Source organism: Lissotriton helveticus, chromosome 9, assembly GCF_964261635.1.
Source record: "Lissotriton helveticus chromosome 9, aLisHel1.1, whole genome shotgun sequence".
In the NCBI taxonomy this organism is placed as follows: Eukaryota; Metazoa; Chordata; class Amphibia; order Caudata; family Salamandridae; genus Lissotriton; species Lissotriton helveticus.
In genome coordinates this window covers 1,109,731,501-1,109,803,589 of record NC_136070.1, presented here as the reverse complement: position 1 = coordinate 1,109,803,589, position 72,089 = coordinate 1,109,731,501, and positions in this window count along the sequence as shown.

The window sequence follows — 72,089 nt, the reverse complement described above, 5'->3', positions numbered from 1 at the left end:
TCTATGTTGTGTTTGTTTGGGCAATCCTGTACAGTACATTTTTTTTAATAACATATAAGTTGCCTCATGGCCATAAATGTTGAACTGTATTGTAATGTCAAACCTCTGTACATTTACATGGTTTTTGTACTTTATATGTATATTTATGTGAGTCTTTTAACTATTTACAGCCCTGACGAAGTTCCCAGGCACAGGGGAACGAAACGCGTTGGCTGTGTGCCGCTGTTGTTTTTCAAAAGAAATTGATAAATAAAGAAGAATTTTCCAAGAACGAAGACCTTATTGATTTGATTAGAGCACCTTCCTTTTTTTTCTTAATTTGTCTTTTGAATTTGCACATTTTTAGCAGCTGGTGCTGGAAGTAGTTGCACTTAAAAAGTTTATTTGTGAAACTAAGAAAGTAATTGTGCTTGACCTCGGTTAGCTGCTCTGTTCTTTTGTTCTGGTTGCTTCAGACCTATTATGGCGTGCAATGCAGGATACGCACTCCGTCCAATTGCGCTTAGGAATTAGAAATGAAAACACGGGGGCCCAGTTAGATACCTTTTCAAGCAGCACATCCTTGCCCGTTGCTCCAATGAATCCAATAAATCAAGATTATCAATATATATTCTTCAATGTATGTACTCCTTGACACTATTCTTTTTCTTCTTTTTTCAATTTTAGTCGATTTATTTTATGTATTCCCAAATGTATTCCAAGAATAATTGCAAACAGGAGGTATTTCCACATGTCACGACTTTATTACAAATGCACCCAATGCACTTCGGGAAAAAGATTTCCCTTCGTCAGGGGTACCATTCATTTTTGCAGTATTCACAACTTTACATCTATGCACAAACATAATGCCTCTCATGATGCTTCTCAATAAGTATATAAGTACATGTACTTTGTTTATTATTTGTCAATAATGCTGCATGCACATAAAAGCTCAACCCATTCAGGGTGCAGTGTACGTGAAAGGTAGGGCATGTACTGGTGTGTTTAACATGTCCTGATAGTGAAATACTGCCAATTTTATTTTTCACTATTGAAAGTCTATCTTGCCCATAGGACAGAATGGGGAATGCTTTGTAACATTTTACAAGTATATCTTCCCAGAGGGATAAGATGAAAAAATTGAGTTTAGTACCCCTGAACTCAGAATTTAATAACACATCTTTTAGTAAAGATGGTTTTTAAATTGTGTATTTGAAAATACCACTTTTAGAAAGTGTCTATTTTCTTGTTCAACCTTCCTGTACGCCTCTGCCTGTTATTGGATTGACTGTCTGGCTTTAGAGTGATAGGGGCTGGGGAGATGCTGTGGCTCCAGGAAGCTGGATGAGTCAGAACAAGGCTGAATAGGCCTGATCTGCATTTGGAGTGGTGGGAAGAGTAGCACCAGTACCTGCATAGGGCTGTGCCTGCCTTCCACAATGCTGGCTCTGCCCCCCTGTGGTGTGTGTGGGACCAAGGTCCACACTATCAAAGGATGTTGTTGTGCACTGGCAGAGTGCTCCGAGAACTGGTTTGAACCAGGCTCAGAGCCTTTTGCACAGACATTTTGGGGTATAAGTATTAGACTTAAAACCCCTGAACTTTGAATCATTCCTGAAATTAAAAAAAACCTTTGCCGAGGAGAAGAGCTGAAGAGACTGAGGAGAAGTACTGCCCTTGCTGTGTGTCTGGGGTTGGCCTGCAGTTACTGTTTCTGCCAAGGACTTTGCTGAGTGCTGTGTCCCTTGCTTGAAGGCAATCTCCAAGAGCCTGAAGTCTAGTCTAGTCTGGATATTTGTATTGCGCAGACATATCACATCCCGTGAGGGAGTCTCATGGCGCATGCGGACAATCCCAGAAAAGAAAAGGAAAAAAATCCTACGAAGAAAGACCTAGCTAAAAAGCCATGTTTTCAACAACTTTCGGAAACTCATGTGTTCGACCGTTGCACGGATACTTAAGGGAAGTTTGTTCCACAAAAATGGTGCCATATAAGAAAAGGCACGTCCAAGTGAGCTGGCCTCTTGTTCAGAAGTCTAAGGGACACAAAGACTTCACCCCCAGCTTCCCTGAACTCTGCTTTTGTGAGTTCTGACATGCCTTGAGGTGCCTGTACCAGTTTTGGGCCTCTACTCTTGCAGCTTTTTTTCCAACGCATCTTCACAGCGCGACAAAAATTTCCATGCATCGCTGCTCCACTGTGAAAACTGTCACAGCGCCTGTCATCGCTGCAATAATCGACGCATCGAGGGATCGCAGCTGTAGAGGACTGACACAGCACCGAGCACTGTCTCTACATCGATTGCGGATGCATCCCGAAGATCCACGCATTGTACCTGTGCAACACGCTTCCCTGACGCATCACCTGTGGAGGGGAACCTGCTCAAAGAATTGACATATCACTTCCCATACAGTCCGGAATCGGTGCAACCCTTCCTCTGCGTGCAGCGGTACTGACGCATCACCTCCTCAAGGTCTCAGGAGTCTGGCATCTCTTTGTTTTCCGATGCTGCAGCTGTTTGGCTTGGTGAACTTTGACGCAACTCCAGGTACTTTGGTGAAAAGTCACGCATCCATAGATTTCTATGGTACAAGTTCTTGAAACCTTTTGAAAGTCATATTTATAACTGTGTATGTTGGATTTTTTCGTTTTGGTCTTGTCAAGTGTAGATAAAGATACTTTATTTTTCAAAACTGGTGTGGTGTCCCTTTGCGGTGTTATCACTGTGTTACTGTGAGTGTTGGTGCAAATACTTTACACATTGCCTTTGGGATAAGCATGTCCGCTCGTGCCAAGCTACCGAGGGGGTGAGCAGAGTTATCTAAAGTTTGCATCCCCCTTACCCTAAATAGAAGCAAGGGTCCCTATTTGGACAAAGGTACCTACCTCTGCCACCTAGAGACTCCCATTTCTAACATTCCCTTTTAAAAAAACAAACAGTTTCATCATTTTTAATTTCTGTAAAATGAATTGTTCTTTGGTGTTTACCTTGCTGCTAACATATTGTGTCGTATGTGTCTTGTGGTACTTTTTCTAATATTGCAATCATGGATTTTAGATTGTGCTTGTTTACCATTATACTGTGCTTTTTTTTCTTTATGCAAACTTTTATGCATTTATCAAATGTGAATAAAGCTATTTTGAATTGAATGGCTAACTCTGGGTAGAAAGTATAATAGATGCAATTTGGGTGATATTGAATCAGCGGCATGGAAAGGTGCTGAAGGATTTATTGGGTATTGTGGGTGCCTGCAGTTTCACCTACCGTTTTCTCAATTCTGTCATGGGTAACAATGGTGTAATGTGGGTGTACTTCGAAGTTCAGCACTTGTTGGGAGGCATCATTAATTCAAGCCTCTGTGACGAATAGGAGGTCAAGGTTCTCATAGGTAATGAGATCTGGTATTTAAATTGTGCATTTAAGGACAGATTTTCATTTATAGAGAAGACATTTGAGAAAGGTTTGTGTACTGAAAATCGTAGGCGGTGAGGGCTGAATTTTGATAAGATTGCTCAAGTCGCTTTTTCTGATTTGTGGGCTCTGTGCTGTGTTTATTTTGCCAATAGAAATGTTGCTACCTGTACTGCATTACCTTACCGAACAACGTTGTAATTGGAGGTGCCAAAAGGACCATGGTGAGGGGGATGAGGGGAACAGGTGAATGATGGTCACCCACTGTAAAAGGGCAGATATCGGTGTTAAGAGTTTATTGGTATTTTCCCCGCGGTGAAATGTCTGCAGATCCCTTTTTCTAACATTGCTCAGTCATTGAGCCTTCCTAAAGTCTGCAATGGTAGAAAATGGAATGCTGTAAGTCATTTGGCTGAAATTATGGTAGGCTATAGAAACATAGCCCATGAGATAGTATTTTGGATCTAGTTTCTTTGTTGTTCCTTGGACCAGAGAGAAGCTTATGTTGTAAGCTTGAGTGGAGCTTTGAAAGGTTAGAGAAATCAAACGACTGGGATGAGAAAATCCATTTATATTTGCTCAGATAAAAGTCTGACTTCCTTGAGTATGACTTTTATGTTGATGAGGGCAAGTTCAAAATGGAGGGAGGAAGAAAAGTATCATGTGTATAGTAGAGTTACTTGGTATCAAAGTCATTGAGGGTATCTGGAGGGACTGAGTATGGATGGTTGACCTAATGGTGTGCTAAAACAAATGGTTGAGTGTGGTAGGGAGAAACATTTGCTGTTAGTGGAGGACTGTAGATGGGATGAGGGAAGCGGGTGGGGAGAGAGTGGATATGCTTTTTTTTTTTTAGATCAGTCATAGCATAGCTAGTTAACTGCCACTTTTTATTTAGATAGATGGAGCCCCTTTCAGGATGAGATGTGTAACGGACCTTGGAGGTCAAAATGCAAATGTACAAAAATTCTTCAACAGGAAACACGGAAGCAAATTCTTGCTGTCTTCAGCAGCACTTCAGGCTCCCCTTTTTCACTGTTGCTAGGCCAGCGCTGCACCATCACTGATGATGCTATGAAGAACTGCACTGTTCAGTCCATACAGCTGCAGCTCGAAATGTGTGCTGGGAGGACTTGGAAGGAAGGTCTGAAAAACTATTATCAGCCTATATGTTTTCTCCACATTAAACAACAGGGAGGGTACCTTTTGAGTTATTCAGAGGCAGAAAGGCCAACACTGAATTTGCACCAGACTGGATGTGTTGAGGTAAAAACAGCAGCATTCAGTGGTGATAAGTAGAAGGTTTTCCTAAGAAATTGAAATGTGTTAAGGATCACAAATGCAATGTTGTTTGAAGAAAGTGATTCTAAAGGACAGCTGGTGCTGATTCTTTTCCGGGGGTACTGTGCCAGCTTGGTGCACAGCACCTTTCAAAGAGTTTGAGCTGTTTTTTTTATATAAGTTCCCTGCCTCGTCGCCTCCCCAGTGGGGGGAATGAGAGCTGAGGTAGGTGATGCCGACTTTTTATACACAGGCTCTTGAAGAAATTTAGACCATGGGGCCCATTATGAAGTCCGTCCGCGACCATAGAGGAAGAGGGAACCTCCGCATGACCTCAGTGACTGCTTACCCCTGTAACTGTCATCATCTAAGGTTCCAGTTAATCTTAACCTTCTACTACATCACCCGGCATCTCTTGATATTATGGAGGCACTAACTGAATAACCTGTACATCTCTGCTGCTTTTTTCAGATGTTGGTTGTTGCAAAATGTTATTTTGTTAAATTTTTGCAAAAGGCATTATTTCCTCGCCTTCTTTCCTATTTTGCTCATTATGCAATGAAGCTGGTTATGCCTGAAATAGATGAGTGTTTGACATAGTCTTAGCATCAGTGGCAGCTCGCAGAGTGAACGCTGTGGGGCAGTGAGGAGATGCAGGGCAGGGCTGGGAGGGGGTGTAGTGGAGTCCGACATGCGACGGCAAAGGTGAACGTATATAAATTAATAAATATCTGCTGTAGTACGTCGGACTCCACTATCCCCCCACTCAGCCCGTCCCGCCTCACCGCCCCCAGCATTACCTCTGCGAGCCGCCACTGTTTAGAACTATCCTGTCCGAAAATGTCCTGAGATAAGGTGGCTTTCCATGGGAGAAAAAAACAAAACAGTATGTGCTATGTAGACGAACGAGTGTTTGGTATTATCTTGTAAGAGAGGTGAGATTTACCGACATATTAATTTCTTTAGCTATTTTAACTTATGAAAGCCCTGTCTAATGTAATGATTAGAGTAGTGAAGAATAGACTGAGTAATGAAATTACTATAAATAACTTAAGCAATTTTACACTTATCAAGTTAAATGCAGTGATGAAAAATTGTATGTGTATTAGTGCAGTAAATGTTAACGGTATCAAAAAATATTCAATTTAGTACTCACTTGAGCTACCTCTTTGTGAGTAGGGTGGATGCAGACCCACTCACTCTGACTCATGAACAACTCCTAATTTCACAACACTGTATGACTACATTAAAAGATGTTAAAGACTTTTGATCTCTGCCAACCTGGCTTCAATAGGAGGCAATGGCAAATACTCTTAACAGTGTGCCAAACAAGTGGGCCATGCAGTGCGCTTACAGATGCAAATAATATTCAAAGCTCTGCATGAAAAGCCATGAGTAATTTCTCATCACTGCATGACAGATGTTTTGCAAACAATGAATTCCTGACTGTATATTCTTTCGAGCGGCTGCCTTAATAGACCAACGCGTTCATACTAAGATGGAACAATGCATCTCTTGGGGAGAATAAACGTCATCTTAAAACATTCAATTCAATCCAAGAGAAGGTATAGGCGAACGAGTGCTGTGCTGTAGAGAAATACAGATATTACAGAACATAAAAGAATAGCTGAATCTGTGTCGGCAAAAATACCATCTAATCAATGTTTAAAAGAAGCATAGGCGTGCAGCTATCTGTTATTAAACCAACGCGTGTTTCCCATATTCATCAGTTAATTAGCGAAGGAATTACCTCTGAAAAATTCACCAATGTGGTTGCCATCATTCTCTACCATGTTGTTCCAATTAATAATTATTTGTGGAGCTTCTGCCACTAAGGGAGCCCAGGAGAGGCAAATACACTCCTACTATGTCCCAATACCTTAGGATTCAGCGATAAAAAATGGGAGGTCTCGAAAAAAATGAAAGCTGTATTAGGAAACAAGTAGTTTAAAAACTGAGAAAATAAATGCATATTTAGCTAAATTCGACCTCGCTGCATTTATTGGTAGCAAATTATAATAAATACATCAACAAACAAAAATGAAGAAACAGAGCAAGTACTATAACCTTGAGTTCTTGTGTATTTTTTCACTGACGTACGAACTATATACTTGTATCATGAATGTGTAGCCTTGTGCAACAGGTATTTTGTGTTTACACTTTCTAACGTGAACATTTAACTCGGAACTTCTACTCGTTAGTGCATGTATTGCAGATAACACAGCCCGAGGAACCTGCCAAATCAAGGACTAGCACAGTAGCAGAGCTGGAAATGTTTTGTTTCTTTACATCACGCAGCAAAGTACCACAAACAGAAATGCTGCAGTCGTTTGCTCAAGGAATAAAACAAAGCAGAGAATTATCTACTAACATTTGTATTCTGCTGCTGTCATACCATGTGCCAGTGCTCTAACAAATCTGCCTTTCACAACACACATTCCTGCACCAGGGTGCAAAGGTGAGTGCATGTTGTCTAACAAAAAGGCCCATATTTATCAATGTTCTGCGGTGCCCGGTGATGCAAAACTTAAGGGAGATTTATCAAGCCACATGTTAGAAAGTCACCCTACTGTTTGTGTGGTTACTGTAACTGATGGTAGCTGGCTCTGACTGTGACCTGAGCCCTGTTAGTCAGGCCCAGGGTGCTATGTTAATCACAGACACATGATATGATGTGCACTAATAATTGGCATGACCTACCCTATAAATCCATAGTAGATAATAGGGCAAGAGGATGAAAAACTACCTATAAGTCCCATGTATATATTAGGGCCTGGCAGTTTAGAGGTCAGCAGAATGTTTGCACTGCTGAAATCCTGAGATAATTTTAAAAACATCCTTGAGTTGAAGCACTGCTCTAAAAACGTAAATTCACACCAAACTTGACTTCAGTGGCAGTGACACTATAAAAGTGATAATCTAAATTATTGTTACACATCAGGTGCCCCCAAGGAGTGCCGTAGGTGTTCTGGGGGGTTCAGGTAACTATAAGTAGGGTCTCCATAAAATATTCTTTTTAGACCCTGGTGAGGGAAAGTTGCCGCTTTATTTTTCACCAGCGTAGGAAATCCCCTGAAAAGTTGACTTTGGTGCTGTGGACACTCTGAAGTATTTATCTACATCATATTTATATATTAGTCAACCCCCATGTATTCCCTAGGTGTACGGAGATGGGGGGTCGGTCCTGTCATTATTAGCAGGGTCCTTATAAATAATTTTGTACAAACCCAGGTGAGGGAGGAATTGCACATTTCATTTACCCCATTGTAGATATTTTGCCTCATAAGCTAAAATGGCAATATTTTATGGATGCTCCCAGCAGCTTACTGCACTACGCCCTACAATTGAAGAGAAGTGTAAGCACAGCATGAGTCTAGAGAACCATGAAAAACATTGCAAGTACTGCTCCTTCGCCGTCAGCCGCCAGTTGAAGGTCAGGGGCAGGGGTCAGATACTTAACCTCGCCCTTATTAACTGCGGGTCATTAGGTAAACATAGGGTGGAAATCTGTGACTACCTGACAAAGGGACAGGTGGATGTCCTTTTTCTTACCGAGACGTGGCCCAACAATGTATCAGCACCAGATATTGTAGACACTCTCCCGCCGGGGTATGGATTCAGCAGAATGGACAGGCAAGAAGGGAGAGGGGGAGGGATTGCTATAATTTGCAAACATGAGTTCCGGTGCACCCTGGAGGCCGCGGACATTGTGGATAGCGAGACAGAATTTTTTTCGATCTCTGCATCCCATATCCACATCCTTAAGGGTTTTCTTACATACAGACCCCCTGGGCCTGGGGCGCGGTTTGCTGCAAATCTGGTTGAGAGTCTTACTCAACCATCCTTGAGGTATGAGAGACTCCTTCTCCTGGGAGATCTGAATTTCCACTTCAATGATCCCGCTAACGTGGAGGCACAAGAATTTCGGCAGGAATTAGTAGGAATCCAATTGATGCTGAAATCTGAACTGCCCACTCACTGCCAAGGCCACCTTTTGGATCCAATTTTTGCAAATTGGGACATGTTGGCCATTACGCCTCCTATACGTGTGGTCTGGTCTGACCATTACTTAGTCCCATTTACGGCAATAGTACCTGCACTCATGGTTCAAGGCAAGATGAGAACCAAAAACAGATGCAGGAAAGGGGCGAAATTCTCTACAGAGACATTTAATAAGGTCCTTGACCAGGGCGGAGCCCCCGGAGGTTTAGATATAGAGCTAGCCTGTGAGGAATTAGACACATGTATTCTTAAAGCTTTGGACTGCACTGCGCCATGGTCGCATAATGCACCATCGAGGAAATCTAAATCTGCCCCATGGTTCAACAATGAACTTCGGGTTAAGAAAGCAGAATGTAAACACCTGGAAAGGCTGTGGAGGAGAAGTTTCTCTGAGATGGAAATGAATATCTATAAAGCTGGCCTGAGGGAATACCATGCTCTAATTAGGAAGGTCCGTAAAGCTTATTACTGCAGCAGAATTGAGGGAGCTGACAACTCCATGAAATAATTGTTTTTGGTATACAAAGAGTTGTCAGACCTCTCAAGCACTGCGACCCCTATGATCGGCTCAGAAGAATCCTGCAACCAGGTTGCAGAGTTTTTCACAAATAAGGTGGATAGGATTTACTTGGCCTTCCCAGACACAGCCAGGGCAGGTGGTAACAAAGGTGTAAATCCCACCATCCCAGATAGGGAATGTTTTACAGCATTCATGGTGCCCCATCGGGAGGTCCTATATCAGATTGCAGGCAGCATTAAATCAGGCTCCCCTAGAGACCAGGCGGCTCCTTAAGTTCTCAAAGGAAGTATGGAAATTCTGGAGCCCCGTATTAGATACTTATTAGAGCTCTCTTTTGACTCAGGACAGGTGCCTAAGAACTGGAAGAAGGCTGTGGTCCTCCCCCTGAGTGAAAAACCTAACATCAGCATGGAGCAGCTTGAGAACTTGTGCCCCATTTCGCTCCTTCCGTACTTCGCGAAAATTGCGGAAAAGACAGTTAATAAACAGCTTTCTGCTCATTTTGAGGCATACGGCCTGCTTCATCCCACCCAGTCGGGTTTCCGTGCTCTCCATTCGACCGAGTCTGCACTACTTTTATCTACCGAAACTCTGCGGAAATACGCGGATGAAGGGCAAACAGCGGCTCTAATTCTACTCGATCTTAGTGCCGCTTTCGACACTGTGGCCCATCACACACTGCTACAGTGTCTGAGAAAGGGAGGAGTAGTGGGCAAAGCGTGGGCCTGGCTGGAGTCATTCTTAGCAGACCGCAGCTTCCTAGTGGCGCAGGGATCTTTTCGATCCAAAGAGATCGGCCTGACACAGGGAGTTCCTCAAGGCTCCAGTCTTAGTCCCACCCTTTTTAATCTGTATGTCGCACCTGTAGCTGTTATTACAGACAGATTTGGGGTGGAAGTAGTGTCCTATGCAGATGACACACAATTGGTTGTGTCTCTGTCACAGCCAAAGGAGCAGTGTGCCACCAACTTCTCTGCGTGTCTGCAGGAACTTGCCGGATGGATGGCAGACAACTGTCTTAAGCTAAACGTAACTAAGACAGAGGTGCTGATAGTGGGTAGGGCTCCTTCAGTATGGACTTCGGCATGGTGGCCTTCCACGCTGGGTACCCTACCCACTCCCAGTAATTTGGTCAAGAACCTGGGGATCTGGCTGAATAATAAAATCTCAATCGAGCACCAGACCAAACAAGTGGCAGGCCACTGTTTTGGACTACTGAGGGTCCTCAGGAAAACACTAGACCTCCTGCCACTGCCAGCTAGGAAGACCATGGTCCACGCCTTAATTACCTCCAGATTGGATTATGGTAATGTCCTGTATTTGGGAGCTAGGGCAAAGTGCACGCAGAGGCTGCAACGCATACAAAATGCGGCTGCCCGCTTGATCCTGATGCTACCCAGAAGAGCTTCTGCTAAGAAAGCGCTTAAAACACTGCACTGGCTACCAATCAGGGAATGCGTGATATTTAAGGCCCTCTGTGTGGGTCATCAAATCCTACAGGGGAAGGGCCCTAGGTACCTGACCAACCTGCTTAACCGATACCACCCTACTCGGCAAGTCCAGGTCCCAAAATTCAACAGAATGAGAATGGGAGAGCGCTCTTTCAGAGTCATGACCGCCACACAGTGGAATAGACTGCCTCGGAGGCTCCGTTTGGAGACATCAGAGGCGGCCTTCCGCAAGGAGTTGAAAACCTTCCTGTTCCCCAAAGACTAACATCTAAACATCTAGACTGCGGGCTGCCCAAAATAAGACATCTTCATAAGACAGTCAATGTTGGCACTACTCAGCGCGGGGACACACTAGTTAGTGTAACCAGGCGCTTTACAAGCTATATAATAATAATAATAATAATTTCTAGGAATATCTTTATTTCTCCTCATTGTTTCCTCTTTCCTTATTCCTCATTATGCAGCACACAAAGAAAGAGGAAAATGCCTCCCAGGATTGTTTTTGTGCAGGAATGGACGACTTCCTGCCTATAATGCAGGCACCATTGTAACATGACAAAAGTGTGCCTTCATTGGCTCTAGTGTAGGAGTAACAGGAGGGGACCCATAAACCAGGTTGGGATGGGTATATAATGTAAAAAGAAACAATTCCCAACAGGTATTATTTAAGAGACAAGTCTCAAAACGTATGCAATAAGCATTACTAGTAATAACCAACAAGGAGTCACTTAAATTCTTTTGAAAACGGTATTATTCACCATTACTAAACAAGTAAGAAAACAAGGAAATAATTTCCAGGGTCATACAGTTCAACAGCACTGTACAGAAGGAATCATGTGACAACCCAGTGGCACTTGGTACGTGGTGATATATACAATAGGTAACTGTGAAGGTGCAAGTGCTAGAGTGAGCAGCGTGATCGGCGCATAGTGACAAATATTAAAACAGTGGTGGCTCCAAAGTAGAATCAAGTTGTAATCACTTAAAACATGATTTGAAACAATTTAACAGGAGCACCAAGCTTGATATGCGTCTTAGGATTATGCTGTAAGGTCGACGGCGTTTCGATCCCTCTGAGTTGGGATCATCATCAGGACGGGGTTGTCGATGTGGGCAGTGAGCGTCAGCCCGGTGGGGAACTCGTGGGCTTGGCGGCTGTTTGGCAGAGGCTCAGGGATAGTTTTCTGGATGTCCAAATGGTTGGATCAGGGCAGCGGGGGTATGGTAGGGCGCCTGTGTGAATCCAGGCAGCGTCTGGCGATGAGGGCTCGGTTCTGTTGCTTCGAACGGGCAATGAATTGCCAAACAGCCGCCAAGCCCACCAGTTCCCCACCGGGCTGACGCTCACTGCCCACATCGACAACCCCGTCCTGATGATGATCCCAACTCAGAGGGATCGAAACGCCGTCGACCTTACAGCATAATCCTAAGACGCATATCAAGCTTGGTGCTCCTGTTAAATTGTTTCAAATCATGTTTTAAGTGATTACAACTTGATTCTACTTTGGAGCCACCACTGTTTTATTATTTGTCACTATGCGCCGATCACGCTGCTCACTCTAGCACTTGCACCTTCACAGTTACCTATTGTATATATCACTACGTACCAAGTGCCACTGGGTTGTCACATGATTCCTTCTGTACAGTGCTGTTGAACTGTATGACCCTGGAAATTATTTCCTTGTTTTCTTACTTGTTTAGTAATGGTGAATAATACCGTTTTCAAAAGAATTTAAGTGACTCCTTGTTGGTTATTACTAGTAATGCTTATTGCATATGTTTTGAGACTTGTCTCTTAACCACTTGGATGCTAAGGTACATCCACCTCTTCCCATTGACTTTCCATTGAAATCAATGGAAACTCCATGACGAGTTACCCTTGTCATTAGCACTGAAGGGGTTAAATAATACCTGTTGGGAATTGTTTCTTTTTACACTTCATTGGCTCTAGGCCGTCAAAAATACACCAGCACAAGGAAAGAACAGTAATGTGCCATATTCTTTTAAATATGGTGCATTTCTGCCCTTTCATGCAGCGCAGCAAGGTGACGTGCAGCATTGCGCTGAGTGAAAGTTTGATAAATCTGCTCCACAATCTGTACTGAAAGCATACTCTTCCATTACATTGGATGGGTACTGTGAACTGCAATGTTGAATTGTTTTGGAGAACTGAACTTATGCCTCGTTCAATTAGTTGTTATTTTTTTATCCAAAACCTGTTGTGGTTATATTTGGCATCTGGGGCCTCATTTATGAGAAATGACGCATCGTTGCGTGAAAGAAGCTATGCGTCACTTCTCAGTGCCCACTCCTTGCGAAATTTCATTCAAAGGCTTAACAGAATGGTATTGATAAATCCAACATATTGTTCTTGTTGAATTTACATTAACTTATACAGAGAATAAGTTATAACACTTTCTTGTCTGTAAGCCAAAATCCAGCCTTCCTGCAGTCTTCACTGATTGGTCAGTGCTAACAAGCTTAGCAGAGCTACCTTGATTAGGTAATAAGTGTCTAACTATGGCCGAGGCTATCTGCTGGAGGGAATGTGCAGCTACACAGGAATGCCAGGGCAGGAGAGAGGGGTCATAAAGGAAAAGGCTTCAAAGGAGGATAGGACAGGCAGGGTATGCCAGGCCTGCCTACCTCCAGTCCCCTGTACCCCAGCCAGCTAGCAGGCTTAAAGAAGGAATTTGGAGATGTTAGGGGGAGGAAAGCTATGGAAATGAGCTGCACCGAGTGTTGGCTTAGTTAGCTGTTACTGCTCTGCTGAGATTTCAGCCAAGATGGGTTTTGGAGAAATAGTGTTTTCTGGGACAAGAAGATGCCACGCTTTGGAGGAAATGGTCATGTGGCACCCTGCATCCCCTTGGTCATTGGTGCCCCCTCTTGATGCCCAGAAGCTGAGATTACATATGTACGAGGTGCATAGCCTCTCAGTTCTCTGCCTGAAACTACAAGAAGAAGGAGGATTGTCCTGCTGGAATCCTGATCTGCACCCAAGGGCCTGCCTGGTGAAGAGTGTGCCTGGGACTAGAGCTCCGAGGACTTTGCCTTGCTTCAAGAAGGAGTAAGTGTCAGTGCAGCTACAGGTTAACAGAGCTTAAAGGACACTCTGTAGAGTAGTTCCTATTATCCCAATAGGCTCTGCGCATTGGAATAATATCTTCAATAGTATAGACGTAGGACAGAGGTTAACTAGGTCTTCTACTGACGATATTAGACTTAAGTTTTGTGTGCCAGCTAGCTCAGAGTTCACTAGAAACTTTCTCGAATAAGCGAGGAGGAGTTTAACCTCCCTGGATAGACAAAAAGGGATTTAGTTTCTGACAACCATAGAACATGACAACTTTGCTCTCCCTACTCAAGAGTATATCTCCAGAGTCGTGTGAAAACAAAAGACAACTATTTTACTCAGTCAGTACGTGCATACTTAGTTCCACCAGATTGTAGAGAAAGAAGAGATGGGCGTGTTCAATAAAAGGTGTTATTTATTGATCAGTCTCTTTCTCATACAAGAGAAATGAATCGCTACAGTAGCAATACTTAAGGTTAAGTAAAGTGCATACAGTAAAAGCAGGATTATAAAATAATACTGTAAAAGCATTGATATGGTTTCTTAACCATATGATACTTTAAAATGGATAAAAGATATACATACATATATACATTGACTAATCGTACTCAACTGGTGCTTCTAACTACGCCTACCCCGGTGTACCTGACCTAAGCCTAATACGTGGGAGGGAGTAAGTAAGTAGCAGTTTGAGTTAAGTTTGTTTTGCCAAGAATCTGACTCAAGAATTTTCTGTAAGGGGTTAGTCAATTCAGTACCTGGGATTTAGAAGGCAGGAGGGCTGGTATCTCTGTCTCAGGACTCGGTATCCCAATCACCCGCAAGGGCAAGTTGGAAACGCTGGAAGCTGGATTTCTCGGCAGGAGAAAAGGCAGCGTCTCTCTCAGCACGTCAGGAGGGAGGGGCAGCGTCCGTGGGCTTCCTGCATCTGCTGGGCTCTCCGGCAAGTAGTCACTGCTCCAAGCTCATCACCACCGTGTCTTTGCTTAGGGCAGCGTCGGTATATTTATACCTGAAAGGTGCCGGGTTTGACGTAAGGATGGACATAAGACGTCAACAAAAGATGTCATTAAGAACTGGTCGTTCTTACATTCTTTACAGGAGTTCTCGAACGAAATCAAAACAATAGCAGCGGGGATTTCACAGGTTTGCTGGAGGCTTGGTTTGTTTAGAGAACTCGGTGTGCTTTCTAGGGGGCTGGAGGAATAGTGCTTGCTTAATGTGACAGCATGCGCTATGACTAATTTATGAAACGGGTTTCTGTGCCGTTGTATGGATATTAGTGATTTATAACCGGACAAGGGTCAGAAATTGGAGTATCGATACAGGTCCCTAGATAAACATACTACAACTCCTCCAGCCAGAGTTCTCATTCTTGAGTGAGTCCAGTTCAGTTTTAAGGGGTTTATCAAGTGCATTGTGGGAAGTGAAGTCCAAACCTGCCAGGCCATCTAGTAATATTCCATACCCTTGGATTTGTGTTAGATCACTTGGAACCCACCAAGAGACCTTCTTGAAGGACATCCAGAAGTTTGGGAAAACTTTTGGAAAAATCTCCATAAGGTGACAGACCCGACCACGAGAGCCAAGCCAGCCACCTTTAACAGGAAACGGGCCCGGATTCCATGTTCATCTCGCTGAAGAGATCCAGAGGCATGACTTCCAGAGTCTGTCCGGCAGTGCCTTTAAACTCAAGTGGTGAACCCTCACCAAATGCGGACTCATGAAGAACAACGAGAGCCCTCGGCGGAAAAGGCTTCAGAAAGGTTTCTTAGAGCGGAGGTTAAATGTGGACCAAGGCCTTCTGCATTGGGTATCTGAGCAGTGCTCCATCGTGGTTGGCCTCAAACTTTGTCTTTGTCCCGGCCAACCACCACCAGATGTCCAGAAGTGGCGCTATTGGTTTCTAACCACTAGAAAGTGTTTATACTTTAAAAACTCAAATCTCCGGTTCCCTACATTGGATTTTGGTAATGTGGCTGTCATTTTAAAGATAACAATATTTCATATTTGTAATATAGTTGTGTGTTGTGTCTTACTTATTTACTGTATTGATGTTTTTAGATGCTTTACATACCGGGTTTCTAAGTTAAGCCTTATTGCTCTGTGTCAGCTACAAAGAATTGAGCAAGGGACTAATTTATAAGGACCCTATTTAGGACCCAGTACCATGTCAGTGGCCTTATTTCTGGTGTTAGGTGCCTACCTACCACTATCAATAAACCACCTTCCAACACCACACAAGGCCACCTTTCATGGCCCTGCATGGCTTTCTAAATCTATTGTAACTCAAGGCAGCGCAAATCGCTGACTTGCATTACTCTGTTTCAGGAAGGCTTTCCACTGGTAGAGCATCTGTGTTCCTACACATGGATGCTGATGCATTCCCAGATTTACCATTAGTGGTAGACCTGGGAATGTGTTACAAAATGCTATGCCTCCCCAGGTACAATATCTTTATTTCTCCTCATTGTTTCCTCTTTCCTTATTCCTCATTATGCAGCACACAAAGAAAGAGGAAAATGCCTCCCAGGATTGTTTTTGTGCAGGAATGGACGACTTCCTGCCTATAATGCAGGCACCATTGTAACATGACAAAAGTGTGCCTACATTGGCTCTAGGCCGTCAAAAATGCACCAGCACAAGGAAAGAACAGTAATGTGCCATATTCTTTTAAATATGGTGCATTTCTGCCCTTTCATGCAGCGCAGCAAGGTGACGTGCAGCATTGCGCTGAGTGAAAGCTTGATAAATCTGCTCCACAATCTGTACTGAAAGCATACTCTTCCATTACATTGGATGGGTACTGTGAACTGCAATGTTGAATTGTTTTGGAGAACTGAACTTATGCCTAGTTCAATTAGTTGTTATTTTTTTGTCCAAAACCTGTTGTGGTTATATTTGGCATCTGGGGCCTCATTTATGAGAAATGACGCATCGTTGCGTGAAAGAAGCGATGCGTCACTTCTCAGTGCCCACTCCTTGCGACATTCCTGATGCATCATATTTAATGTATGACGCATCATGTCGCAAGGAGTTACAGATACGTCAGTATTTCTGACGTATCTGTAAGCGCAAAAGTGACGCATTGCTGGAGTGTGTCACAAAAGTGATGCAACTCCAGCAATGCGTCCTTTCACATGGGGCAAGCCCCATGTGAAAGGGCCTGCGTCAGTCTTACGCCTGCTATGAGGCAGGCGCTAGATTTTGACGCAACGGCGTCCTAAAAGTGACGCAGTGAAATCTCATAGATTTCACTGCGTCACTTCTACCACCCTCCATGCGTCAATACGCCCCCCTTGCATACATTATACCTGGCGCAGGTATAATGTGGCGCAGGGGTTTACAAAGTGACGCATCTACCTAGATGCGTCACTTTGTAAATATGGCGCAACAAGGCGCATTGTTTACGCCACTGGTGCGTCACAAAAAGTGACGCACCGACTGCGTCAAAGTGACGCAAGGCCTCATAAATGAGGCCCCAGGTATATGGATTCAAACTTAAGGTTTGAATCTATTTATATTGGCTGTTTTCTCTAACCTGTCCCAGTACCGATCACTTCACTGACAGCAAGTCAAAGCATAGTCTGGGGTTGGTTGTGTTTTTGTCCAGAGGGGCCTTGGCCCTTCAGTTCGAGCTAGACTCTTCCTATTGGAGTCTGATTTTTATAGTACTTTCTTTTGTATAGAATGATACAGTGGTCAAAAAAACAAAGGTGTGGAGTGTGGCTCAGAATTATCCCCAGTGCCTGAAATTAACTCATGCATTCCTTCCATCTGGTTTTTGTTTGTGCGGTAGACACCCTAAGTAAGACGAGTATGCCCAAACATGGGTCATGTGCTAACTGTGCCATAGGACTTCGGCTATGCCTCAGTGACAAGAGTCACAAGACATAAGTAGGTTGAAACAAGTCTGGCAATGCATGAGTTCCTAAATGGAGGAGTCCTGGCATACAGTTTCGGCTGGCCTGAACTAATTCACACAATTCATATGTTGGTAAATCCCACCTCTTTACCATTAAGAAAAAAAAGGCTGATTTGAATTTGATAGGTCTCTGTCTACAAATTATAGTGGGTGAAAAATGTGGCCCAGAGCGATCACCAGTGATTGATATTAACTCAGGCATTCCTTTCACGGCCTTTTTTTTGCAGAAGACACCCTAAATGCGACAGATATGCTATGTCATGCTTCCCATCTTCACTGTGCCTTAGGACTCTGGCTGTATCTCACAGATATGATCTAAATAGGTCTAATCAGGCTGGGTTGCCTTTGTTCCCATTTGGCGATTAGTAGCCTGGAAGTTCAGGCTGGACTTTTCCTACTAGAGACAGGACCAAGACTGTTTTACCTATGTTAGGTCTCTGTCTAGAATGAAAAAGTAGGTGAAATGGTCTGGAATGTGTCGCAGAGTGATATCCAGTGACTGAGATTAGTTCAAGCATCTTTCCATCACTTTTTAGTTTTGCAGTCAAAGCAGTGCAAAACAGTTTTTGTTCTGAGCAAAGGGCACATTTACAGCTCAAAAGACCTTTTATGCTCTCTAGTAAATGCCATGCGACTCTGTGTGCCTCTTTGCTGCAATTTACATTACATTAGTACACCTGTACTCGAGTGGCAATTTCTTATGAGAGAAGAAAATATTTTACATCGAGGTAATGACATGGTGTTTACAAATAAAACACTTCTGTGCCATAAAACAGCCATTGCTTGCATAACTTTAGTTAATAAAAATATTTGTTATTAACTTAAATGCAAACTCCTGTTTTATACATATATACCTTTGTGTGTGGGTACTCTCTGGAAATGGAAAGGAGTGTGGAAAATGTTTAACCATTAACCGTTAAGACATTAAGAAAAACAAATACGTGCATCAAAGACCATTTCTTTTTCTACTTCAGCTTCTAAAATAAAGGCATTACTATTGTAATCAGATATGCCATGACTCAGAAAGTGTGAGTCTTACTCTTTGACTAACACTAGGCAGCTAGCAACTAATTGATCTGATGGTGATTATATTTAGAATACTCACTCCATGAGAGAACAGCAGGGAAGACAAGCAGCATTTTCTGCTGCCACGGAACAGTACAGAGGAAGTGCTCAGTACATTTTTGCCTTGTTGATGGCAGTGGTGTAAAGTAAAATGATGAGGCCCACTGGACATTGACCTAAGGAACCCCTGAGAGTTGTATATGGCATAGTCCTGAGTCTTAGCGGGGACCCCTGGAGTGTGGGTCTCCCCCTTGCACCACAGGGACAATTGGGGCCTTTGTTCTACCTTTAGTTGGTGGTGGTGTTACTGCTACAAAATCCTATTGTAGACGAGGCAGACAGCAGCACTGTCTGTGCAAAATGTGTTTCCCTGTCCAGGACAGACAGGTTTGCTTGGCAGTGGTGAAACAAGTAATAGAGACATAAGATGACAAAGCTAAAGCTCTTGTTTTGTTTTTTAAGTATGAAAAATCCTTATTAAACATAAGAGTGCAATGGAAGCAAAATAACAAAGTACATTAGCAATATAAATCACATTGCAGAAGGTGAAATACTATAACAAATCGAGGAAGGGAAAGCGGGAAGGAAGGAAAAGGGGGAGAGAAGAAGTCAAATACTAATTTACAATATTGCCTTTAAAACAATATCATTGGACATATGAAAAACTTCCAATAAAACTGAGAAAGTATGCAAAAAGGATACACGATATAGAAATAAGTAATGAAGAAACATGTCAAGGAGGTTTGGGAACTTCTTCAGTACAAGGAGAGTGGAGTGGTAGCCCCTGAGCTGATTTATCTAACAAGGAAGTAACAGGCAACCATAGCAAATCATGTTTAATGGCAATAGTGATAGGATGTATATAAGCTCTATCCAATCTATGATTATAGCAAACACCATACCACCAGGCTTGAAAGGAAACCTTTGAGTTGTCTTTCCAGGATTTGGTAATTTGTTGAAATGCTACTGCAAGAAGGAGGTCAACAATGGAGGTATTAGTAGGGGTGGAGTACCATATATCCGAGAGACTACCTAGAAAAATGTGTGTAAAGGAAAGGGGGAATTGAGTAGAGAACATTTTATTAATTTGCTGCCATACTTTGGACCAGAACATGTAAATCAATGGACAAGTGAAAAGCATATGTTTAAGGTCAGCTACTGGGGGAGGACAAGACCAACAGGTTGAGGGGACAGAAGGATCTATTCTATGTAGTTTAGCAGGAGTGATCAAAAGTCTATTATAAATAAAAAAAATAAAGTTTGAGTGATATTAGCTGCTCTAGAGGACTTCCTTAGTTTGTTCCAAATGTTGTGCCAAGTTAGAGTAGAGAACGATTCTGCTAAATCTAATTCCCACTCTTGTTCAATTTTGGCTTTATTTCTAGTAACAGAAACGTCTCGTAATTTATTGTAAATTTGGGATGCAGAAGGGGAAGAATGCAGAAAAGGAATAGAAAGAGGAAAATATTTATTGCAGGAAGTAGAGGATGAAAGAGAATGATAACTTGATTGAGCTGCTGCGCTCAGAAGATAGTATTTTGGACGAAAATACAAAGGAAGAGAGAATTGAGATTGAAGAGAAGGAAAAGGGATACAGACTCCATCGTGGAAAAAGTTGATGGGTCCACAGGAGACCACAATCTCTCCAATCTTTCCGGAAAAGAGTTCTATTGCGGATTTTAATAAGGGGATTGTACCAAAGAGATGATTGTAAAAAACGAGCACGATCGTTCAAATCATCTAAAAATAAAGGGTAAAAGATTTCCTGATTTGTTTAAGAATAGGAAGAGACATCTTTTGTGGAATAGAAGATAAGGAGACAAATTCTTTAAAAGAGAAGGGATGAAAAAAGGAGGATTCAATGTCAACCCACAAAGGTTGATAAGAAGTATCTAATGGGTGATCAGACAACAAAGGGATAGAGTGTGTAAGAAAGAAAGAAGTATGATAAGAGGAGAAGTCAGGAAAATTAACTCCACCCAGATGTTTAGGGCATTTAGGTTTAGAGAAGGACATCCTAGGTTTTTTATGATGCCATAGAAAACGAGATAATGTAGAGTAGATATTCTTATAACAAGATTTCAGCAGATTAACTGGAAGATTGGAGAGAAAAAACTAAATTATTGGAACCAACATCATTTTAATAGAGTCTTATCTACCCCACCAGGATAAAAATAAAAGATGCCATCTAGAAGTAGAGTCATTAAGAGTAGTTTGTAGATGTTTCAAATTAAGAGCAACAGTGTCCTTAAGTGAAGGGGTAAACCATAGACCCAGATATTTAATTTTAGTAGGATTCCAGTGAAAGGAAGAGGGCGAAAAATTTGCATGGAAACAAAATTTATTAAGGGGAAGAATTTCACATTTGTCAACATTAAGTTTATAACCTGATACCAATGCATAGTCCGAAACTTCGGAGAGAAAAGTTGGAATAGAAGTTTGGGGATTAGACATGAAAAGAAGAATATCGTCTGCATAAGCAGAGAGTTTCAGATGTTTATCGCCATATTGGAAACCAGTAATGTCTTTATTCATTCAGATTTTTAGTAGAAAAGGTTCCAAAGCAAGAATAAAAAGGAGGGGAGAAAGAGGGCAACCTTGACGAACACCACGAAATAAAGGGAAAGAAGAAGATACGAGACCATTGGCAAAAATAAAGGATCGGGGAAAAGAGTATTATAACGGTATGTATGAAAGGAATTTAGGGCCACAACCAAACCAGGTAAGAGTAGAGAACATAAACTGCTAATTGACCCGATCAAAAGCTTTTTCAGCATCTAATGCTACAGTGGCCAGGGAATGAGAACAGGCATGGGCTTTGCTAAGAACGTAAGGAAAAGGCGAGTATTATCCGAAAGATGACGACCTTTAATAAAACCGCACTGTTCTCTACCAATTAAATGTGGTAAAAATGAATCTAGACGGAGTGCAAGGATTTTAGCGAAAATCTTGTAATCAAGATTAATCAAGGAAATTGGTCTATAGTTTTTACATAGAGTATGATCTTTGTTGTCTTTGGGAAGAAGGCATATCAAAGCTTCTTGGAAAGATCCCTCGGATTTCTTAGAGGATATAAAAAATGAAAATAATTGATGAAGTTTGGGGATTAACATACTGGAGAAATGCAAGTAAAATTTAATTGTAAAGCCATCTGGGCAGGGAGCTTTACCTTTTTTAATCTTATGAATGGCTTCCAGAATGTCTTTAGGAAGAATATCTTTCTCCAAAGAAGAAAAGTCAACATCTGGTAATAAAGGAGAGGGGATAGAAGACAAATAATCATCAATATCAGATAACAGAGGTGAAGTTTCTGGGGTATATAGAGATTGGTAAAAATTAGTAAATTCTGTTAAGATATCTTCATCCTTATGAAGTATACTGTTTGAGGAAGATGTAATAGACTCAATTTTCATCCGTTCTTTTTTGACTTTAAGATAATTGGCAAGGAGATTACCTGCTTTATTCTGTGCAGAGTAATACTTAGCACTAGCTTTAAGGAGGCATAGATTCGCAGATTCTGTAGACAATTTATTAAAGGAAAATTTTGCCTTAAGAAGGTTAGACAGGTCAGTATGACTCTTAATGAGTAATACATATATTCCAACTGTTTAATCTGGGAGATCAATTTATTCCGTGATTGGGCAGCAAGACGTCTCTTTTTGGCTACATTAGAAATAATGAAGTCTCTAGAGGCAGCTTTAAAAGTGTCCCATAGCAACTGGGGAGAAGTTTGTGGAGATTCATTCTCTGCAAAAAATAGGGATGCAAAATCAAGAAAGGATGTCGTGAAAGCTGTATCTAAAAGGAGAGAATTATTAAATCTCCATCTCTTAGTGCCGTTGTTGGGAGGGAGTAAATCTAGAAGTAAGGAGACAGGAGCATGATCTGAAAGTAAGATGGAACCTATATCTGAGTGAGTGATGTGTTGGGTTAAAGCTTTGGAAGTGAAAAGGTAGTAAATGCACGATTGGGATGAGTGAGCAGGAGAAAAATACGTATATTCTTGAAGTGTAGGATGACAAAGTCTCCAGGAGTCAACAAGAGATCTCTGAGAGATAGTAGAGGTAAATTGAGTGTGGACATGTGAGGGAGAAAAACGAGAATTGGATTTCCAGTCGAGGAAGGGATCCATAACCATGTTACAGTCACCCCCTAATATAAGATAATCAACAGTGTATTGCATGAGAGAAGAAAGAATCTGAGGCCATAATGACTTGTCACAAACAGTGGGAGCATATAAATTAAAAATAGTGAGAGGAATTTTGTTAATTAACAGAGATACAGCAACCCATCTACCATCGATATTATTCTCTTGATTAATAAGATGGACATCCAAACGTTTATGACAGAGAATTGCAACCCCATTACGTTTCCCTGAACCGAGGGAAGCAAAAACATGACCCACCCAATTGCGTCGCAATTTAGAGATTTCACCATTCTTAATATGAATTTCTTGCAACAGTACTATATCTCCTTTCAAATGGGCAAGATGAGATAAAACACGTTGAAGTTTGATAGGGTAACCCAAACCTTTAACATTCCATGAACCTATGTTAATTGACATTTAAAACTTTAAGGAAATACGAAAAAATTTAACGAATGCAATAAAACAATTGTAAATTCATCAATACAAAGAACAATAGAAGTATATATATAGAGTAATAATAGGAAGTAAGAATAAGGGAAGTGCTGAAAAGAAAAAGATAAGAAAACCGATAGGAAAAGGCAAATAAAGAAGAAGAAGTGAGGGGAGAATTGAAAAATGGAACTGAAGAAATAGAAAGAGGAGAAAGGTAGGAAAAGGAGGAAAACAAGACAGAAAAAGATCTTAAAGGAATAATGGAACAAACAACATACCACAGAAAAACAAAAAGAAGAACAGGGGTGGTGGAGCCACATGAGGGAAATGGAACACCAAACAGGAGACTCCAGGACGAAACCGCGAAGAGAAGAACAGCTTCCAGGAGAGATACAAATGATAAAGGATAACGATGTACCACGAAACCTGTACCTGGAAAAAAAGGGGGGAGGGAGAAAAAATTATGGAAATGAAGCACAAGAAAAAGCACAAAAAGCACTACATGATACAAATGGAGGGACAAGAAAGAGTACAACGAGAACAAACATTACAAAAAATAAAGACAAAATCCATTATGGATGAGGTACGTCCATGGGATCCACTCTGCAGCTGTTCAGAAAGTGTTGAAGGAGCGCAGGATCTTCGTAAGTAGTAGTCTTATTATTGTAAGTCACTTTGAAGAGGCAAGGGTGGAACAAGCCGTATCTAGTGTTTAAACTGCGTAAAGCTGGTCTCATCTCCAAAAATCGTTTTCAACGGTCTGCAGTTATCTTAGCATAGTCCTGAGCAAAAAAGAGATTGGCGCCATTCCAAGTGATCCTTCCACGTTGCTTAGATGCTTGAAGAACTTTGAGCAAATTGGTGTATTCTAAAAAATACAGAATAACACCTCTGGGTTTTGAAGAAGAAGATGCAGAACGGGAAGGTGGACCAAGACGGTGCGCTCGCTGAATATTCAACACTGGGCTATCAGGAAGACCCAGAAGGGTTGGTAAGAAAGTCTGAAAGAAGGAAATCGGATTTGGCCCTTCAAGACCTTCAGTGAAACCATAAATGCGTAGATTGTTACGCCTATTTCGGTTTTCCAATTGCTCAATCTGTTGTTTGAAGTGGGTTATCTCCTTAGGCAGAAGAGGGACTTCCTTAGTAATACCCTGAACCAAATCCACACGAGTTTCCAAATCCCCAACTTTTTGTTCGGTGCGTGACCAGGAAGTCTCTAGATTTAGCAAGTGGGCATTCGTTTCTTCCATGTGTGGCTTAAGAGCACGGATTTCGTCGAGGATAAATTCCATAGAAATTGAGGAGGTCAAATTAGTGGGAAATGGAGGGTTTACTTTTACTCATTTGCCAGAAGAGGTTGACGAAGCAGAGGGGAGTTTAGTACTTTGTTTAGAGGATGAACGGGAACCAGAAGACGGAGCAGACCCTTTAAGAGGAGTAGAGTCCTTGGCTGAGTCTTCCATGGGTTCCTGCAGGACACTAAAATGATTAAAGTCTTCTAAACTGCCCTCTTTAGGATGAAGAGACCCACTGCGGATATTGCGGGATGATGCCATGGAAAACCTCACAAAAGTAGTTGCTATAGGAGAGTTGGAAGGAGGTGGTAAGGCTCCAAACTCAACTTGAATGGTGAGTCAGTGAAAAGACCAGCAAAATATCAGCATAAAAGAAAGGCTGACAGTGCAATGCCTGGATACTGGACTAAAATGGTAAAAAACGAAGAAAAAACAGTGTGGTGACTAAAAGCGCGCATCTCCTAAGAGAAACATTCTTCTTACGCGATGAAAACTGCAGAGCGCGGTAGCGCCCGGAAACAAAAATGGCGGCTGCGATAATGCGCTGAGGCGCAGCATCAAATTGAGAAAAACAGGGGCACTGGGCTCACCATGGGAAAATGTATTCGCTGCATAGAAGCAGCTCTGCTTCCGATGCCTAGTCGCTGCAAACACCGGGTCCGGGGCAAAGAAATACGTCCTGGAACGGCGCCAACTCCTCACGTCGCAGCGGAGCTCCTGAAAGCAGAGGCCATTTCCGAAGGCTCCAAGCCACGCCCTCCCTCTTGTTTTGTTTTAAGAGCACATTTGCAAGCAGGCACGGACTGGCTCTACTGGGCAATGGGGACTGACAGGATGAGGGCAGTTTCACTGCTGGTGTTTGACAGTTGTGTTGCTCGGGACCGTCCAGGGCACATTTTCTGCCTACAGCGTTTTAAATAAACAATGCAAAATAAATGTTTTTTAGAGTGTGCATCAAAACCATTTTTTTTTTACTTTGAGCGGTTCCTGTCTCCTTTTGGGTCACCGAGCAGCTCTGACCTTCAGGGCTTCAGTGAAGGAAGGGGGCACGTGGCCTGCAGTTGCTTGGCTCAGAGCATACAGTACTTTACGGGAACAGTCAACAAATTTGTCTTCCCAGGTGACCAACGCAATGCTGTCAGCTTAGACGAAAAAACTTGTATAGACGGGATGGCATGGGAAGCTCACAGTGGTGGATGCTTGTGACAACAATAACCAAGTTTGAAGGGTTAAACACAATAGGAAGCTCTAAACTGCAAGATGTGAGTCAGACAGATAGCATGAGAGGTTTGTAGACATTCCGGAGGAATTTAGGGACAGATTTACAAGCCCCCTGCGCCACATTTGCGTCATTTTTAACATAGGAAAAATGACGCAAAAGTGGCGCAAGGGGCTTGTAAATCAGCCTCTTAGATTGTTTCCCTTTACACCGTTTCTTTTACATCTCAAACTACACTAATTGTTGCAACTACACCGCATTGCATCAACACCTATTCCGAAATTCAACCTGAAAGAATGAATTCCATGGTGTGAAATATCCTGGTGATACACACCCTGACACATTTTACTTACTGAGGCCGGCTTGGCAGACAGACTGGCCCACTTGAAACCCTGGGAGGCATTGTGTAAGATATCTGTCTCCAAAAGACTAAGGTTATGCAGTTCCATAATTTAACACCATTTAAAATAAATTAGACAGCACTCTGGCATTTCCAAAGGCACTCATCCACTACCTGTTTTAGTAGAAGAGGGCGATTGTATGCACACAATATGGGGGAGGAGACACTGTCTTTCAGCAATTCTGTTCTAGAGCCACACAAGCTGTGCCTGAAAATGTGGGGTTTGTAATAACTTTAACACTTCAAAAAAAATGATTGTCATCCTGAAATACCTCAGCATCTGCACCTGTCTGAAGGACTGGGATTAGTAATTGTGAAACATGACATTGTACAGAAGTGGCGATCAGAGGTCCTGCCAAGGTATTGGGCTTGGAAGCAGGACTAGATAACTGTTGAATCATGGAAAGACCCTCTATGAGGCTCAAGGCTGCACACACAAATATTTAAATAATTAGGGGGAATAGTTGGACTACCAGGGAGTTTCTAGACCGGGATAGTTTCACGAATGCTGATACTATTGGGAAAGGAGATGTTGGTGATGCGAATGCGGCAATTCATGTTATTTTCATGTAACAATATGTACGAATGTAACTAAAGCATAATGAAACTACAGTAAACACTATCACTGTGTTTGCTTAAAAACCTAAAAACATTTTATATTACAAATCAAAAAATGCTCAGCAGCAAACACAACAAACAACTGCAGTGTGCAAACTGCTTAAAGACTGGTTTAAGATAGGCCACTGGTTAGCAATATTTCTAGGAATATCCTTGTGGCAAATGCAAATAATAATTGTTTGTCTAAGATTGTTTTTCCTTTATTAGCATAATTTCATGAGACTGTGGTTTAAAGCATCCCCTAACCCTGACCTGCCACGGAATGATGTGCAGGACTGTGCTGCCTTATACAGAAGTCGCTGGCAGCTTCACAGAGAACCTGTACCTTCTCTACGCATTCATTTTAAATAGGTATGTGGGCATAGCTGTATTTATTTTAAATCTGATCATTGGGCAGTTGCCACTTGCTTTTTCAAGGTGCAACGTTTGACTTACCAAACGTCTGATGTATGACTTAAATGTGACACACTGATTGTCAGGACATCCCACACTAATGCCTTAGCAACAGAGTGCCAGGGCTGCTCTTCAGGCCATTTCACTGGGATTAGCCCTGCGTGTGTGGGTGGCAATGCCTTGACATGGTTTGCATGGATTATTTTTCCTTTTATCCCACATGTGAAGCTCTGTGAACATTTTACTGTTACTTATATAAAAAAAAATCAAATAAACCAACTGTTGAAATTAGAAACCGTGTTAACAGATTATACACGCAGTGAGGGATTTTGCAGCCCCTCACTACTGTTCAGAGGTCAGAAATCTATCTTTCCAGATCAAACTCATAGAAGAGAATTTCTGTGTTGCAGTATGTATTTGACTATATTTACTGTATATCATACACTGATCATCTTCACACTCCAAATTTGAGTCTCGGCTGCATTGTATTGCACTTTCAAAATTACAAAGTCAATCGAATTGTTAGAATCCATCTTCTTTAGTATGTTTATTCCTACTTAAATGATTTATGGACAATTCAGGCAATTAAATTCCCTTCATTCACAAAAATTCTGATTCGGTCCATATCTGCATAATCTGAAATTTCAAGAAACAGAGCGGGATATAGGGGCATATTAACAAGGAACAGGGAAAATTAATGCTAAGGGGGCTTAGAGTTAATTTTTTTTAACGCCTGCTATCGCTGGATAATATCGCCTGGGTATCGCGTTATTAACTGTGCTAACCGCCTAGGCGATAAAAAATCCAGCGATAGCGGGATTTTAGGAGGTTATCGCTGCTAATACATCGATAAAACTACAAGGATAGGGATATCCTTGTTGCTAGCGCATGGTGTATTTAGCCAAGTAATCCACCTCCCATTGGATTACATGGCTAAATCTGAAAATTAGCAGATGTAAAAAAGCAGCGTTAACCGTGGTTAGTGCTGTTTTTTTGTCTCTAACAGGGTTAGTGTGAAGCTTGATAATAGGAGAAATGTTGTTCGCCTAATATTTTGCTCTGGAACGCCCACTTTGCATCTCATTAGAGATGCAAAGGGAAGCGTAGTGAAAAAGGGTGCTAACATGCGATTTTGCATGTTAGCACCCTGTTGTTGATAGGGCCATATTTTTATCTCAGCTTCTTTGGCTTTTAAAGCCAAAAAAGCGGAGATAAAGCCCTTGGTAAAATGCCCCATAGTTCGTTATACATTTTGTAGAACTCCGCACTAGAGTCACGTTTCATTTCCTTGGGGCAGTATTTCCAGCTGGGAATGCAATGTGATTTCTAATTAATTTTCTGAAAAAAATCCCCCAGATTCTACTTTTCATCACTGCGATTAAAAACGGAGCCTTTTTCCATTAGCAAAACGTTTTTTAAAGTCTTTCCTTTTGAGGAAACCGGGATGCTGTTTTGTTTTCAGTTTTTTTAATCATTTTCCATTTGAAAAGTTAGTATGACAGATACACCTCAGTTCATATTGATATTCACCGTACATTGACTGTGATGGTTTTGGACAGATGGTGTGGTGATGGACAAAAGGGTTGTACATTTAGCGATCTAATGAACATGCTGAATATGAATCTGTCCTACATTTCTCACTGGAATACGAGTTAAAGAAAATTAAATCAACTCACGACAGCTATCTTGCATATCTCACCTGGGAAGGTATGCATGGATAGGACAGGCATTGCTTATCATTAATCAGTCTCCTGAAGTCATTGAATTCATCAGGAAATGTAATTCACATGTGATTACTTTTTAATTTACTCTGTAATCACATTCTGAATGAACAAGTCCAGATTAAAATGAAATAGGAAAGTCGAAAGTTTGTATGCATAATTCTCAATTTATATTTTCGACTGGACTGGTACACATTTCACAATAACCGCATGCTAACATTCTATTTAAAGTTGTGTCTCGTAATATTGGTTGCATACCTTTAACCCCTTCGGGGCTGTAGACGAACTCAGCTCGTCATGGGCGTAACCTGCCCTACGCTGATGACGAGCTGAGCTCGTCATGTAACGCGGGTTTTTGCGAATCGCAGAGCGCAGCGGGAAAACCGCTAGCGCGCATGCGGTTAAAGTATTAAAATAGTGAAAAGAAACATTTAAAATTGACTTTTACATTTTAGCAGTCATATTATTTTCGATTCAACTACGGGTTTTTAAATCTAATTTTATAACACAGCATCAATGTATTCTTTTTTAGAATAGCTAAAATAGGTAAGTTCCCATTTGTGTAATCAATGGGAATAGTTCTTTTTCTTTTACCAGAGCTCTGATCATTGTGAAATTATGAAATTTAAGATGAACAAAGTAAGACACAGTGTCTGCCTGTCAAATAGCTCTGAGATGTGTCAATATAACGTTTCAGAAAATTTTACATTTGCATGGGGCGTTATTTGATACAGTATCCTCCTAGCCTGTGAACTTTGAAAATGCCAATGGAATCACAAACAAGATAGCACATAATCAGTAGCCATGCATTTTGCAGATGCGCATGAAAGCAGAAACAATAAGCTATGTTACTTTTACATCGATCAGGCAATCAATAAAGAAAAAGGGTGGAGATTGAGTGAGACTTCCAAGACAATTAGAGTCACGATATATAAGTAAGCTAAGAACACGCACATCATGGGGTTTGAACAGTGAGGAAGAACTGTGGTTGCACATAGGATATCAAAGATCCATTCTCATATAGGTCTGTATAGATTGCATTTATGACTTAGTAGGTCCCGATAAGTAGTTATGATGTAAACCTAATGAATTGAAAATTACAGTCAGAATTATCGTCTTTTATTAATCATTGGTATTAAATTAATGTAGTCATGAACCATGAGCCAATTCAGGGTGGGAGGAGTATAATTTATTTTAGTCGCCTATAACATTTAATAACATTTTTGGTATGAATGCATTCATGCAGTCTAGGCCATATATACATACCTCTTCATATGCCTCCTTTACTAATAATCATCACTTTTAATGGCTTTGTATTTTTCTGAATACGCAGGTTGGTGATTCTTTATGTATACAGTTTTCCTCATAAGGCTCATGCATTGCTAATGAATTTAGCAATCTTTTCTCTATATTACAAGATGGCTGCCAAGGCTAACATGAATTGTTGGATGTGCTTCTGTCAGTCCCTTTTCAATGTTCTTGAGAACCGAACTGCTGCCCAATAAGCTGGTATTTTGTTATAAGGTGTCTTTTCACATGGGAATAACTGACATTGACAAAGGCCTGGAGAGCAAAACGTCTTTGTCAGTTTTACAAAAGCCCGGGCGTATTTTGCGTAGCAGCACTACACGTAGCTTCACGTAGTATACTTTAAACTTCACGCAGTACACGTAGCGTAGCTGAAGACACTGTGTACTTGTCTGTACTATGCTAAAATTGCACAATAATTGCAAAAAGCTTCCTGTACATGACCAGATATGACGAAATAAGTATTTCAATCTTTATATGCTAAAGTGCATATAGTACTTTCCCAATGATGAAATGAAAAATTAGCAAGCAGTAGGAGATGTGATGAATTTGGGATCCTCCCTAACCTAGGGAGAGTACCAAACAGATGCCTTGAAAACAAAAAAGCACATCTTATTGAACAATTTAGTTGTGGTCCCATCCTCTTAGGACAAACCCAAACACAGTTATTGGCATAAAAACATTCCCAACCAAAGGCCCTGCAAAGCATTATGGTGAGGAAAATTGAATTTTGCCCTGTCATGTGTCCCTACGTGTTCCCCATTATATGTTATATGTGCATGATCGATATGCATATGTTCCCCCTTGACCGAATAAAGACGCAATTATAGTTGTGTCCAACGTTAGTATGCCAGTTATCCAGTCTCCCTGAAAGCAACAAGTATTAGGCCTATGTTGCCAACGTTTTATATTGTGCACGTTAAGCACGTTCATTCATCGAGTTGTCCCCGTTTCTAGGCCTCATAGGGCCCGGACAGCAGATTCAAGCTCCAGTCTCCTGAAACCACTCCGAGGAGCGATGCAGCCCCTCCCGTATTCCTGACCCTTCACTTACTTTCTGCCAAGCAGCGCGGTGCCCGGCCTGGCCTGCCTGCCTGTCTGCCAAGAATATGTTATGCCTCTAGTTATCAGTTCAGCTCCCCGGCTTCACATTCCTAAGCTAACGAACCGCATAAACATCTTCAGCTATAGTCTAGTCTTTCTGTCTCCATGCAAGAGAATTACTGAATTAATATCCATAGAAGATTCATAGCACACGCAATCCATGTAGAATATATGCATGCACCAGCCTTAGTGTCAAGTAGCCTTTACCCTGATGACATTTAGATCCTATCAACACGTTCTCCAAACACGAGATATCAGATATGCTATAGGTACATGTCGTCCTGACATCCCAGACTTTAGTCTCCTCTTCTAGTGCTAGAAGTCAGAGCCCCCAGCTCTCCCCAGTTACACGTCATGGCCCGTTTGCGCGCACCAGTAGGTTAAAGGTTCCAGCTGCCCAGGTAGCCCCCTCCATGTATCCACCCATTTATGACACTTCTGTGACGTTTTCATCACATGTCTTTGTGCACGCCCTGTGCACGCCTTCTTTGTACGCCCACATGTTCTTATCTTACGTTTGTCACTTGTTACGCCTACTGTATGCAATACAATTGTACTGTTTTACTATATATAGTATGTAATGTTAATGAGACGTTGCAGCTGCCATTCCATTCCATTACATGCCACATCATGGTCTTTAGGCTTGAGCCATCCGATTAAAGCCATTCTGACTCAGATATCACGGATCCTGCCTCTTATTTATTGAGCTATCTGTTATAGTTAATGTATAGAAAAATAGTATCGGTAATTAATTATTTATTTACCACATAAAATGGCGCCCGAACAGGGACGAGCCCCTTCCCCACGCGCCGGCGATGTAACGCAGGCCCCCTGACCCTTCTACAGCCGTGACGGACCTCTACTGCGCACCTGCAGATATTTCTGCTTCAAGTCTCCCTCAGGCCCACGGAGGAGACGGAGACTGCGGTCCGGCATCCAGACGAGGCGGTGAGAAAGGCGGGTCGTTCCGACCAGAGCCCAAGCTGAGAGAGCAAGGTCCGAGGTATCCGGAGGCCCACCTGTAACCGAAGCCCGAAGCCCGAAGCGCATGCGTAGTGCGTAGCAGTAACCAGACGTCGTAGCAGTCCAGTCCAGTCCGAGGCCTTCAGTTTGCTTCCCGGTGAGTACCGTTGCTGGGGGTATCTAGACGGGTTCATTAATTTGTGCCCGGTCCGACGGGTTTGGGTACACAGATCCGGTCCGACGTGTTCACCTAGGTGGATGCGGTATGACGTGTCTCTTTAGGAGACCGGTATGTTCTGTACTGTTTAAGCAGTGCATCCAGTAATTCTAGTAAGTCTGTTCTCGAGAAATTCAAGTATTATGTTTTCAATGTACTAGGTAGTATCTGTTCGAACTGTTATTAATGTGTTTTTGATGTCGTGGTATGAGTGATTGTTTTTCTATTTCATTACTGTGTTCATTGTGTATTGTGTTTAAGTTCAAGTACGGTTCAAATATGCCTTTGTTTTCGAACTTACGTCAGATAAAAACCAGAAAAGGGTTACTCGAAGAATCAGTTCCTGTCCCTCCCAGGGACAGTCCTGGACATTTCATGTGTCATAAACATGGCTTAGATGCCATACTGTATCTAGATTTATGGGTGGACTACACCAAACATCTTGAAGAGAAATATAGATGGCCTGTTTCAGGAACATGGGATGCCGAGTGCATCATGAGAGTAGAAGAAGCATTATGGAAAAAGAAAGCCAGACAATCCCAGAAAGATGCCATAGAATTATGGCGTAAAGAATCGCACAAAAGAACAGAAAAGGAATTCAGAAAAGCAGAATCAAGTAGGGAATCTTCCGAAAAAGCCCAAGAAAGGGAATTACTAGAAGAAGGTGAACGAATTAGAGCAGAACAATCAGACAGACAGAGAAATGCCCTTATTAAAGGTATGTATCCTCTTCTCGCCGAGGGTTTGCCTAAAGCGACCCCGGAAACATCCTGTAATTTCCCGCCACCAATGGTCCCGACTAAGCTACGTCATAAACCGACTGCAGCTGAAATTTTTCTTTCTTCCTATTTAGATGACACTGTCCCAGAATATGCTAATACGAATCCAATTCCACCAGTTCAGGTCCAACACCCTGTCAATAATGTAATTACTGTGCCTCCAGTCGTTGGTCCTGTTAATGTGCCAGTACCCCAGGACCAACCCACTTTACGTACGCCTGCTTTACCAGTCACGTTACCAGTAGCCGCACATTCAGTATTCATTGACGATTCCAGTTCAGGAGGGGCAGGGGGAGGTATTCCTATCACCCCGCCTCAAACAAAACGCCTGACGCTGAGAGATGCAGCGTTACAACGTACGCCGAAAGTGACTACGTACGAAGCCCTCAGAAAGTATTTCAATGAGTGCGGATCTGATTGTAGATATGATCCAGTACCAGGTGAAGATGGTATGATAATATATTCCATACGCTTACGACGAGTTGCAAGCTTCTTGGTTACCATATCAAATATGAAAGAACATCTAGACAGAATATATCACTTTATCCGAACAGGGGAGAAACCAGAAAGTATTCACGAAGCTATGGTACACAGAAAAGTCGAGATTCAAGGCATGATTTTGCAATTTTTAATAAATTGTTTAATAAGAGAACAGGATCATCCTGATAAAAATCCAGAAGAGATGAGAGTCCTGACCAGATGGAGTGACAATATAGCAGAAGGAAAACACAAGACACAAAATAGTATAGAAACCATGTACAGAAAGATTCGTAAAGAAATTATAAGTATACACCAAAAGGAGGAAGCAATGAGAGTAGCCGAGAAAGAGAATGACTCTTCAGACGAAGAGGTAGACAATGAGAATCCCACTAGAATAGCGTATGTAGGTAGGACGAGACCTTCTGATAGACACACACGCCTAGACTACAAGAAAGCTTTTCCTCCTCCCGTATCAGAACAGTGTTCTCTTGAACAATTATTCCAGGCTACCGATAAAGTTCTGAAATTACGAATAGGTTACAGTAAACTTAGTACCATGCATGAACAAGAATTAGCCCGATCAGCAGTCCGATGGACTAATGATTCTACCACGTTTCCAGACGAAGTAGTGCCTCAAATGTTTCTGAAGCTGCCCCCAGCCGAGCAGCGACTGGTGGGTATGTACATGATCCAGCACCTCATTACACTGTACGAGAGTCAGCATTCTGATCCAGGTCCATTATATAATGTATTGAACGAGTTACTCCTAAACAGATGGAAAGGTCTAGGTACCGATTTAATTAACGTCATTCTAGAACAGCGCCACAAATACAGAACGTTCCTGACTCCGCATTTTGTTTCTGTTTCACCCCCATTCTACATAGATAGACAGAATCCGTTGCGAGAAGTACATCCTGTTAAAGGAACGGGGGGTGAGCTCGAACGAGTATTTGTTTACACCCCTATAACGAAAATAGAACTACTAGAAATGAAAAAGTTAGTGCCCTGTCACGATAAAGATCCAGCAGGGTTTCACCGTGAATTAAAAGACATGCTCCGTATGGGAGAATACACGTATCCTGATATCATCAAAATGTTAAAGGTCCTGCTGCCTGCGGGCATATATGAAAAACTTAAAGAAAAAGAATGGGAGGTGGGAGAGAAAAAGATTGATTCGACCGCGTTAGAGAACGAAGATAATACACGAGTCCCAGGTACTGGTCTTGGGGATAAAGCCAAAGAATTGCCCGAACTGTTAATACAAGTCTTGCCAAGATTACTAGCCACGAAAAAGGAAGATTGGGATGCCATCTCGGCCTGTAAACAGAAACAAGACGAAGACACTAGTGATTTTTATTCCAGATTTGAGAAATGTTTCATTATTAATAGCGGGCTGAAAACAAGTAGTGAATCGTATCCACATCTTTTTGTTACCAAACTAGTTGAGAATTCTTTACCACAAGTTAAAAATAGAGTATTGAAAGTCGAGAGTACTTGGCAAGCTAATACCCCGTCCCAAATGCTCCAGATGCTACAGTATCACCAGAACCGAATCAGGGAAGAGCAAGAACACGAAAGGAGACGTATGAAAGACACGAAAATGAAAGTACTAGTTGCACAGTCCGTTCAACCAGATAGTCAGAAGAAGGGTACGAATCAAACTAGTCACTCTGCAGCTCCCGTTAAAGGGACATGCAATTACTGTAAACAGCCAGGTCATTATATAAACGAATGTGCAGTTCTGAAACACAACATAGCTACAGGTAAGACGAAAGAGAGACCGCGTCCTCCTAGACAGGAACATGTTCCGCAAAATTCGCAGCAACCGCCGCAGAACGCACAACAGTCAGTTACAGTACCGCAGCCTATAGCTGCTACACAACACGTTACACAGCAGATGTACCAGTACGCACAGTCAGATTATCCAGAATATCAGCAGTATTCATGAAACAGCCTAGAGAGGGAGGTTGGCTTGCCTCTCATCGAAATTCCTGTAGATCAAGAGGGTCCCTATGTACACAGTCAAGTATTAGGGAAAGACAGAAAGTTTCTGATTGATACAGGGGCAAGTAGGACTACCATCAGTCATGACGAGGTTCCAGGGGCTCCACTCTCAGGCTCAAGAAATGTTTCCCTGGGATTTTCAGGAAAGCCTATTGTTAATGAAATATCGAAATCAGTTTCCCTAGAAGTTGGTCCATTGTCCCGAACTACAGACTTGTTGCTTACGAAATCCTGTCCTGAAAATTTACTGGGTATTAAAACATTGAAAGAATTAGGAGCTGTAATTTGCTGTTCCCCCGAAGGAGTGAGATTGTTTTTACGTGATTTTAAAGGTCATTATGTGTTACGAGATTTTGATCCAAGATTACTGAATGTACCACAGCATTTATGGGCGCAAGGTCCAACTGATGTAGGTTGTATGCACATTACACCATATCGTGTCACTCTGAAACCAGGTGTTGTATTACCACGAATCCGACAGTACAAGTTGCCGCCTGAGGCTGTGGCAGCCTTATCGAAAATTATTGACGAGCTCATCGCTCAAGGAGTAGTTGTAGAAACTGACTCCAATGTATGTAATTCTCCTATCATTCCGATTCTTAAACGTACTGATCCAAATGCACCTCCAGTTTATCGATTAGTGATTGACCTTCGAGAACTTAATAAATGTATCATACCCCAGTACCCTGTGGTTCCAGATATCTCCTCCCTATTGACTGCCATTGATTCTGAAGCTACGTTCTTTACTGTTATTGATCTCAAGAACGCATTCTTTAGTGTCCCCATTCATCCAGACAGCCAGTTTCTTTTCGGATTTTGTTTTATGGAAGAAGCTATAAATTCACACGAGCACCTCAAGGTTTTACAGAAAGTCCTAGTATTTACAGTCAAGCACTTAAAAGACAACTAGACAGTATTCACATGCCAACTGACACTGCCCTGCTCCAGTATGTCGATGATCTATTGATCACAGCCCGTACAGAACGTGACTGCGAACGTGCGTCACTGACAGTCTTGTATTTCCTGGCAGACATGGGGCACAAGGTGTCCCCTTCCAAACTGCAATTCTGTGTCCAGCAAGTGGTATACCTTGGACACTTGCTGTCCAAGTGGGGTAGACAGTTGACATCAGACCGTATCCAGTTAATAGCACATCTTCCACAGCCCAAGACACAGAAGGAGGTACGAGCTTTTATCGGCCTCACTTCTTACTGCAGACAATGGATTCCTCAGTACGCATATCTAGCCAAACCACTGATACAGTTAACGACACAGGAGGCAGCCACATCGACTGCCCTCCCTTGGACCCAGGAACATACACTTGTTTTTAATGAGTTAAAGAAAGCTTTATGTAATGCACCTGTGTTAGCGACACCAAACTACAGTAAGCCTTTTACACTTTTTGTTACCGAACGTGATGGTACAGCATTATCTGTTCTCACGCAAGATCAAGCAGGACAACACAAGCCTTGTGCTTATTTTTCTAGCACATTAGATCCAGTAGCCCAGGCTTTGCCTGCGTGCCTCAAGTCAGTTGCAGCCACAGCTCTAGCTATCAGACAAAGTGATTCCATAGTGTTAGGACACTCCCTGACAGTACAAGTTCCACACTCCGTGGAAGTTCTTTTAAACCGAACACAGACTCAGCACCTGACAATAGCACGTTTAACAGGATATGAACTGACACTGTTTCAGCCACACATAGAAATCAGACGCTGTAACGTATTAAATCCTGCTACACTGTTACCCTCGAGTACATCGAATCCTGCCACACATGACTGTGTGGAAGTTATTAACATCATGACCAAGCCAAGACAAGACTTGACAGACATTGCATTGCCTGATCCTGACCTGACACTTTATGTGGATGGTTCATGTATGAGAACAAGTACAGGAGAACTAGTCGCCGCATATGCAGTGACTACTGAAACTAAAGTTATAGAAACACATCGTATTGATACCCTGTCTGCTCAAGCAGCAGAGCTCATCGCTCTGACCCAAGCCTGCATACAAGCCAAGAACCTGAAAGTAAACATATACACAGATTCACGGTATGCATTCGGAGTCGTACACAACTTTGGAGTACTCTGGCAAGAAAGAGGTTTCATGACCTCTCATGGAGCCAAGATTCAGCATGGCCCCCTCATTCAAGCTCTGTTAGAAGCAATACATTTACCGAAAGCCATTGCCATTATGAAGTGCAAAGCACATACGAAAGCCACTGACGCCGTTTCCCAAGGTAACGATTTAGCAGATCGAACAGCCAAGCTTACAGCTCAGACTCCAGACATTCCAGTTAACACGACCAAGACAGATGTTCCAGTCCAGACGACTTGTATGACAGTTAAGGACCCTACACAAGACGTACTAGACATACAGACACATGCTACCCCAGACGAAATCAAGAAATGGTCTGAACAAGGAGGGGTCCAGACAGATCAGGGATGGTTGACGAAGGGAAAAGCCACATGGTTTCTCCCCGACTCAATGGTTCAAGTCATTATTAATACCGCACATAGTCCAGCACATTTAGGAGAAAAAGCCATGTTAGACAGCATCCAGAATATTTGGTTTAACAAGCATTTACGAGCAGCAGCCAAGCAGAAAGTGCGTACCTGCATGATCTGTTGTCAGTTCAATCCAGGTAAAGTTGTTCCGGTGGAACAAGGTGGATTCCATCCTCCTGACCACCCTTTTGAAGTCCTCCAGATGGATTATATTCAGATGGATCGATGTTGAGGTTTCAAGTATGTCCTCGTAGTAGTATGCGCTTTGTCCAGATGGACAGAAGCATATCCAGTCCCAGATTACACTGCTGCGACCACTGCCAGGCAGTTGGTTCGTGAGTTTTTCCCACGCTATGGTTTGCCCAGGGTCGTGTATTCAGACAATGGTCAGCCATTCTCATCCGAGCTCATGAAACAAGTATCTCTTCTGTTAGGGTACCAGTGGAAGTTCCACTGTGTACGACATCCCGAGGCAGCTGGCCTCGTCGAGAGACATAATCAAACTCTGAAAATCCGCATTGCAAAAGTTTGTGCCGAGAAAGGCGTAGATTGGATGGTAGCTCTGCCAGTCGCCCTTTTTTACATGAGAATGGTCGCTCACTCCCGTTCAGGTCTGTCACCTTATGAAGTTGTATTCGGTCGTCCCCCGAATATGTGGGGTACACCTATGCCACGTAAAATTACTGATGTTGACAGTAATATGCTGACAGATTACCTAGCTTCCTTGATGTCTGCACTACTCTCTTGTCGTTCACAGGTCGCGGCTGCTTTTCCAGACAACACCCAGGTGAAACCGCACGAGGTCGTTCCAGGTGATCTGGTTTTGATCCGGAATTTCGATCGTTCAAGTCCGCTGGAGCCCCGCTGGAACGAACCGAAGCTTGTTCTGATGACCACAAGGACCGCCGTCAAAGTGGAGGGCCGCAAGGGATGGCTCCACTCCAGTCACGTTAAACGTTTTCATGGACTCCGTCCAAAGACTTTTTTCAAGGACTGCCCAGATACTGACTCTAAACTCCCCCTGTTAGAGAAAACTCCGCAGCAGGAGTATAAATTAAAGCTCCGGTCTAGCAAGTCAGACAGTTTAATTGTTTAAGTCCCTCTCGGGTGAAGCGGTTAGACAGGTTCCTGACATGTATGAGATAGACCCCTCTAGTGAGAGAGTTAGACGAAATTCTAAGAAAATACGTTATTGTAAAAATTTGCGCAGCAGATGCGTAATCACTTTATTATTTATGTTATTTCTGAGTCTTACGATCACATGCATAAGTTATGTTTTACATGTATATTTTCCTCCTATTGATTCACATGTACATCTTTCCTCTAATGATACAGTAGAGCACACTTTTAGTGAACTACCTCCTCACGAGTTATCCTACAGATTTGCCATGCGCAACAATACTTTTATCCGAAAGTTACACTATTCACACCAGACTAGCAATGCCACTAATTGTTGGGTGTGTGGTCGACTCCCCCCTTTCCAGACACCGAAGGGAGTTCTGCCACTCTTTCCCTATCCGTTTTCACACAATGGTTCGTGTGGAGCATGGTTTACGTTAACATCATCCCTAGACGATAAGTCCATTCTGAATAGAACATGTTTCCCAGACAAGGAAGGTCTATCCCATAGGACAGGGTTAGATCTAGAAAATGAAGTATATGATCTAGGTAATTATTCCTCGAATTTCATGGTTTTGAATGTTCAATCCGAGACTACTCCAGACTTGCCTGCTATTACAGTCCTACCAGTGAAAGGCGAATTATGTGTCAGAAAGAATGGTTCAGTACATTTAGGACATAGTGATTGTACTACTGTGGTCAAGTACAGTGACAGTGGGAAATCTAATTTCAAAGCCTCACGTCATTCGTATTTTGTATGTGGTCAGACCGCATATGTACGTCTGCCCCTAGATTGGGATGGAACATGTTACATTGCCTTCCTACTCCCACCAGTTTTTCTAGCCCCATCCGATTATCACAGAAATACGCATCTAATACACGTCAGACCTAGAAGGGAGATCGAGTCCCCAACTGTCGATCAAACTGAAACTGTCTTAGAATAGTATACAGATTTCAATAAAGGTTTCTTTTTCTTCATAGGACCTATCCAGAACAGTAAGCTAATACGTAGGTTAACCAGAACCCTTGAAGCAGTAGTGAATGAGACTACTTCCGCTCTAGGTAACTTAACTGAGGAACAATCTGCTATGAGATTTGTTGTTCTTCAGAACCGCCTTGTTCTTGACGTCATACTGGCCGATAGGGGCGGAGCTTGTAGAGTCATCGGATCTAGTTGTTGCATTTTCATTCCTAATAACGCACCGTCTGTTTATTCAGCTATAACCAGACTTCACAAGATAGCCCATCAGTTGCACCAGAATCCAGGCACCTGGACATGGTCCGGTTGGCTCTGGAGTATAATATCTGCCTGGGGATGGAAAGTACTGTCATTCCTAGGAATAGTAGTAATGATCATATTCAGTTGTTGTCTATGTTTACAATGTGGCCCTGCGATTTGCGGCTTGTGCGCTACCTCTTGTATTCCAAGTCCTAAGTCCCGTTCCAAGAAGATTCGAGATGAGCAAATGATGCTCTATGAACAGATAGATGGTCTCATGAATATTGATGTTTCCTGAAGGAAACGTAGGGAACAAGGAGGGAATGAGGAAAATTGAATTTTGCCCTGTCATGTGTCCCTACGTGTTCCCCATTATATGTTATATGTGCATGATTGATATGCATATGTTCCCCCTTGACCGAATAAAGACGCAATTATAGTTGTGTCCAACGTTAGTATGCCAGTTATCCAGTCTCCCTGAAAGCAACAAGTATTAGGCCTATGTTGCCAACGTTTTATATTGTGCACGTTAAGCACGTTAATTCATCGAGTTGTCCCCGTTTCTAGGCCTCATAGGGCCCGGACACCAGATTCAAGCTCCAGTCTCCTGAAACCACTCCGAGGAGCGATGCAGCCCCTCCCGTATTCCTGACCCTTCACTTACTTTCTGCCAAGCAGCGCGGTGCCCGGCCTGGCCTGCCTGCCTGTCTGCCAAGAATATGTTATGCCTCTAGTTATCAGTTCAGCTCCCCGGCTTCACATTCCTAAGCTAACGAACCGCATAAACATCTTCAGCTATAGTCTAGTCTTTCTGTCTCCATGCAAGAGAATTACTGAATTAATATCCATAGAAGATTCATAGCACACGCAATCCATGTAGAATATATGCATGCACCAGCCTTAGTGTCAAGTAGCCTTTACCCTGATGACATTTAGATCCTATCAACACGTTCTCCAAACACGAGATATCAGATATGCTATAGGTACATGTCGTCCTGACATCCCAGACTTTAGTCTCCTCTTCTAGTGCTAGAAGTCAGAGCCCCCAGCTCTCCCCAGTTACACGTCATGGCCCGTTTGCGCGCACCAGTAGGTTAAAGGTTCCAGCTGCCCAGGTAGCCCCCTCCATGTATCCACCCATTTATGACACTTCTGTGACGTTTTCATCACATGTCTTTGTGCACGCCCTGTGCACGCCTTCTTTGTACGCCCACATGTTCTTATCTTACGTTTGTCACTTGTTACGCCTACTGTATGCAATACAATTGTACTGTTTTACTATATATAGTATGGAATGTTAATGAGACGTTGCAGCTGCCATTCCATTCCATTACATGCCACATCATGGTCTTTAGGCTCGAGCCATCCGATTAAAGCCATTCTGACTCAGATATCACGGATCCTGCCTCTTATTTATTGAGCTATCTGTTATAGTTAATGTATAGAAAAATAGTATCGGTAATTAATTATTTATTTACCACAATGGGATGAGATTAGCAGTGGGCAGTGAATATTATATAGTATACAATATCAAAAGAATTCTACAAAGTGCTGCAGTTCAACTGGTGGTTACTACATGTCCCTCACGAGTCAAATGCAAATGCTTGATGAAAGGGTTTCAATGGTTTTGCATTTGACTCGTGATGGACATCTAGGGACGACCAGTGGACCTGCAGCTTGATGTAAGAATAATTTCAATGCTTTGCATTTGACTCGTGAGGGGCATCTAGGGACGACCAGTGGAAATGCAGCTTGATGTAAGAATAATTTCAATGCTTTGCATTTGACTCGTGAGGGACATCTAGTAACAACTGGTGAACTGCAGCTCTTTGTAGAATTATTTTGCCAATAACTGTGCTTGGGGTGGTCCTAAAATGATGCGATCACCACTGAAGTTCAACAAAATGTGCTTTTTGTTTATGCTCTTTGTGTTCAAGGCATCTGCTTGGTGCTCCCCCTAGGTTAGGGGGGACCCCAAAGTCATCAGCTCTCTCATTACCTAATGTTTTCATTGTAAAAGAGCATTATTGTGCATTGGTTATATGCTGTTAAGCATGTAAAATTGCTTTTTCAAAGCATCTGAGAATATTGTTGATTTAGATGCTACGCTACGTGATTAAGCACAGTTTTGGTACTGTACTACGTGCAATTTGCAAAGTGCGAATTAGTGCAAACTTTGCATGTTCCGTCAGCGTAGCGTAGTTTTAAGCCCAGGGTTAGTTTTACATTGGTTGTTTGATATGAAATAAAATAATTACTGAATCTAACAGCCCCAGAGTGTTCAGCATGGACTTTTGACATTTTCTGGAATATAAGACTTCTACTGCACCTGAAATAAAAATTGGAGCACTACAACTGGTCCGTGTCCGTTGGCTTTCTTCCTGGCTGGAGTGTGTCCAGAGCGCGAGAAAAGTGACAGAGTGGTTGATATATATATATATATATATATATATATATATATATATATATATATATATATATATATATATATATATATATATATATATATATATATATATATATATATATATATATATATATATATCATTTCAAAGTTTGGATGCTCCTCCTGAGAGCACTGCCCATTGGCCGGTGGCGCGATTAAAGCCGGTAGAGCAAACCGGCAATAAGATCCACGTTATCCTGCAATGATACACGCTCTCAAAATCCTTGTATAAAGGTTTATTTCAGGTTAGGTAACGCGTTTAGGAAGCGTACCACCTTGTAAACCAAGGGCTGCTCAGGGAGTCTCACAAGGACACCCAGGCCCAAAAAAAGTATGAAAAAAAGAATGTTGGCTGAATTCACGCTGTGTGCGCGAACCCAGCCGAAATTTAGAAAAAAACAAAGCGCGGTCTCCCGCGCTTCGTTTGTTAAAAATTCCACAGGTGGGCCAGGTCCCAGGGGCAATTCTAAATTAAGGTGTGGGGACCCCCACAGCCCCAGGGACCCCCACCTCCACGGGGCTTCAGAATGTATGCACAGGAGCACGTGCCCCCCGCAGCTTCAGGGACCACCACCTCACTGGGGCTTTAATTAAATAAGGAAGGAGGCCTTATTTTATTAAGCCCCGGAGACTGCCAGCTCTCTGGAGCTTTGTTAAAATTGGGTGGGGAGAGCCTCGCTGGCCCCCTAAGCCCTGGGGACTGCCATCTCCTCGGGGCTATAAGTAATCATTTGTGTGGGGGGGGCTTGAGCCCCCAACATTGCCCTGTGGACCACCATCTCCCCAGTGCACTAGATATTCAAATGCGGGGGTCTGTTGCAGATGCTTGGGCCCCGGGTACCACCATCTTATCTGGCTTTAAACAGATGGGAGGGGGGCCACACGGCCCTCCTCCTGGAACCCTTGATGTCCTTGGGGACTGCCAACCCCCAGGGCCGGCTCCTCCAATGTCCTGGGGTGCCTATTTCCAAAAAACAAAGCAGATTGCTTTTGCACAAGTGGAGCTGCATGTCAGCAGCTCCCCTTGTGCAAAAGCAATGCCGGCTCCTGCAGAAGCCGGGGACCCAGCTTGGACCATGGTGGTATTGGGGCTCCCCACTTGTCCCCAATGGTGAGGCCAGGCCCTGGGGATGGGGTCCCCAGGGCCAGAAGTGGCCCAGGAGGGGGCCACGTGGCCCCCCTCCCCGGTAATTAAAATATATAAAAATGTAAAAAACAGAAAGGCTGGACCTGGGGGATGGGGTACCTTGGGTCATAATTGGCCTGAGGAGGGGGGCCACGAGGTCCCTCTTCAAAAATAATGTTAAAAAAAGGCTAACCAGGACCCGGGGATGGGGTCCCCGGGGCCATAATTGGCCCAGGGAAGGGGGCCGCAAAAAGAAAATATAAACTGACAACTCACCGGGGCCCCGCCCTCTCCCTGCATGACTCTACAAATTTGCCCCAGGCAAATTATAAGTTGCGGTATTAAGTCCCCATTGAATACTGAGGGTCCCTGGGGGCCAACTAGCCCACCAGGTACCTCCAGTAAGCACCACACAGCTGGATTACAGAGAAATGGTCGGAGGACAGGCCCCTTTTTGCACCACTCTGCAAATGCACCCATTGGCTCACTGCTGGTGGGGCGATGAGGTTCTTTTGTGTCTTAAGGACCTGAGGACACAAGTTGTCTTCTTCCTCCGAGCAGCAGTGCACTAAGAGGCACTTTTGCAGAGTGGTGTAAAAAGGGGGTTGACCTCAGAGCCCCTCTCTGCAATCCAGCTGTGTGGCGCTTTCTGGAGGTACCTTGTGGGCTAGTTGGCCCCCAGGGACCATCAGTTTTCAAGGGACATGTTTGCAGAGTGGTGGAGAAAGGGGGCGTGGCCTGTGTCCACCTCTCAGCAATCCCACTGTGTGGGACTTACTGGAGGTAAGAGGTAGGCTAGTTGGCCCCTAAAGTACCCCCAGCAGCTTAGGGGACTTCAATCCCCATCCAAGAGCGCACCAGGGAGAGCGTTCGTAAAGTGGTGGGAAAAGGGGGCGTGTCCTGTTATGAGAACTTAGCAATCCTGCTGTGTGGTACTTACTGGAGGTAATAGAAGGGGTAGTTGGCCCCCAAGGCAGTCCTTGGGGGCCAAGTACCCCTCTTGTTCCCTCCAGTATGTCCCACACAATAGGTTTGCTTAGGCGCCTTCAGAGGCCTTGCCCTCTTTATCCACCACCCTGAAAATGTGCCTCCTGGCAGACTAAGGGATGAGGGATGAAGTCCCCTTTACTCCTGAGGGACTTTGGGGGCCTAGAAGCCCTTCTGGAAGCTCCTGTAAATCCTACGCAGCGGAATATCTGAGCACTGGTCGGAGGCCCAGCACCCTTTCTCCACCACTCTGCAAACGCCACTAATAGTTAAAGAAGGGTTTGCAATGTAATAGGTATCGCATTTGTGAGAGTTTGAGCTATTGGCATTGTAAATGTAAAAGTTTTTTACTAATGTTTTTTGGAGGGGAGTGGATGTACGTTGTGGGTAGTGGAATTATGTGGTATATTATACAGTTCGATTATATGGACAGAAAGTATGTAGTATTAAGTGTATAGGAATTATTTAGAGTGGAATTATGTGTTACGGAGAGTAATTATGTGGTATGGTAGTCTGTGTTGTGGAGTGGTAACCTCAGGTTTAGTCTTCCTCATTTCAATGGAAGCTCAACTATGAACTCAGTGAGACAAAAAAAGAAGGAATCACTGAGGAGCACTTGTGGACCTAGTCAGAGGTATGAGCAGGGATACTGGAATTATGCGACTGTTTGGCTGCACCGACTTTCACACAATTATACATTTTCTGCATTAGCCACATAATTCATCATCTGCTCCCTAATCTGCAGATTTGAACAAAGAAAGCCTTGTTTCTAGCTCAAACAGCTCTCTGCACTTCTCTTGCCTCTTTCTGCAAATCTCTTCTACTTTCTGCACCTTTCTTCCCTCTTTCTGCAAGACTGTTGCCTCTTTTTGCACCTCATTTGCTTCTTTCTGTACCCCTCTTGCCTCTTTCTGCACCCTTCTTCCCTCTTTCTGCACCTCTCTTGCCTTTTTCTACATCCCTCTTACGTCTTGCTACACCCTTTTGCCTCTATCTACACCTCTGTTACTTCTGTCTGCACCTCTGTTCCATCTTTGAGCACCTCACTTGCCTCTTTCAGCACCTCTGTTGCTTTTTTCTGCAGATCTCTTGCCTCTTTCTGCACCATACTTTCCTCTTTCAGCACTTCTGTTGGTTCTTTCTGCACTGCTCTTGATTCTTTCTGTACCCCACTTGCCACTTTCTGCACTTCTCGTGTTTCTTCCTGCGCCCCTCCTGCCTCTTTCTGTACCTCTGTTGCCTCTTTGTGGACCCCTCTTACCTTTTGCTGCACCCTCTTGCCTCTTCTTGCACGTCTGTTGGTTCTTTCTGCACTGCTCCTGCTTCTTTCTGCACCTTACTTGCCTCTTTCTGCACTTCTCTTGCTTCTTTCTGCACTTATGTTGCTTCTTTCAGCAATTCTCTTGCCTCTTTCTGCACTTTTCTTCCGTGTTTTTGCACCCCTCCTGCCTCTTTCTGTACCTCTCCTGCCTCTTTCTGTACCTCTCCTACCTCTTTCTGCACCCCTATTGCCTCTTTAGGCGCCTTTGTTAGTTCTATCTGCACTGCTCTTGCTTCTTTCTGTACCTCTCTTGCCTCTTTCTGCACTTCTCTTTGTTCTTTCTAAACCTCTGTAGATTCTTTCAGCAATTCTCTTGCCTCCTTCTACACTTCTCTTGCTTGTTTCTGCACCTCTCTTGCATCTTTCTGCATCTCTGTTGTCTCTTTCTGTACCTCACCAGCTTCGTTCTGCACCTCTCCTGCCTTTTTTGGCACCTCTGTTGCTTCTTTCTGCACCCCTCCTGCCTTTTTATGCATCCATCTTCCCTATTTGTGTTACTCTCTTGCCTCTTTCTAAACCTCTCTTCCCTCTTTCTGCACCACTCTTGCCTCTTTCTGTACCTCTATTGCTTCTTTCTGCACTTCTCTAGCCTCTTTCTGTATCTCTGTTGCTTCTTTCTGCACTTGTCTTCCTTCTTTCTGCACCCCACCTGCCTCCTTTTGCACCTCTGTTCCTTCTTTCTGCAGTTCTCTTGGGTCTTTCTGCACTGCTGTTGCCTTTTTCTGCATCCCTCTTGCCTCTTTGAACACATATTATGCTTCTTTCAGTACTTCTCTCCCCTCTTTCTGCACCCCTCTTGCTTCTTTCTGCACCTCTGTTGCTTCTTTCTGTGCTTCTATTGCCTCTTTCTGCACCTCTCTTGCTTCTTCATGCACCTCACTTGCCTTGCCTCTTTCAGCACCTCTGTTGCTTTTTTCTACAGATCTATTGCCCCTTTCTGCGCCCCTCTTTTTGCTTTTTGCACCTCTCTTGCCATTTTACGCACCCGTTCCCTTTTTCTGCACCTTTCTTGCCTGTTTCTACACATCTCTTGCCTCTTTCTGTACCTCTGTTACCTCTTTCTGGACTTCTCTTGCTCTTTATGCACCCTTCATGCCTCATTCAGCACCTCTGTTGGTTCCTTCTGCACTGCTCTTACTTTTTTCTGCACCTCACTTTACTCTTTCTGCACTTCTCTTGTGTCTTATTACACCACTGTTTCTTCTTTCAGCAATTCTCTTGCCTCTTTCTGCACTTCACTTCCTTCTTCCTGCCCGCTCTGTCCTCTTTCTGTACCTCTCTTTCCTCCTTGTGTACCCCTCCTACCTTTTTCTGCACCCCTCTTGACTCGTTTTGAAGCTCTATTGGTTCTTTCTATACTACTGTTGCTTCTTCCTGCACCTCATCTGTATTTTTCTGCACTACTCTTGCTTCTTTCTACACCTCTGTAGCGTCTTTCAGCACTTCTCTTGCCTCTTTCTGCACTTCTCTTCCTTCTTTTTGCACCCCTCCTGCCTCTGTCTGTACCTTTCTTGCTTCCTTGTGTACCTCTCCTACCTCTTTCTATACCCCTCTTGCCTGTTTCTGCATCCCTCTTGCCTCTTTGAGCAAGTTGTTTGCTTCTTTCTGCACTGCTCTCTCCTCTTTCTGCTCCCCTCTTGCCTTTTTTTGCACCTCTTTTGCTTCTTTCTCCACTTCTCTTGCCTCTTTCTGTACCTCTCTTGCTTCTTTCCGCACCTCAATTGACTCTTTCAGCACCTCTGTTGCTTTTTCTGCAGATCTCTTGCCTCTTTCTGCACCTCACTTGCGTCTTTCTGCACCTCTGTTTCCTTTTCCATACCTTTCCTGCTTGTTTCTGTTCCTTACTTGCCTCTTTTAGCACCTCTGTTGCTTTTTTCTATACATCTCATGCCTCTTTCTGTACCTCACTTGCCTCTTTCTATACTTCACTTGCCTCTTTTAGCACCTCTGTTGCTTTTTTCTGTACATCTCATGCCTCTTTCTGTACCTCACTTGCCTCTTTCTATACTTCACTTGCCTCTTTCTGCATCTCGGTTTCCTGTTTCTGCACCTTTCCTGCCTGTTTATGCACCTCTCTTGCCTCTTTCTGCACCTCTGAGTTAGAGGAACTTTTAACCTGCTACCCTATTATGCACTCGGGCATTATAGGGGAGGTAGTGCAAATCACAGGGATACCCCAACCCTAGGTGTACCCTATTGTATGTAAGTGTTTTCACTGTATTCTAAGTATCTTTCAGCATAGCACTGGCTCTGGACCTAGTTAGTTACCACCAGTACCAGTAAGTAAAAAGTTAGGGGCACAGGATGACTTTGAAACAAGGCCTCTTTCTGTACATCTGTTGGTTCTTTCTGCATATCTGTTACTTCTTTTTGTACGTTTCTTTGTCTTTCTGGACTTCTGTTGATCTTTCTGCATTTCTCTTGCTTTTTCCTGTGCCTTTCTTCCACTTTTTTCACATGTCCTACCTCTTTAGGTATAATTAGAAATTAGCATTAAAAAAACCTTAGAACTTCACTAAAATCACCTATTGAGTGCGTTGGGTCAGTGACAGGTCAGCTATTCAGACAAGTCGGACAATTTCCCTAGCTGAACCTAGGCTAGATATACTGTTTTCGGGTCAGTGTACCACCCCCCAATGTTGCAAAGTGTCAGAATCCCAGATTTCGATTGGTCCCCACGTAGGATAGGTCAGCACACCAATCAGAATTTACTTCTACAAGCTCATATTTGCATTCTAAGGATCCGCCTAGTAAATTTGGGGTTCTCATGAGACAAGTCAGTGAAATACAATGGAATATTAACAAATGTTTCAATTTGGGTACAGACAACTCCGTCCTGCTGGGTCGCAGGTCATTTTCTCAGGAGCATCTTGACTGTCTCTGCCAGCTGGCTGAGTTCCACTGTTCAAGGCTGACTTTCCCCTGGCTGTGCGACATGCGCAGAAAGGACCTTCAAGATGGTTCTCGGCTCATTCAGACCCCCCAGTTATCACGGTACATGAAAAGTAAGCGAAAACAAATTAAAACATAGAAATAAATGGATTTACTACATATCATGATTTAGTACTTTAGGTTTCTTGCTGTAAAAATATACTATGCGATTATAGATTAGTGCAACACACAATAACACGAGAGCAGCTGCGCAAGCTTCACCATGTGAGTATTCCAGACAGCCATATTAGCGGCAAATACGCATGCGCACATTTTCCCACCACAACTGCGACTACGTCACGTCACGTGAGTGTGACTAACGCATGCGCAGTAGTAAATTCCCAAGCGACGGCCATTTTAAGGACAAGGGTTACGAAGTTAGTAAAACACATAAGCAAGCATCACTAAGATATATGTATATAGTAAAAATAAAGGAAATTAGTAAGACGTACAATTGGATTGCAGAGTTATCAATGAATCGAGGTTCTTGATTTCAGCAAGTCGCGTAATGTCCGAAATCTTGCTTCATCAATCCCCTCTTTGATGATATTTACTATCATCACAACTTAATGGAACCAGATGCCAACTTTTCTCACACTTTGTGCAGTTCAATTTCTTCCAACATCCTATTCAATTTCTCTTTCACATCTTTATTAGGGTGAGAATTTTTCACCCTTTTGTAAATCTGATTATTCAAGTCTTCCAATTCTAGTTCATCCACACTCCGTTTCACACCTCTCTTATTCACAGTGTATTTCTTTGTGTTTTTGCGACATTTGCAGCAGACAAATATGAGAAAGATTATGAAACCTATCACTCCAATTGGCATCAGTACCTTGAACAATAAACTTCTACCTAAATTAGCAAACCAATGACCTACATTGGAGAGACCATCGACAAGTCTCTTCCAGGCACTGTCAACCTCCAGTGGTTTGAGTTCCTTTTCCAAATTAGTAATGTTTTTCACATATCTTTTGATCTGTACACTTTTGTCCGGTATGTAAGTGCAACAATGTTGCGCCTTCAGCATCCGGCAGACTCCGCCCTCTTTTGCTAATAAGGTGTCCAGCGCAAGTCTGTTCTGCAAAACCATTGATCTGATCGCAACCATTTCGGTATTGACCAGCAGGAATCAATGAGCTGTGTCAGTAGACAACACATCCACTATTGTGGATAATTTGCAAATTCTGTGTGTGTTCAGAACCACTCCCACTCCAGGTATCAGTGCACTAAAAATACTACCCATTATTTCACCTACGCTTTCTTTTTTACTACGCATTAAGCCATTAGTGTTTTCATTGCTTCCAGCAATTTCCTTCACATGGTATATTTTCGGGAAAACAATGCCAAAGTAGCAGCTTCCATACCAGTGATCCGGCAATTTGAAATAAGCCTTGTTTCCACATATATAATAAATCCCGGGAAACACAGGTTCTGACCCATTTTTGAAACCCCAACCTCCAATTACCTTGTAATTGTGTTCACATTGACTGGAACTAATGAAAATGTTATTATAATAACTAGTCTTCTCGCGATGAAGACAGTTTCCCTTTCCTTTCGAAATCCAGCAACAAAGCAGGACCACTCCCACCATTTGAGGTGCTTTCCATGTTTTCAGCCCATTTAGGAGTTTTCTGTCTCTTATCATTTGCCTTTCTTTGGAAACTCTCCCTTCTTTTCTCTGCCATGTTTAAAAACACCTTTTCTTGTTCATGTAATGAACAGGTCAAGTTATCTCTGTGTGCTTCATTTAAATCTATAGTACCTATAGTCAGGAAGTATTCTCCCATATAACGTGTAACGTCACTTTTAGTATGTACAGGATTCAGATTTCCACGTATGGGAAGTTCAGAAAATATCACGTCATAGTTAGAGTAATAGTACTGTAACGGTCCTCTGTTGTAAAATAAACTAGCTAAAATGCTACAGGAAATTCCATAGGTCAAAGGTAGGTGATGATAAGTCACGCCTTCAGCTACAGAAGTAGGTAGCTTCATGCAGACATAGCAGTCTTCTATTTCCATTGTTTCTACATAGAGCACTAAAAGATTAGCGAAAACATTTAACTGTGTCTGGTTTTTAACTCCATGATAATGTAGTCCTTCCTCATCTGATGCTTCTAAGTCTCGTTTTGTTTGTCTGAGTGCTTTTTCACTTCTTTCTACACTTCGTGTTGTCAGTTCTTCAGTGTCAGTGGTCACAGTCTGAGTAGGGTCAATATTAGTATTCTTGCTCACCATATAAGGAATGAAAACTGTTAGTCCTATCCAAATTATTATCACTATAACTATGCTACATATACATACTCTGCAGCATGTTTTGCAACAACTGCGTCTAGGCCTTCCATTCACGTTTGAATCAGACATTTTCGTTCAGAAGAAGATTTCTCAACCCCTCTTTGTAACTCTGCACAGGTAGCTTACCCTGCCCAACTTCAGGTGGGTTCGTCTTCCTCGGCAGAATAATCAGCTGTCTGTTCTTCGTCACTTTCGTCAGTAATATCAAGATCTTCAAATTCTTCTAACACTAGATATGTCCATTCAGGATCTTGATATTTTTCGTTCAGTCTTTTTATTCGGTCACTCCGTCTTTTGGAGCTTTCTCCAGCTTGATTGGTAATACGGGGACTTTTCCTTCTTTCTGCAAGTTTTTCTTCTACTGTTTTTATTCTCAGTCTCAGTTTCTTAATATATCCTGGTTCAATATTTTTCTTTTTCTTGAGTCTTTTAGCTGGCACTGTAATTTGGCTTTCTTCTAATACTCTTTTATTTTTGTTTGTTTGTGGCACTTCTGTCTCTCTTTCTTCCCTTCCTGTCTGACTAGTTCCAGGTCTTGTATCTATTTCTTCTGCCTGGTTACTAAGCTGGCCTGGTTCGGGGGGATTTTTTTTTGGCTTTCGAATGTCTCTATTTCTGAGTCCTGAACACGTTCTTCTATTTCTATCTGATCCTGTTCAAGCACTTCGATCTCTTGATTTTCTTCTGCTCGAACTTTTGTACTAGTTCTAGTCTGTCCCTTTTCAGTTTCAGGAGTTTGTGGAGGTGTATCAATCACCTGTTCTGTGCCTGTCTGACCTTCCTCTTCTTCCTCAGATTTGACGTGAATCTCAATGATCTGAGGGTCTTCGCCTGTGCCTATCTTTTCCTCTCTATTCCACTCTCTATCTTCTTGGGTTCGCTCTCTTGTTCTGATTGGGTCTTCGGTCAGGTCGATTAAGGGTATCCAATCATCTTGTCTGGTGCTCGGTTGTTCGTCATCAGCTACTTCAGGACCAACGTCTGCAGACCCCTCAGCTGGACAACCTTCAGCGCCTTTTTTCTCGTCTGGAATCACCTTCTGTGTATGGCTGCCATGGATCCACTTGGGAACGCCTGCACACTTCACCGCTGTCGAGGTCACCAGTATTATTTGGCGTTTTTCTCCCCACCTCGGTGCAAGGCAACTCGAACGAGTATGTTTCTTTATTCTGACTCAATCGCCAGGGACCAATTTGTGGACTGGAGTCGTTGGATTGGCGACGGCGTCTTCTCCAATCTGGCGAGAGATAGAACGCACTTGGTCACCCAGTTGCTTGCAGTACTCAAGTACCAAATCATCAGAAATGTTTAACAGTTTGTATCCTGGTACCCATGCCTGTCTCATCACTCTTCCCATCAGGATTTCATGAGGACTCAGGCCTGTTTTTCGGTCTGGAATACTTCTGAGTCCCATCAGGACAAGAGGCAAGGCATTTATCCAGTTCATGCCAGTAGAATCACACATTTTTGCTAATCTCGATTTTATAGTGCCGTTTATTTGCTCTACTACTCCAGAAGCCTGTGGACGATATGCACAGTGCAGTTTTTGTGTGATTCCGAATGCTTTACAGAGCTGATCGATTACTTCATTCTGAAAAAGTTTTCCTCTATCTAATTCAATAGTGACTGGAACCCCGAACCTAGGTATCAATTCTCGTAGTAACATTTTGGCTACTGTTATGGCGTCACTCTGTTTGGTAGGGTAGGCTTCCACCCATTTTGAAAACAGGCAGACAATGACAAGGACATATCTTTTTCCCTCACAACGAGGCATGGTGATGAAGTCAATTTGTATCCTCACAAAAGGACCCCCTGATTTTCCAATTTTCCCCAGTTCAACTACTGTCCTTTTGCCAGCGTTGAACTGCTGACAGGTCAAGCACCTCTGGCAGAGTGATCCTGCTACCTTCCTAAACTTCGGATTGTACCATGTTTGTTGGAAAACCAGAACCATGGCATCCCTACCAGTGTGTGAATCTCCACGTATCAGTCTGGCCATAGAAGCAAGCAGATGCCTAGGCAGCACAGGCATACCATTTGGGCCCACAATGACACCATCCTCACTTCTTGGTCGACAACCAAGTTTCCTCCACTTCTCTTTCTCTTCCGCTGGCACAGCATGCTGCCAATCTCTCACCTCATCCCATGTAGGCACCTCTTCAAACACCATAAGTTGGCAGCTGTTTCCAGGTCCTCCCAGTTTAACATTTACAGACATGCGATTTATTGCACAATGTCTGGCCACTTCATCAGCAAAATTATTTCCCAATGATACATGGTCAAGGCCCTTTTTATGAGCAGCACATTTGACCACTGCCAATTCTTTTGGTAACTGGATGGCCTCCAGTAAATCTTGTACAACTTTCCCATTTCGAATGGGTGTACCAGATGAAGTCAAAAATTCCCTTTGCAGCCACGACTGGCCAAAGTCATGCACAACCCCATAACAGTACTGACTGTCAGTGTATATACTGTTATTCTTTTGTTTTTCCCAATTTTGCAAGCTCTTATCAACCCAATTAATTCGGCTACTTGTGCAGACTTTATTCCATATAAACAGGATGCTTCTTTAATGCTGTTTAAAGTTACTATAGCATAGGCAGCACTTAGGCCCACTAGTTCGTGTCGTATACATGAGCCATCTACATACAGTTCTTCATCTTTAACAGGCAAAGGAATTTCTTTAATGTCTGGGCGTGGTTTAGTACTGAATTCTGTCAGGTCAATGCAATCATGCCCGTTCTCCCCCCGTCTTCTACAACCATTGAGTCAGGGAGTAAGGTGGCTGGATTCAGGATATTACACCTAGTAATGACTACATTTGCAGCACCCACGAGAATCCTCTCGTATTTAGTCAGCCGACTAGGAGTGAGATACTTAGTTTTAGTTCGGGTCAACAAAATCACAACTGCATGTGGAACATACACAGTTACAGGATGTCCCATCACAATGGATTCACTCTGTTCTAAACTCGTGCAGGTTGCAGCTACTGCTTTCAGACATCCAGGTAATCCAGCAGCTACTGGATCCAAAGTGGCAGAGAAATATGCCACCGGGCGTCTAGTCAACCCATGCTCCTGAGTTAAAACTGACAATGCACAGTTGTCACGTGTGTCACAGAACAGTGCAAACTCCTTAGAATAGTCAGGCATCCCTAAAGCAGGGGCTGTACACAGGCAGTCTCGTAATTTAGTGAATGCTGTTAAGCTTTCATCATCCCATTCAACTGGGTCCTTTGCTCCATTCTTTGTCATTTTTATCAAAGGCTTTGCCAGGACTGCGAATCCCACAATCCATTGCCTGCAGTAACCTACAACCCCAAGGAACATTCTGATCTCTTTCTGAGTAAGGGGTAACTGCATCTTTTGAATTATTCTGACTCTCTCTGACGTGACTTTTCTCATGCCTTTTTCTATCTGGTGCCCCAGATATTTCACTGACTTTGAACAGAACTGCAATTTTTCAGGGGCCACTTTATGTCCCTTTTCACCTAGGTGATTCAGCAAGGCAATGGTGTCAATCAAGTCAAAAGTCAAAAAGCTTTATTTCGATAAAACAATTATCATAAAAGCAGCTCAATAGATCAAAAATTACAAGTAAAAAACAGTAGTGGATTAAAAAAGAATTTTTGTCTATGTACAATATTTAAAAGAGGCAATAATTTTAAACAAGTGCTTATACAATCTTAAACTGGCCAATTAGTTGATTGAATTTTTACAGATCAGGCAAAAAATGGCAGTTCATTCAATTGAAAGATTTTATAAAAATGGAATTAAACAATTAATTTTAGCTTTTTGGCTCGAATAGCCCAAGCCCATGATAGAAATTTGGCTAGGGCACAAGCGTAGGGTACACTACTATCAGATATGAGTATCCTAATTGCCACATCATGCCTCCTAGTCCCCAACTGGCGGCATAGGTTTTTGAGCCAGACCCTCCTTGGAATTGCGTACCCGCTGCACTCAAACAAAAAGTGTGCCAATGATTCCGGTTTGGCATGGCAAACTGGGCATAGATCAGGCAATTCCATACGGGATTTCCATCTTGTGGTAAAGGAATTAAGTGGAAGGGTTCCCACTCTGAACCTGAAGTACAGTGCCCTATCAAAGGGTTTTCCAATTGCATCAAGGTACGGTTCCCGTCTAGGGCAGTCTTTAAACCTCAGAAAATCCTCTGTGAGCATGCCCAAGGTGGTACTAGAATTTCTTTGTGTACAAATCCAGTCCCAGTAAAGTTTTTTGAGGACTTGCTTCGGGGGTGAAGTTCTATTCAGCCATAATTCAATTTGTCCCAACTTAGTTAGTAAGTTCTTCATGTCTTTAAGCCATTTGATTTTATGCCAACTTGGCGATGACATGACTTCTTCAAGGCCTCTAGCATATCCACTTAATTCTTCCACCCGCCAGATGCGTGCCCATAATAATAATGGGCGGAATTTTGCAATATCGCCAATCTGGGGGCAGCCTAGATCCAATGTTAGAGGTAGTGTAGGGGTGCCTTGAGGGAGAGACATGATTGCTCTACAGAATTTATTTTCAGATCTCTGCAGAGCATCAGTAGTAGAAGAGCCCCAAAGTTCGGCCCCGTAAAGGGCAGAGCTAACACCTTTAGCCGAGTAAATCTCAAGGACTGTGGCAATAGGCTTTGAAGAACTGGATCGTTGCTCTTTCAAAAGGGCTCCTGTAATCCTTTTGTGACTCAACAACATTTTGTCTAAGTGAGGCGTCCAGTCCATTTTGTCCGATAGGCGTATCCCAAGGTAGTCAAAGACCTTTACCCTTTCCAAGAGCTCCGCATTTAGGGTGGGAGGACGCACATATTGCTTCGGTGGATTTAGCACAAGGTACTTCGTTTTGTTAGCGTTTATTACCAGACCTCGTTTGGTGCAAAAGGATTGGAAGTTGTCTAAAAGTCTCTGGAGTCCCATTGGGGATTTGGATATTAAAAGCGTATCATCCGCGAAGAGGAGGGTCGGTATGCGTTCACCAGCCAGGGATGGCTCATCAGAAGGATATTTGAGGAGATGCTCTACCACCCCATTGATGTAGAGAGAAAAAAGGGTGGGAGCCAGAACACATCCCTGGCGGACACCTCTCTCAACCGGAATACTACCCGTTTTCTCCCCTCCAGGGCCCCACCTGACTTGGGCAAAGCTATCTTGATGCAACCTCACTAGTATGAACAGCAATTAATGGGGCAGCCCCATGTCAGCGAGCACTTGCCATAATGATTCCCTAGGAACAAGGTCAAAGGCAGTCTTTAAGTCGATAAACGCGAGATAAAGACTGCCCTTGCCTATAGTCACCACCTTCCAGTATACCATCATGAGCCTAAAGGCCTGCTCAATCGTTCCAGTACCTACTCTAAAGCCTGCCTGGAAGTCAGAGAGAATTTTGTTCTCTTCTACCCAATTTAGAATTCTAACTAACAGGACTTTGCCGACAACTTTTTGACTAATGTCTAACAAGCTGATCGGCCTGTAATTGGATGGATCATCCCTCGAGCCTTTCTTGTAGATAGGGACCACCTCGGCCCCTTTCCACGATGAGGGAATAGGGGCACCTTTACAAATGGCAACAAGGAGGGAATTAATTAATTTACCCCATTTAGCACTATCAGACTTTAAGAGGTCACCGGGGATGCCATCGGGACCAGCCGCTTTTTGTGGAATAATAGAGCTTATTGCATATTCCACTTCCTTGATCGTAAAATCAAGGTCTGTTTGGCAGATTACATAATTCGGGGTGAACTAAGGTAGAGCCACCCCTCCCTCATCCAGAACATCATGACAAGAATAAAGTTTGGAAAAGTGATCCACCCACGCCTGGCTTGGGATATTGCAAGTTAGCAGATCGCTATCTGGTCTATTGCGAGCTCTTATGGTGTCCCAAAACCATTTAGAGTCTTTTTTCGAGCTGGCTTCTTTTAGGGTTGACCAGTAGGCGTCTTCCCACCCCCTTTTTGCTAGCCCCAGAACTCTTTTATGTTCCCTCCTAGCCGTTTGTATTAATAGTTGGGACTTTCCTTTAACTGCCTCAATTAGGCGTGTTTTGGCTTTCCTACAAGATGCAGAGTACCAGTCATGTCTCCCTTTGATTTTGGTTTTAGGCATGATTTTCCCTATAGTCCCTTTTACCCAAAAGACGTCCCCTATTACTTTTACGGCTGCTTCATAGATAGGTGTTACCCTATCTGCTGCCTTACATAGGTCTAAGGAGCTGATTTCTTTTTGTGAGCCTTTGAGCACTTCTTCAATAGTGGAGAGTTTATCAACATTACTCGAGATTTTATTCCACTTAAGGCGCCTTCCACAAGAGGAGACAGTAACCTCCTGTGGGCAGTTTGATGGAGCTAACGGCACTCCTGGGGACCAGGGATTCATTAGGGTTAAAGAAAGTGAGTTATGGTCACTCTCTATGGTCGGAATAACAACCATGTCAATGACCGAACTCCAAAGCCCCCAGTCCAACAGAATGTAGTCAATTCTCGAGGAATGACCAACTCTGTTGAATGTTGGGGCACCCATCTGATCGGAAGAAGTGCGGCCATTGGCTGCTCTTAATCCGAACTCTAAGGTCAGTGCATTAAGCTGTATTGCGCTGCGAGACCAGCGCTTAATGGGAGGGATAGAAAGCATGGGGATACCCCACCTACTATCCTCTTCTCCTAGATCAGGTATTCCTTCTAGGGGAAGTGGCTCAAATGTGCAGTTAAAATCTCCTGCTATTATAATGTGGTCAGGTTCTCTATAATCCCTAAGTTGGGCCTCAAGCTCAGATATTATAGGTGATGTGCATCCATTTTTGGAACCTCTAGCATAGACATCGTAGAGATCTACTAATAGTCCCCCACAATGGCCAGATAGAGAAATGCCAAGAATATCTGGGTTACCTGTCCGCTTTATGCTTATTCGGCAATTGAGCGAGACGCTTACCCAGATAATAAGCCCCCCTGACGGACGCCCCTTCCTTTCCTTAGGTTTTTCAGCTGGTGCAAAGATGGTAACAAACCCAACTCGATACAGTGGCTCGGTGCTCCAGGTCTCCTGGAAAACACAGATCTTGTGGGCTTCAATCAGGGCGTTCCACTCTGGCAGACCTAATTTCCTAGTAATCCCCGCAAGGTTCCAGCTAAGAATTTTTAACTCGCCATGTGGTAAATTGCCTCCAATGGTGGGAGTAGTTTTGGGGTTAAATAAATCTACACAATCCCTAGTTGGAACATGGGATAGTGATATAGCAGGTGCCACTATTGGGGATTCGGGACACATAGGGAGAGGGATAGCTAAGGAAACATCCTCCATATCCTTATTGGTAACAAAGTTTAAGGCTGGAACTTCCATGAGGTTGAGTCAATCTACCTCATCTAGCACACAAAATCTATTTGGGTGAGCAAACTGTGAAGCCAAGGGATTGAAGGAAAGGGGCAAATCTTGCCACGGCTGTTGCCACTGATGGTTAAGAGGTTGTAAGGGCTGAAGGGGTTGCTGCCACTGCTGAGCAGGATGATAAGGGGGTGGTGGGTGTTGAAAAGGTTGTTGCCACTGCAAAGTGGTATGCTGTGGGAATAATGATGGGAAATGTAGAGGTTGCTGCCATTGTTTGGTGGTATGTTGCGAGGGATACGCAAACCCTCTAGTATTTGGAAGGGTAGGCTGATAAGAGTTTGGCTTCAGGGGCATGGGGAGAAAGTAAGACAGGGGGAGTGGATTGATTTGGGTAGCAGGTCCACTATTGGGTGCATTACATATATAACTTGCTACCCCTATATCCCTGAAGTTAACTGTAATTACATCACCTGCTATAGTCTTCCTGTTCCTGCCCACCCAATCCCCTCTATGCACAGTGAGAATTTCACCACTCATATGGCTAGGTAGAGGTTTGTGTAGCTGGAGCCACTGGGCACATTTATTTCTGAGCTCTACAAAAGTTTCTTTTACTCCCTCCTTCAATGGTGGAACAGCTGTCAGCACGACCACGAAAGGCAAAACTTCCGGTGGCAGGCTGATTAACTTAAATCGCGCCTGTTTTGACTTAGGACCTTCAGGCTTGTTTGAGGAAGAGGGTACTGTTGGGTTAACGGACTTCCCATTTGGATCTTTGACTTGTGAGTTGGCAGCTTTGTTTCGTCCAGCAGATGTTTGCAGTGCCGGAGTAGAACCCACCACCTTAGGGGTAGATAAAGGTAGGGGTAAAGCAGAGTTGTTCCCTGTTTGGGTCAAGTGTGGTGTAGCTGGAGCCTTGGTAGCTAGTGATGTATTAGCCTTGTTGGATGGGTCTTTAGAAAGCTTGATGCAAGGTATAGTCTTGGGAGGTGCTTCTTTAGACCCTTGTGGCTGAGTGGGCCCAGTCCCACTCATCGTATTAGTCCATTTTGAGTTTATGAACGACGTAAGTCTATCGAGTTTGGAAATTAAAGGCTTGATTTGCGCTGCTAGTGTAGCTTCAAGGTCCAGTTTCAAATCTGTTACCATATTTTCAACCCAAAAGGGTATGCCAGATACAGAATGCGGGGTGGGCGATATCAGATTGTGATTCCTGGCTTTAGCTTTGGGTTTTTCCTTGGACTTGGGCTCAGGCACAACCTTGGTAGGAATAGTGCCCTTTCTCCCTGAGTCGATCACATCAGGAGCTGTTCCTGTGTCAAATTGCCTATCTGCACTCAATTCTGGCTTGTCAGATAGCTGACAGGCTTCTAAGTCTGGGGTAGCCTCAAGATCTACATAGGACGGATCAGAGTCAGATTGAGTCACTGATAAATCAACAGCGTTCGGGACTGTAAACGTGCCGAAAGTGGTTAGAGGTAGGGGTAGGGAACAATTATTCAAGGTTTGCCAGCAGGGGGAATTTGCAGTTGCGAGAGAGCCCAAGGACGAGCGCTTAGCGTTCATGAGATCCAAGGAAACCCTTTTTTCCAGCAAGATGATGCTTTTATCGATAGTTTCATTTACCCGTGAGATAAAATGATCTATAGGTCCAGTCACTTGTGCAACGGCCATGGCTTTTTTAGTGCGACTTCTGGTTCTATTGCGCGTAGTTGACATCTGTGCGGCGAGGGCAGATGCAGCAAAATTGGCCTTGAATGCAATATATATTCGATCTAGTAGGCGGCCACTATGTACTGGATGAAAGAATGGAAATCACAATGCCGCCTACCTTGCCGGTGAGTTGAAGGCGAAGATGCAGGGATTTAGGGCCAGGGCCGACCTCTGCCGTCCTTGAACGGCCTTAAACGGCCCGCTCTTTGCCCGGTCTTCGCCCCGGCACGCGTCCCGCGTGCGCGTTACTATCACAGATTATCAAGGTAAAGGTCAGACGGAGGGGGCGGGAAGAGGACCAGCTGCGGCCGATCAGCGCCGCTTAGCACGCTGGTCCTTGCAGTCCCGCCTCTAGCACTGGTGTCCAGATGGAATATCACTGAAGGCGCGTTGGTGCTCCAAAGCACGTGGAGGAACCCAGGGACTGAATACCCACCAAAGTCTTTAGCCTGCGAGCGGCACCCGCGAAGCGGGGGCCGCGAGGCGTGGCGGCAGAAATGGCCATAATGGCGTAATGGCCGTAAAGCAGGCAACAAACAGGAACAGCACTCCCAGCAAGGTCAGTGAGGTAATGGTGTCAATCACACAGTCTCTATGACTTTTAGACGCCACCAACAGGTCGTCTATATATTGCACCAAAACAGACTTTCCAGGTAAGACTAAGGATTCAAGGCACTTTTTCAGGATCTGATTAAAGATAGAGGGACTTTCGGTGTACCCTTGGGGGACCCTATTCCAAACGTACACGTGACTGTCGAAAGCAAATGAGAAAAGAAATTTGCTATCTGGATGCAATGGGATCGAAAAGAATGCATGACATAGGTCTATCACGGTAAACCATTCAGCATCCTAGGGAATCTGATATAGGATCACTGCTGAGTTTGGAACAATAGGACAACAAGGAACCACTATGTTGTTTACCTTTCTCAGGTCCTGCACTACTCTGTACTTGCCACTAGGTTTCTAGATTCCAATTATGGGTGAGTTACATGGACTACTCATTACTTCTTGTATGATGTCTGCTTCTAGCAACTTTTGTATTTCAATCGCAACTCCTGCTCTTACTTCGGCACTCATTTTGTATGGCTTGGTATTGGGGTAAACTGCATTTTCTTTCATGGCTATTTGTATTGGGTCTACATTGGCCATTAATCCTACATCTTTTCCAGTGAAGTCCCATACTTCTGATTTCACTGTCTTTTGGAGTTCTTCGGGTAAGTCTTGTATAGTCATTCGTTTAATTTCTGAGTCAGGTCTGATTAACATTAATTTGTATATGCCATCCTCGTCTGGGGTTTGAATTTCGACGCCTTTTGGTGTGCAAAAGATGGTGCAGTTCATTTTGCACAACAAATCACGTCCCAGTAAGTTTACTGGACTGGTATCACACACTACAAATCTATGCATTTCTTTAAAATTCCCTATTGTAATCTCCATGGGCTCGGTAACTGGGGTACTAATCAATTGATTAGATACACCCACTACTTGGATTGCTTCTCCCGAGAGGGGTAGGTTTGGAACGTCCGCTGTTGTCACAGTAGAACGGGTAGCACCAGTGTCCAATAGAAAGGTGACATCATTTCCATCAACCTTTCCTTCAATATATGGCCCTGACTGGTCTACCGGCAAGGAGGCGCCAAGAACACACTCCTTGTCCTCCCCTCTCAGGCCTCGTCAGTATTGGTCATCACAGAAAAAGGTATCATTCAACAAGAACTGCGAAGTTGCTGCATTTCTATTTTCATCGCCTCCCCAGATCTCTATGTCATCACCCTGTGGTGATTTTCCCTTATAATTCGGTTTCGGCGCTCGGGGCATTTGACTTGCCTTTACCTGATGCTGAGTCTTTCTTGGTTTTTCATTCTGCGTCTGTGGAGTTAAATCAGGGGTTTGGGTATTATCATGCTGTAAATATGGACACTCGTCTCTCCAATGCCTGATTTCTCCGCACTGGTGGCAGGGAAATTTCTTTTTAGCTTCTTCTCTACTCATTTTTACCTTGGGCTTCCCTCCTTCCCCAGCTCCTTGATTTTGGGTATTCTTATTCATTTTACTTAATTGCTTTTCCTGCTGCTCGGCTAATTTTACTTGTGCCCACATCACCTTCTCCTTCAAAGCCTTTCGTTTATCTGCCATCTCGTCTTCGCAATACTTTGCGTATCGCAAGACTTCATCTATTTTCTTGGACTGCCAACAGAGTTTATTATCTTTGATCCACTGGCAAATTTCTGGTCTTAAACCGTTTACAAACCTGTAAATGAAGTGGGTCATGTCCTTCATCTCGATGTTATCTATACGCTGTACGTTTTAAACACCTGTAACAGTCTTTCATAAAAGGAGTGCACAGTCTCATCCCTTTCCTGCGTGGTTCTATCTATCTTTGTCCAATCAGTTTCCTTCGCAGGCACCTTTTGCTTTAGGTGTAAAATCACCTGATCATATTTTTTCATTACTTCATCAGAGGGTGCTCCTGTGTTAGGATCCCTCGTGTATTCCTCACTAGGCCAAGCTATGGCAATCTTACACTCGGTCCATAGATCTACAGGAACCACAATATCAAAGAACCCATCCAAATCTTTCCACAGGCATTTCTGTACCTTTACAAACCTTTCCACCTGCCTGTACCAGTCCACAGGCTTCTCTCGTAATTTTGGGAAATCATTTGTAAAGGACACGATATCCTGTCTGGACCATGGAACATGCACGTATTTTCCACCGGGTACTTCATGCATAGGACATAACTGTTCTGGTTTATCAGCTTCTTTTAGAACGAACTGAGGAGTCACTTGTTTGGGTCTAGCCTCATCTTTCTTTTTGGCCCACCTGGCTTTCCATCTGTCCACATCTCCCCATTTCTGTAATACTGTCAGTAACTCTTTGACCTGTGCCTTCTTCCCTGACATGTTCAGGTTTTCCAGATCCTTGTCTGAGAAATCTGCTCTGTACGGTTTTTGCAAAGGTTTTGATTTTGAGATATCTATTCCCATACTAGCTGCAGTGTCAGTTAGTTTTTCATGGAGTACTCTGGTATTTCGAGTAAGGCTCTTGCAGATAAACAACAGCTCTTCTTCCGAGTAGGTATTTAGTCTGTCTAATCCTACATTTCCTGCCATAAGTTCTTCTATTTCTACTCTCAGTTTGTAGAGATCTAGAGGTTTCGACTGAAGAGTTTGTTTTTCTAATTCTCGACTCCATCTTTCAATTTCTTCAGGAGTTACTACCGTGACGCTCTTAGTACCCGAAGCTGATTCCATTTGAATCTCCCTCGTATTGAAAGGATTATGTCTTTTCTGCATCCTTTTTCCTGTTTCCCTAATGGGCAGATCCATTAGCGAGACTTCAGTCTCACACTCACTTGTTAAGTCATCTACAATTGAGGGCTCTGATCTCAGTTGGGCTACAACTGGGGTAATAATTGGAGTTCTTGGACTTCCCTGTCAGTCCCCATACAATGGAACCACTGGTCCAATAGTAACCGGGATTGTTAAAGACTCAGGACTTGCATTTAACTGGGAAATCTTCTGAATTATTTCAGCTCTCTGCTAAGCTAGTGCCTCTCGTTCTCTGTCCTCCAATATCCTTTCGACTGAATTGTCATGTAATACTTGTGGGGTTAAAGTTGGAGCACAACTCGGGGCAGTGGGAGGTGTCTCTCTGGGTCCTTCACCATAACTAGGTCTTGGGTGCAAAGTACCTGTGCCTAGGGATCTTGGTTCTTCCTCATATAGAGGGTTTAGGAACGGCATTCCTGAACTGGATGGTCTTGTCTCACCTTCGTAGGGAGATCTGGGAAAAAAGTCTCTTTCACGTGTATATCTCGTTTCTCCACCAGCGGGTATTCTAGGATAAATATCTCTTGCATCTATGGGTCCTAAACTCTCGGTATAGGGAGGTATTTGACAACTCCCTCCTACACTTGCGGATCTGGCCTCATCTTGGGGCGGAGGTCTTCGAGAATTATCCCCTTCACTAGAAGGTCGGTGTCCTTCATTATAGGGAGGAGGACTTCTCATAAACATGTCATCTAACAACTCATCATCTGACTCTCCAATGGGCACCCAGTGTTTACATTTTTCTGTTTTCTTCTCTCCTGTAGGAGCACCACCCACTGGCATCATTGGAAACAGTCCTTACACAATCATATTCTGTCTCCACTGTTTCATCTTTTTGTCACGGGTCTCTTGTTTCAGTTTCGGACAAAATTTAGTTAACCCTTTATCCATCCGGGGCTTATCCCTTTCAAAAGCTTCGATTTCCCATTCCTCTAGTGCTTCGTACTGCGTTAGTCTAGGTCTGGGATGTAAATCATTCATTCGGGTTCTCAAATTAAATAAAATTCTGCCATTGAATGTACCCTCTAACGGGAAAGCCAAAATTCCGTCATCCTTGGTGTATTCCGCCCAATTTTCTAACCATACACACGAGTGGTACCCTTTATCAAACATCATGAAAGATGCGGGAGTATTAGGCGGCGGAATGACAACACCTTCTCTGGTTTTAATCGGTTTGTCCTTTTTAAAATAATTTTTCACTTTATTTACAAGGGATATTTTTCTCTTATTTCCGTACATAATGTCGGTCTTATGCCCTTTCCGCTGATCGTTCTCAAACCCTAAATATCGTGGATCAGGTCTAGTATGCGGTCTATACGAGTGCCATATACGATTTCTGCGAGCGACTTTGTTTACAAATCACTTCCAATCCAAGTGCGTCTCTTATTTTTCGTGCGACCAATGAAATGCACGAATTCAAATAATCTCGACCAATGGGTGCGCGGCCTTTCGCGAGACAGGTTCTCGCGCTTCGGCACTCACCCCTCCTTTACAATTCCAGCTCTGCTACACACCCGCTGTGTCTACCAATCCCAGCGCGGCACAGAGTGACGTCAGAGCAGCTCCGCAACTGACTCCCTCCTTCACAAGGTAACGGAAACTTAATTTCTCCCTAAAGTGCTTGTGCTTGGTTATTTAACAATGAATACACATTCGCCACTGTACTCAAGTGTCTAGACAGGAAAGATTTGTTTCACTGCAAGTAAACTCCTTCTGTCTACTTTTCACACGCTACGGACAGATCTCTTCTGCCTATCCTTCACTCAAGCATTAGGGAACCTGCTACTTCTTTCGACTCATCCTCTTCTTATCGGGATATATTCTAAGCCCAAAGTTTCACCAGCGAACCCTTTTGCTATCACTCAAGCCCCGACGAACCTGCTACTCCTTCCGCTGTGACCCTTACTAGGTTATATCACGATAGAAGTTTTGCCAGTGATCTCGTAGCTATCATTTATTCAAACATACATTCAGAAAAAAAACCCTAGTTAGTGCTTCCAGTTCGGCCTAACCTGCACCAACTTTCCTGGAGTCAGTGACCTCAAAACAAGTGGATTCTTTTCACCACTCGCTATTCATTTCCCCGGGGATTCCCAACAACATGAAACGCTTAACTTACAAATGTGTTAATACATATATCAGTACAATAATAGGAAAAACAATTTAAAACATTTCATAATTTTTCAAAGCAAACATTTTACACGAGTGATCAATTCATGCAAATTGTTTTACTTCGATAGCAGCATAAACACAAAAAACAAAACTTTTTAGCAGCATCCAACTTATCTAGCTTAACTAGTCCTTCCTAACTTTAACTAGTCCCTAACCATCACCTCTGCTACCAGAAAATTACTGATAGAGAACGCAGGTCACCCGGCCAATAATTTCACCATACACGTACCAGGCCCATATATTTTCAATTTATCATATACATTAATCGGGTGACCTAACACTCTACTACCAGTAACCCTAGTTCCTACCTACTTATTTCTATTGTACCTGACTTACCAATCCACCGTTGCAGGTACCTAAGATCCACAATGGATCAGGGAGCTAGCTGTAAAAGAAAGGCAGGCAAAATACAAAACCCAACTTATTTCTATTCCTGCATTAAATGATCACAGACAACTGGGAAGTTTTAAAAGTTTATCTAGAAATCAGGTTCGGAAATTAGCAAGTTTACAGTTAAAAGGCAATCAATAATCAAGATAACGGAAAGAACGTAGCCATAGAGGAACAGTGTCAGGGCAACCATTTATGAGTCTACAAGAAAGTAGATCCTATACATCTATAGGAGGGGGAAAAAATTGGAACACGCTATAGTTCTAGTATCTTAACGCGAAATCAGATTTAGGACAAATTTTATATACCACAGTTATGTTTCATAAACAGTACGGAGAGAATGTGTTCTAAAAGGTAGGGAAACATAGGGACATGCTAAGGAAAATATACTGTATGACTTTATAATAGGTTGCGGAAAGCATGGAAAATTAACATATGCAAAGGAATGTCTTTATTTAAGCAAAGACAGAAAAAATAGAAGATGCAGTGAAGAGTTTTCGCACTATATTTACCTAGAAAGGTGTGCAGACCAACCCTGGCCACGGATCAGTCAAGGACAGGAAATACCCCAAGGAAGGACAGGCATCTATGGGACAGCAGGTGCAGATTGGACACCCCAGGACAGGATAGGAAAACCAGATTAGGATCAGGACAGGACCACCAGGACACGACCAGCACCCGCAGTTTGGAAGCAACGCCTGCGCTCCACCCTCTCTGCAAAGTCAAAGTCAAAGTAGTTTATTGTGATGATTATTTAAAATCTTACAACATTCCACACTAGAACAATTTAAAAGTTAAATTCCAGTTAAAATCATATAAAATGTCATTAATGACCTTACAATCCATTAAGTATTTGCAATAATTACGTCGCCAAGTTTCCTTTTAACTAACAGTAGGAACTTTACAAAAGAGGAGTTTAAAATGATGTCATTTGGGATCATACATTTAATCACTGCCTGCCTGCATGACCGTATGCCACGTGACTTGAGATGAACTTTCAGCAATGTTTTTCTCTCTTGAAGGAGTACCGGGCAAATACACAGAAGGTGTTGAATGTTTTCCTCACCCCTGTTGCATAGTCTGCATAGCGTTTGGGTTTCTTGAAATTCCCATGGGGGAAGATGACTTAGCCCTGGCATAGATCCAAATCTTGCTTTAAGGAGCACCTGCTTGTTTTTTTCCGTCCACGGGGTTATCAGATATTGTTGTATCTCCTTCTTCTTGTATCCGTTTAGCACTATCCAAGCATGTTTCCTCTTGGTAAGGGTAGCCTTATCCTTTATGATGGATAGGTGGGCTGCGGTTTTATTAATGATTTTCTTGAATGATGCCTTGGTTATATTCATTTCCCACATAGACATGACCCCAAACTCATTAATTGCATCTCTAAGATATAGGGCTGCAGAAGAATTGGTATCCTTATTTATTTCTCTCCATAAGAGCATCGATATCTCGTTTTTCTGGTCACTTTTTATTTGATTCCAGACTTTTATAAAATGGCCTTGCCTTGCAAACTGTTGATTGGTTAGGCCAAACTCCAGCCTTACTTGCGCCGGGGAAGCGTTCACTGGGAGATGAAATAACACTCGATATACTATGGATATGATTTTGTTCAAAATATCAGTGTCTTTTCCCATTAAAGCTTCACTTCCATAAGCAATAGTGGGTAGGAGTTTTGCACCGACAATGCTCAGGAGAGGGCCATACGTCAGGGTGGGAAGCGACTTCTGCACAATTCTAAATGCAGCTGCTAGTGCGTTCGCTTTTCTTTGAGCTTCGCTCTTATTTGACTGGTAATTGCCCGTTGAATCAAATAGTACGCCCAGGTATTTATAGACCTCGACTTGTTCAAGCTCTATGTTGTCCATGAACCATTGGCTTTTGTGTTTCAACTTAGCGTTTTTGGCAACTACCATAGTCTTCGTTTTGGTCTCATTTATAACCATCCCGTTCTCTTTAGAATAGATATAGGTCCTTCTCATTAAACGCTGTAAGCCCACTTTTGTGTGGCTCATAAGTATGACATCATCCGCGTACATCAAGCATGTGAGCGGCTTGTCAGCTAATTTCGGGGGATGCGCATTTTCCTCATCCAATATTCCTGGTAGGTCCGCAAGGAACAAGTTAAAAAGAAGGGGTGCTAAAACACAGCCTTGCTTAAGACCTTCATTACCTGGGATCTCCCTGGTTAGTGTGTGACCAGCCCCCATCCTCACACTCACCCATGTCTCTGTGTATAGGAGGCAGATTAATTTAAGTAGGGGGAATGGAATTTTCATTTTTTCTAGTTTTTTCCAGAGTAATTTACGGTTAACACAGTCAAATGTGGATTTAAAGTCTATAAAACAAAGATACAAGGGTTGTTTTGATCTAAGCGACTTGTTCATAAGTAGAGCGAGAACCATTATGTTAGTGGTAGTTCCTAATCCTTGTATAAAACCTGTTTGGTTTAAAGGCATTATTTTTGCTTCCGTCACCCAGGCAGTTAGTTTCATCAAGATAATTCTGGCAAATAGCTTGGCTTCAGTGTCTTGCAATGTGATCAGTCTATAGCTTTCTGGAAGTGCCCAACATCCTTTTTTAAAAATTGGAGTTATTAAGGATCCGCGCCATGACTTGGGTACCGTTCCTGTCCGAGCCACTTCTAAATACAATTTTTCAAGGTATATTGCCCACAGTTCTGGGTTTTCTTTGAAGAGCGCAAAAGGTATCCCGTTTGGTCCAGGGGCACCGTTCTTCTGCTGTTTTATGAGTTTAATTATCTCTTCTTTTTCTATATCTAATTGTGAATCCATGTCACAATCATGATAAGTAATGTCATTCACTTTATGTGTTTTACGCCCTTGTTGGATTTCGAAAGAGGTTGTATGTAGAGAGTCTTGATTCAAATGTTTCCTCAAGAAATTGTACCATTCCTGCTCCGTTATAGGTGATGAGACTGCTTGCTTGTTGGGTCGAGCAAGACCATTGATAATATACCAGAAGTCTCTTGAGTTCTTCTTGTTACTTGCGTGGAATATTTTTACCCAGATTTCTTGTTTCGCTTTGTTTTTCTCACCCCATATCAGTTTTTTCAAATTCAGATTTAATATCTTTAACTTTCCAATCATTTCTGCGTTAACCCCCAGTTTCTTAGTTAGTCTGATAGTCCTATTACGTTCATTTTTCAGCGACCTAATTGTATGAGGTAGGTTTAAAAAAGCTTCATTTCCCTTCTTGGGTTCATTCCCATTTTTAAACCTATTTGTTTTAATTTGACCTTCTGTTTTAGTCAACATCCCAATCAGATTTTCCCATTGCTCAAATACTGTTTTTGATGCAGTGTCATTCAGGCATTTTACCAAGATCTTTTCCACTTGATCGTTCATTTCCTCTTTATTACCTGCGTTCCAGATCAATTTTTTATAGTTAATAGTACCAATATGCCCTTGGACCGTCTGATAGATTTTATTCATAGATATTCCAGTGTCCATTAGTATTAACTGCTGGGCATGGTCACTTACTTGCCTCTTTTAGCACCTCTGTTGCTTTTTTCTGTACATCTCATGCCTCTTTCTGTACCTCACTTGCCTCTTTCTATACTTCACTTGCCTCTTTTAGCACCTCTGTTGCTTTTTTCTGTACATCTCATGCCTCTTTCTGTACCTCACTTGCCTCTTTCTATACTTCACTTGCCTCTTTCTGCATCTCGGTTTCCTGTTTCTGCACCTTTCCTGCCTGTTTATGCACCTCTCTTGCCTCTTTCTGCACCTCTGAGTTAGAGAAACTTTTAACCTGCTACCCTATTATGCACTCGGGCATTATAGGGGAGGTAATGCAAATCACAGGGATACCCCAACCCTAGGTGTACCCTATTGTATGTAAGTGTTTTCACTGTATTCTAAGTATCTTTCAGCATAGCACTGGCTCTGGACCTAGTTAGTTACCACCAGTACCAGTAAGTAAAAAGTTAGGGGCACAGGATGACTTTGAAACAAGGCCTCTTTCTGTACATCTGTTGGTTCTTTCTGCATATCTGTTACTTCTTTTTGTACTTTTCTTTGTCTTTCTGGACTTCTGTTGATCTTTCTGCATTTCTCTTGCTTTTTCCTGTGCCTTTCTTCCACTTTTTTCACATGTCCTACCTCTTTAGGTATAATTAGAAATTAGCATTAAAAAAACCTTAGAACTTCACTGAAAAAAACATAGGTTTCAGGGATGTTATAGTTAGAAATTATCATTTACAAAAAACCTTTGAAATTCACTGAAAAAACATAGGTTTTGATAGAGATCGCAGGTCACCCGGCCAATAATTTCACCATACACGTACCAGGCCCATATATTTTCAATTTATCATATACATTAATCGGGTGACCTAACACTCTACTACCAGTAACCCTAGTTCCTACCTACTTATTTCTATTGTACCTGACTTACCAATCCACCGTTGCAGGTACCTAAGATCCACAATGGATCAGGGAGCTAGCTGTAAAAGAAAGGCAGGCAAAATACAAACCCCAACTTATTTCTATTCCTGCATTAAATGATCACAGACAACTGGGAAGTTTTAAAAGTTTATCTAGAAATCAGGTTCGGAAATTAGCAAGGTTACAGTTAAAAGGCAATCAATAATCAAGATAACGGAAAGAACATAGCCATAGAGGAACAGTGTCAGGGCAACCATGTATGAGTCTACAAGAAAGTAGATCCTATACATCTATAGGAGGGGGAAAAAATTAGAACACGCTATAGTTCTAGTATCTTAACGCAAAATCAGATTTAGGAGAAATTTTATATACCACAGTTATGTTTCATAAACAGTACGGAGAGAATGTGTTCTAAAAGGTAGGGAAACATAGGGACATGCTAAGGAAAATATACTGTATGACTTTATAATAGGTTGTGGAAAGCATGGAAAATTAACATATGCAAAGGAATGTCTTTATTTAAGCAAAGACAGAAAAAATAGAAGATGCAGTGAAGAGTTTTCGCACTACATTTACCTAGAAAGGTGTGCAGACCAACCCTGGCCACGGATCAGTCAAGGACAGGAAATACCCCAAGGAAGGACAGGCATCTATGGGACAGCAGGTGCAGATTAGACACCCCAGGACAGGACAGGAAAACCAGATTAGGATCAGGACAGGACCACCAGGACACGACCAGCACCCGCAGTTTGGAAGCAACGCCTGCGCTCCACCCTCTCTGCAGCTATCAGTCAGAACCTCGATTGGGTTAGCGAACTCCCCAGCAAAGTGCTCCGCCAGCACTTAAGGTTTAGTAAAACCCTTTAAAGTCTAAGGTCAAATTCGGACAGAGTGCTCCGCAGCGCTCTGTATTCAGTCACCTATTGAGTGCTTTGGGTCAGTGACAGGTCATCTATTCAGACAAGTCGGACAATTTCCCTAGCTGAACCTAGGCTAGATATACT